Consider the following 72,089-nt stretch of genomic DNA (forward strand, 5'->3'; position numbering starts at 1 on the left):
CAGGCCCACAGCCAGTAAGCTTGCTGCCCGCAGGTAGCAGCCCGCAATGGGGATGCGCATATAAGCAGGGTAAGGGGAGAAGGGTTGCGCAGTGGCTTGGCAGCGTGCGCCCCTCCCCACATACAATCATGATTAAAAATTAATTAAAAAAAATAATTAATCACATCTTACATGGATACATGTTTCAATAATTGAAAATAACAAAATAATAATCAAATCCATCATCACATGGGTAGGTTATTACACTAACAACCTTGTAACTACCCATGTGCACATGGGAAGATTGTTACAACAACCATAATTTAACCACCCATGTGCCAACTTGCATCCCAACCATGATAATTATATTAACCATTAATTATCTAATATTCATGGGTGGGAAATGTGCCTCTAATACCACACTGTAGACATAACTACGGTCCAAGGATCAAACCATGATTTCCTAGGAAAACCAATTATAAACCAATTAGGGTATTACACGCTATGGGTTATCCCATGGTGTCCCATGGGTGCCCCATTTAATTTTTAGGGTTTCCCATGGTTGCCCATGGGAACCCTGGTGCATCCCTGTTAGGGTTTCTCCTTCCCTCATGTGTCCCACGCAAATTATAGAACACATTAGGGACAAAGAAAATACATCTCTAGTCATCACATGCCAAGAGGGATCCATCCCATACTCGAATGCACAGTGAAAATAAATCGATTCGAGTTTCTTTCGCATCCCATAAATATTAATAATTAATAACGAATTGCTAACTTGGTGAGCCTCAAGTGTTGCTCCTCCAATAGACAATGGTTCTTCCTCCAATGAGGGCTCCAAGTAAACAGATCTGAACCTCCAAATGACGCTACCAAGGTTCTTCAAGCTAATCCCATATGCTCTCAGATTCTTCAGCACAGATCTATAACTCTCAATTGCAGTAGAGAGAAAATAGAAGAAGAAGAAGAGAGATCACAAGAGGGAGAGAGAGTGACCAAAACGCAAGAGAGAGGGGGCCAGGCTAAAACATGGAGCACTGCCCCCCCTCCTGCGTTTTCTGGTCTTTATATAGAGCTAGGGTTTTAATTAATCCCTGGATGAATTACTTTAATCCTAGTAAGAGTCTGTCTCTCTCTCTCTCTCAGTTTGGCAGTTCTGTTTAAACTCAAAGTGCTTCTAAAAGGGGAAGAAACAGAATCTAATAGGGAAAGTATTAATTAGTTATTTTATTTAATATTTATGAATAATTACAATTAGCACCATATCCATTAATTAAATGAAGAACCAATTAAAATAGCAAATTTCAAATAACTCCCTATATGATAACAATTTATCATATACAACCCCCCACTAATCAACACTATCATTATGGAATCTAGGGCATGTACACATGTACTACCAAACCCCAATCCATAGTACATGGCCATATACGAGCGTCTGTGCATCTGATCGGATCCCGTAAAACTCGATAAAACACTGTTTAAATAATTATAAATAATCTATCATTTTATGTAAAATAGATTTTTGCAAAACCATTTCCAAAATGGCACTGGATCCAGATTCCAATTCGACCATACACAGATAGTCTCAATCTTGGTGTTCCCCAATCGGACAGTGGTGACCATGTTGGATAACTCCTTCACTCATAAAGTGTTCACGTATTCCCAAAACACCGGCTTTGACTCGCTTGAGTCTCAATCATTGATGAACCAAAGAATGCGATCACATTTTACAGTGACATGGTTCCCTCAGGCACAGGGTGTTGGTGACACATGTCTATCCCTTCCTACATCTGACAGTAATACATGAGGGAATCGACAAAGTAGATTCTTTGCCAATGCACACATCAAACATGTGAGCACTTGCATTCGTACCCTTACATCACATGTCTAGGCATACCCAATGCGACGATCATATGATAAGGGTGCCCAGCCCAAACCCTAGTCGTGACTACCATTTTAAGTAAAACTTACGGACATATAATGCTCAAAAAATTTATATCGCATGTGATAATATTAAACCAAAATATATAAATATTCAATGCAAATGTGAACCGGATTGAACCGAACTGAGCCGAGTTTCATGGACACACTCTTGTCCAACATCCTATCGTTTTATCTTTCCCTTTTAAGCCTCCCTCTTCGATTCCTGTCTTTCACATCTACTTTTTCATACTTATCCATTTCTTAAAATATTCATATCCTGTACATATTGTCATGTGTTTTTCTGCTTTTTCTTTTTAACTCAGGGGTTCCGGAGGAGAGGACGTACCTGACGCCCCCGTTTTTTTGTTTTGTTAGTTTGATTATAAGAATAATTTGCTGAATTTTTGTTTTATTATCAGATTAATTATCTACTCAGCTGGTTTTCTTATCGATTTACGTTTCCAGCATAGGGAAGACTTATTAGGATAATCAAAGTCTTGCTCAAGTGTTTCATGTCTACTCTGGTTTGGAGCGCATTGGATGCAAATCTATGTGCGAGAAATCTTTTTTTATGCTGAAAATCTTTTCAGCTTGTTGACCAAAGTTTGTCCCTTCTGAAATTTCAACTCATGTTTCTCTCAAAACTCAAGAGGAGAAGTTTCGTGGCTTTTCTCTTCCGATGCTCTGGTTTTGGGGATGGACAGATGGGTTGCCGTCTATCGACCAGTAGTGGCATCAGTAGAACTAGTAGCAAGAGCAATGGAGAGGCAATATCGTCATGCTCGGGTTTCAGTTCCCGGAGGAGGAGTAGGAGAATGAAGAGATCATTTTCTGAGAATGTCACAACCTTGCATCATTTGGCTTCCGTACCTAATCGGATTTCCACAAACGGAAAGAGCAAGACCTCTTGTATATTCACACAGCAAGGACGCAAAGGAATAAACCAGGATGCCATGGTTGTGTGGGATGTAAGTAATGTTCTTCTTATCGAGTCTCCTTCTTGATCATATAGGTTAATTTCTTTCTAAAGTAAATGACATTCTGTCACATTTAGGATTTCCTTTCGGAAGATGCAATATTTTGTGGTGTCTTTGATGGTCACGGTCCATATGGCCATATTGTTGCCCAGAAGGTGAGGGATACCCTGCCATTGAAGTTGCTCTCCTTCCTGCAGTCTTATGAGTCTAATAAAAATGGCGCGAGTTGTGGTTGTTTTGGTATAAAATTGAAAACGGATGAAGGAGATCCCGAGAAGGATGACCCAATCGAGGATGATGTATTAGGGTTTTTGTGGAGAGAAGCGTTCCTAAAGTCATACAAAGCCATGGACAAAGAGCTAAGGTCCCATCCTACCTTGGACTGCTTTTGCAGTGGTAGCACCGCTTTCACAATTGTTAAACAGGTGCTTCTGCAAAACATTACAGCCGTTTTCTTTCCTTCTTTTGATATTTGTTTTTTAACATTTTTTTTTTCCTTCCTGTTGCTTTCCCTTGTGATTTTAAGGGTTCAAATCTTTTCATGGGGAACATTGGGGATTCTCGTGCAATCTTGGGATACAAGGATAGTAATGACTCCATTGTCGCAGTGCAGTTAACCGTTGATCTTAAGCCTGATTTGCCCCGTATGCCTTTTAATCAGTTTCGTTCGTTCATATACATTTTGGTTTTTTTTTTTTCTTTTTTTTACCCTTTTCACCCCTTTTGCAGCAGGGTCATAATCTTTGATCACTTACAGGGGAGGAAGAACGGATTAAACAGTGTAGAGGAAGGGTTTTTGCATTACAGGATGAACCTGAGGTTCACAGAGTTTGGTTGCCATTTGATGATGCCCCTGGATTAGCAATGGCTAGGGCATTTGGTGATTTCTGTTTGAAGGACTATGGGGTGATATCTATACCTGAATTCTATCACAGGATACTCACTGAGAGAGATCAATTCATTGTTCTTGCTTCTGATGGGGTAAGTGTCTGTTGTTGAGTGAATGCTCTGCTTGCTTTGATTTTTGTGCTGCTTGTTGTGTGTATAAAATTTGACAGGTTACATATACATATGAGAAGATTGTGTTCTATTAAACTTTGTGTATTGCAGAATTGAAGACATCTCCTCCCCCACCCACCCCTTCCCCCAGCAGCCAAAAAACAGAGACAGAGGTGGCTTTTTGTTTCTGAAGTTTTTCTGCTTCTTCCAGTAGTTGTTGATTAAGCATCATTATTATTCAAGCTTAAAGTTACATTTTTCCATCTGTTATGTCAATCTTGTATTTCTATTTCCTTTTAGGCCCTTATATTCTGTTAAAACCTTGGGATGTGATTCTTTGAGCTTGTGACTATCCTGTTCAGAAATGTGTATAGTAGCACAGTCAAATGATGAATGATGTGTTTTTTTTTTTTCCTGCTAAAAGGATCATTTGTATTAGCAAGGAAAAAAAATAGAATACAAAGGAAAAGAGAAAAAACACTGGACAAAAGCCATACACAAACTACAAAGAAACTAGTGAAAAACCTACTCCCACCTTTGGCATTGCCATCAACAGGAGAGGAAAACGCTAATACTGAGAAACAAAAAGTAAATAAACCGATATCTCGGTCTACACTGGGCATCTATTAACAACTCATCCTTAGTTGAGGAAGGAAAATCTATTACCACCGAGGAAATCCTCAATTTAGCCGCTGATTTAACTAGAAAGTCGGCACTGGATTGGCTTTTTTGAAGCAATGTGTAATCTTCCACTGGATAGACCCAAAGAAGGCCTGAAGAGCAGACCATTCTTGACGCACAAACCATGGAAATTTTCTTCGGGAAATGAGAGTTGACACTGCAACTGAGTCACATCCACAGATGAGATACCCCCAACATCTTAGCGTGTTATAACCAAGACAATAAGCCAAGAACTCCACTTCGAAGTTGGATCTGACGCCCAGAAATTGCCTGAAAGAGAATCACATTGGCATTACCATTACGAAAGACACCAGCTGCACCAGCTCTGCCTGGATTCCAAGGAAAGCCCGTCTATACTAAATTTCAACCAAGGCGAGGGAGGGGAAGCCCAGAAAACCTCCAACAAAGACTGGTCTGCGGGAGACAAAATGGAGATTCATTCTTCTAGTTTGCATGAGATCTTCAATGGATGCAATACGGTGTGCAAAGGCTGAGGATAAGGAGCTTAGTTCCTTCTTCACCAAAAACCAAATCTGAAAATGATTTCTTTTCTTTTCCTCATAACGGCTAGAGTTCCTCTCCAGCCAAATTAATTATGGAACGAGAACAGAGAGCCAAGCTTCCTGTAGGGAAATTATGGAAGCCTTTCTTTTCTGCCATCTACACACATCAAAAGGAGAAGGAGATTGCTGCCAACCCAAACCAAAAGCAGAGGCAAAGGAGAACCAAACTGCTTGAGCAAATTCACACTCCACAAATAAATGGTTCAAGGATTCATCTGTTTTTAAACAAAGATCACATCTAGATGACAACAAAACTCCTCTAGTTCTGATTTTGTTATCGGTTGGGAGCTTCCCATGGACGAGCCTCCAGCCAAAGACTGATTGACAGGGTTGAAGACCTTTGAGCCAAACCATAGAGGACCAGGCCATTTTGCGTTTTAACAGAAAAAGCACCTGAGGGAGAGAGAGATCAGACACAGGTGTCCTCAATTGGAGGAATTGGAAGATCAGCATCTTGAACCGTGGCAAAAATATCTTTAAAACAAACATACTCCACTTGTGGAAGGCGCCACTGATAACTATGGATGAAATCAGATTCTCGACTGTTAAGACCCTGAAAAATAGAAGTTCCTAGATTCGTTAACTCCACTATAGAAGAAGGGCCAAACCATCTGTCGAACTAGAACCGAATATTATGACCATTCCCCACCAGCCATCATTCATGGGCAGAAACAAAATCCCACAACCTTGTAACTCCTGGCCAAATAGAAGAGGATTTGTAGCCAGATTTTAGCGAACCATCATGATTAACAAATCTAGCCCAGAAAAACCACCCCATTGTTGTCTCCCCATGTTTGATCTGCCACACAAGTTTACAAAGAAGCGCCTTGTTCATATCTTTCAATCTTCAGATTCCCAGCCCCCCTTCTTGCTTGGGAATACAAACTAAATCCCATTTGACCAAAATTTTCTGGGAGGATTCTAAATCACTAGACCTAATAAAGTTGCGCAGCCAACATTCTTATGTGTTCACAAGAGACTCTGGTCGCCAGTAAATAGAGCAATTATGAACTGGAATACCTGAGATAACTGATTTAACCAGTTCCACATGACCCACTATTGATAAAAGTTTGCCTTTCCTGCCCGTTGGACGCCCCCTTTATCTTGTTCATCAAAGGAAGAAGATGGTCAAGTTTGACACAGCCTTTAAAGATCTCCACGCCCAAGTAGCAAGTGGGGAAGGAGCATTCAGGAATGCCCAATTGCTTTGAAATGCTATCATAGTTGTCACGGCGTCACGGCGATCCAAGTCTGTGGAGGGGTGTCACGTCGATATATCGACATGTCGCCCGCCATGGCGTTGCCATGGCGAGCATGTCGACCATGTTTGATTTTTTATTTTCTCTATTTTTAATGTGTTAATAGCATAGTACTATATCTCGCGATATATCGGTATCTCGGGCCTACCGAGATATCCGAAATATCCGAGATATCGCGAATATTCCCGAAATATTGCATTTTTTCTGCAATATTTCGGGGTCCATCTCGGGGTATTTGGCCATATTTAGGCCTCGAAACTTCATGGACAGCCTTATTTAAGCTTAATAAACACATTTAAACCATAAAATTGTAAAAATGTGAATTCAAATTGGTGTTTTGGGCTTCGCACTGATTGACATACTACGCCGACCTTAATGTATAAATAGTTAAATACACATAGATTAATGAAATCACAACTTAAGTTACAAATTACAAGTGCTAAATCGCTAATAGTAGTAGTCTGTGCCTCCTGGATCAATCCCACTCATGCCTCGCCGGAGTCGACGCCCATCGCTCTGCTTGAATGACATATGTGGACCACGGTATAGAATCGAGAAGAAACGAGCGTAGTCATCCACAAGTGTCACGTAAATGGAATCATCAACAATCGTAGGTAACCTATCCTAGGATATAAACTAGGGTTACCAATCGATCCAAATCGTGAAGAAGATGATCCACTCGTGATATGATGTTGGCGCCGCGCAAGAGGCGATGGCATTGGCGCATGTATGGCCTGGTGAGGTTGGTATCTAGGTCCGCTAGGGTATGCAAAGATGTTATCTACAAAAGATGATCCAAGATGTCCCCGGACTGGATCGTAGTCATAGTCCCCTACCCCACTAAATCGCCCATATGATGATGATCCATCTCCATATCCACCGTAAGGTGTGATGCACCATAATCCGATGCCAATGGAGCGGCATGTCGGCCAAAAGATGGGGCACGCCAATGTCCCCGGTCCTCCCTCCCTATCACCCATACTCAAACCACCAACAGAGCTAGATAGGTTATCAATGTCCATTCGATCAGTCAGAATCGTGTTGTCGACCCTACGCTCGTGTATGTATGTAGGGGCCTCTCGAGGGTGGGGGCGGGGCACGGCTCCGTGGTCCGTATTGTGCGGCATGATCAAACCGTGTCTCTCCAGCTGAATCGGAGCGGGTCTACAGCGCCGAATCCCGGGCCTCCGGCCTACCACATAACGCCTCGCATGCCGTCATATTCTTCACCAAAGATCACCACCACCAACATCACCACCACCAAGATCACCATCACCACCACCAAAGATCACCATCATCACCATCATCATCATTCGAGGACTTGACCAGTCTTCATCATCAAGAATATTGCCACCAATGGGTGGAATGGTATGGGCGAGGCTTCCTCGCATGTATCCGACCCGCCACCATATACTCGCCCACATCAAGACCAATCTCGGTTATCACGGGTCGGGCCTACCTCCCTCCTCATCCAACACTCGGCTCACCTCTATCCTCACCCAATCCACAATAGGGTCCTCATCGCCCGAGTCAACTTGAAAGATGTCACTAGATCAATGGTGCCCCTCGTCCCTCATGTCCCATGCGTATGTGCGAGCTTCAGCCTCAAGTCAGACGCACATACACCATGTCGATAAACGTTGAGACCCCAACTGCTGCGCCTGGAGTGGATGAGCGCAAAGGTACTCCAGCCTCTCACAACCGGATGCGTAACATGTTTGGGCAAGGACTTTAATTGCTATTCTTCTTAAGTTTTCAGCCGATTCCCCATACAACACCCACCATTCACCGCATTACAAGTTTACAACAAAAAGACATGTGTCAAATGTTGTTTCAACTTTCAACTTTCAAATTTCAATACATATGTAATTTAAAACTTAAAAGAATTACCAAAGATCACCACGTGCTCGCCTCAGATCGCAGCCTCGGCCCAAAACTTCCCAATGCATCCCTAAATACCTCGATCTATACCCACGTGGAAAATTAGTAAGTACTTCTTCACTACTTATTCAAAGCATCAATAAGTCGAGTTTCCAAATGAACTCACATCATTGTTGCAAATTGCTTAGAGCGCACCATCCGCTCCAACTTCTTCACTACTGTTTCACAAAGATCAATAAGTTGAGTTTCCAACCCAAGCCTATTGTTATATCGATACTTAGTGGTCAAGTAGTACTGAAATATGACATATAGAATAGAGGTATCACAAATGCATAGGTAATTAGTAAATAATAATACTATGAATTAGTAAACATAAAACAAATTTATCACCAATTTTATGCAATGGATGCATAAGTTGATTCTCCCAATGAGCATTTATGATATCTAAGAAGTGTTTGCACATCGCGAGGACCCACACTATGACACTATCTTTCATCAAGTCTATTGCGAAGATATAGGACTGGCATGGTCAGCCCTTCAGAGCGGAGTCAGAACATGTAGAACTTGACCATCGCTCTAAAACTTTCACCACTTTGCTTAGTTTGGTCCGTAAGTCCTCGATGACATCGTTGTTTGGCTTCCCTCCCATTTGCGCCTTCGAACCCTTCCATGAAACCACTCCTCGTAAGCAAACACGCTTCTCACCGGCCTTCTTTGTCTCAATGCTTTTGAGGGCAATGTAGTGGCGGCAAATCTGATGCCAGCCTAACCAAGTCACCCCCACATTTTTCCCTCAATAGATTGAGCGATAGGAGTGGTCAGATAAAAGTTGACTTGCTTGCACTTTCAACCACAGCCTTCACCAACTTTAACTTTCCCATATCTTTTAGCATTAAGTCAATGCAATGGGCTGCACAAGGAGTCCGAAGAGCCGGTACTTATTATTGTTCATCATCTTCTCACCGCCACTTAGTTACTTCCATGTCTGCTACAACTGGACAACATTCTCAATACCCACATCTTTTTCCACTACTTCCTTTAACAATCAGAATATATTTTGCATCCTTTATCTCTTTCGATGCATCCACATTTGAGGAACACCGTCCTCCCATCACAATAAATCATGAAATTGATGATGGACTTTCAGAGGCCCACCATCCATCTCGCCATTATAGTCACCCCATATGTCTCCCACATATTCTTCATCTCACTAATGTACTCATCAATCTCACTCTTTTGTTGAGGTAGATAAACATTCATTACCTCATATGGGGGGGCCTCAATCCTGGCCACCGCAATGGTATCTATCATGGTATCATAATGGGGCCTCAGGCAGTGTTGCTCCGGGATGGTATGGTATAGCATCCACTTAGCTATTGATTCTTTAACCAATCCCTTCATCCCCTTCCATGCTCCTTCGATTCTGGGTCGATCGCTTCCTTTCTTCTTATGCAATTTAGGATCGATGTTGATGGTGGTACTGCATCGTAGAGGTGTTGGGTTGCCTCACACTTTGTGATCTTTTAAAAGGATTCAAAGTTTTAGGACCTCCGAATGCCCCTCCTCCACTACCCCCTACTTTGTCTCTGCGATCATCTTGAAAACTTCCTCTACTCCTGAAACAGTCCGCCTAAAATCCCTAGCCTCCTCTCGCTGCTTGTATGTCATCGTGCATCGCAATGTCATCATCGAGGAGGAGGAGGAGTCATCATCATCATTGTATCGTCTTCCTCCTCCCATCGAACTCCTCATCGTATCCTCAAGTTGTTCTCTTATCCTTCGCTTGTCACCCTTCCTCTTCTTTCTTCCCTCAAACTATCACCAATCTCCTGGCTACTTCAAGAGGGACCATATGACAACCTACAACATCTTTAGATCCTCCATGATGTTGTTTAAGTCACTGGACCCACCTCCCATAAATTGCATGTGACAATAATTACATATAGATTTTCTCTTATCCCCATCAATGGGAGTACCATGTAACCATGCAATGTCACCCCTATGCGGCTGGTTGGTCTCTCTTGTTCCTCTCGCTCTCTTTGTTCCGTCCGCCCCTTTGTTGACTACTTTCCCCACCTTTGCTTGCCCTCGCACGTTGTCTATCACGATCCGCCATAATGATACTTGTTTATCGCAATGTAAGTAACACAAATAATTAAAAACTTAATGTAGATGCACTTCAATTGACACTTTTAGATTACTAATACACTTGTATAGTTATTTAATATTTTTCCCCTAACCCTTATATTTTTCACAAAATTAAAACCAATTTTTTATATATAATGTTAATATAAGTATTGACCTAACACAACAAAACTATGAATTAGTAAACATAATATACATGTAATGCATCTCAAAACATATAGAAATAACTTTCATATTTTTTCATTATTTTTTAAACTTAAAACTCATATTTTTCCTTATTTATTTCTGTTTTTTAATTTTTTATATATTTTTCTTAATTTTCGAAAATTAAAAGAATTATTTAAGAGCAGAAAATAAACCGACATCGTGAAGCCGTAGATCGGCCATTGTGTCTAACATATATTTAATTCATTACCATCTAAGTCATATTACCCCTAATTATTTCCTATTTTAGTTGTAGGAAAATGAATTTTTAAAACCAGAAAAAAATAAAAAAATACATATGGGAAAAATTTCGACACCGTGAGGTCGTAGATCGGCCTCCGGTGTCTAACATATATTAATATCATCAACATCCAACAACATTTGTACAAAGTTTTTTAAAAAAATTGTTTTAGAGAAATATAATTTACCTTAAATAATGAAATTAGGCTTGGATGATGAGCTTAGATGACCCTCCGACGCCTTCCCGCGACAAGGAGCTTCAATGAGGCTTGGAAGGGAGGAAGAAGAGAGAAAATTTATTTTAGCAGCTCTCTGGCCGAAATATCGACCAAGAGCTGCGAAATATGCAATTTATAAGGATTTTGAATGTGACACTATTGTCACTTTACAATATTCGCGATATATCGTGATATTCGCGATATATCGTGAGTTCCACGATATATCGCCGAAATATCTCGATATATCGACGAAGTTATTGTACTTTTTTATTTCGACCTTGTTTCGTATCTCGGTCATGTCGAGATTCACGAAATATCGCGATATATCGCCGATATTTCGCGAGATTTTATACCATGGTTAATAGATGTATACTCAAGCCATGTTTTATTTTTTCTCTATTGTTTCTCAAGTTTTAAGAAGAAAATTCAGAAATCGAAGAAGAAATCGAAGAGGGAAAGAAGAAATCGAAAGAAATCGAAGAGGGAAAGAAGACAGGAAGAAGAAATCGAAGAGGAAAAGAAGACAGGAAGAAGAAATCGAAAGAAATTGAAGAGGGAAAGAAGAAATCGAAGAGGGAAGAAGAAATCGAAGACAGGAAGAAGAAATCGAAGAGGGAAAGAGAGTCAGGAGGAAGAAATCAAAGAGGGTCGCCATGGCGTAGGTCGCCATGCAGCCCTCTCCAGCGCCAGGACGCCATGACAACTATAAATGCTATGCCACCTTTGAAGAGAGACTTCGCCAAAGAATAATTTGATTTTCTCCAGGTGCACCCACTGGCCCGAAAATTCTTTGTATTTAGTCAAGAAATATTATAAATTTGCTACATACCAGGAAGCGGCATTCATAAAAATAAAGATATCGTCAGCGAAAAGAAGGTGGTTGGGAACCTTCACTCCTCTATGATCCGGGAGGGATTTAATTTTGTTTTTGGCCAGTCGGGAAATGGGACCTCTACAAAGCACTTCCTCCACCAAGATAAAGAGCATGGGAGAGATTGGGTCACCTTGACGAGACTCATTTCCACCCCAAAGAATCCCACTGAACCCACGTTGAGCAATATTGAGATTTTAGAGGAGATTAGAATATGATGAATCCACCCTATCCATCTCTCAGAGAAACCAAAGCACCGAAGGACAGCAAACAAGAAGTCCCAAAACAAAGTATCGTAGGCCTTCTGAATATCCAACTTTATGCGTATGCCGCCACCCCGAGTTGCTAAATGCATGAGATTTGCTAATATTTTATGAAATTATCTTACCCTTTTGAAATGCGCCCTACTCCTCCAATACCAACATTCTAGGAAGTTTGATTGCTAGTCTCATCACCAACACCTTAGTGATAGTCTTTAAAATAAAAAAAATAAAAAAAAAAAAAAAAAAAAAAACCCCATACAAATTTACTTAAATTTGTCCAAAGATTGAGCACCTTCTACTTTGGGGATCAGGATAGTGAAGCAGTTGTTAACCCCTCTGGGAGAGAATCTGAAGAGAAGGAAAATTTAATGGCCTTACAGAAATCTTCAAATACAATCTCCCAACAATTTCTGGAAAAAAAAGCCCTTAGTCGGGGGAACTATCCGGATCTGAATCCCAGACAACACTTTTAATTTTATCATTGGAAGGGAGGGCCTCCAATCCCAAAGTATCCACATCATCCAACACTTTAGGAATACAATCAAGAATATCCATGTGTGAAGACAAGAGTTGGCTTTATGGAAATTTTCATAAAAACTCATCACGTGAGCAGCTATTTGGGGCTGATTGGAGATCATCTAGCTGTCCTCCATCTTTAAAGATCTGATAATGTTTCCCCCCCCCTCCTTATTTTTGTCGATAGGTGGAAGATTTAGAATTCCTATCTCCTGCAGTCATCCACCTGATGCGTGATAATGTACTCCTAGATAGGTAGGACACCTACTAGGAGCCAGGTAGATCAGACCCTAACAAAGGTGCTGGCCGATTGGGGTATTTGAGGTCAAATCTAGGGTTAGGTTTATGAATTTGGAGATGGGTCTTATATGGTATTAATAGGCAGGTTTAGGGGAAGCTAAATATGTAGGTTTGAATGATGTTTAACTAAAAATTTAAAATTCAGAAAACTAGGGTTAGTGTTTCGGGTTTTGGAAAATAGGAAAAAAGCCAAAACTAGGGTTTAAGATGGGATTTAGGGGCAGGGCTTTGGATCGAGTGTTATGAAGGATGAGAGGGAGATTCGGTTGAAGCTTGAAGGGTTTTGGATAGCTAGATTGGTCTAGACTGGTTTTAGGGTTTTGGGATTTTAATAGGGTTGAGGGGAATTAGGGTTTTTGAAGGGAGAATGGCCCTAGGGTTCATCGAGTGTAAGGGGTGAGGAGAGGGAACTGTGGTCCAATTTTGGTGGTGGTCTAATGAGGGAATGGTGCTGGACAGATTTTAGAAGAATTAGGGTTTGTGGGGATCAATGGGTTTTTAATGGAGGAAAACAATGGGGATCAATTAGGATAGGTGTGGCTTAGTTTTATTTTTAAGTTTTTAATTTAATTGTGGGGGAGCCTCCCACGATTTCAATATTAATAATAGAAGACCATAGGCCAAATCCTAATCTAAACAAAACACTCCCTCACTAAATCGTGGAGGGGTGGACCTACTTAAAAAAACTTAAAAGTTTGAAAGGGTTAAAAGACCTATTTACTCCTAATAACTTAAAATAAAAGGCACTTAATTAAATCACTTAAATTGAACCAATTGGATGCAAACAATTTGAACCGATTCAACTAAAAACTTAAAAATAAAACTAAGTATAGAACTAATTTAAGGCTCCTAAAATGAGTCTATGACCCTATGCCTAGGATGGTTTCAACTCAAGGAGGCTTGGATCTACATCACGTTACTTTTCCGCCCATAGCTTTTCATGATTTTCTAGCGCCTTCACGTAAGCTAAAAACTCAAATCAATGAATAATGGTGAATTGGCAGTAGATGGTTATAAACTTAAATCAAGAAAGCAACCAGATTAAAATCAAAGAAAATTTTCAAATTTCAATAATGAACTTGTAAGTTTCTACCTGTTGCTTTTGACTAGCAACATTGAAATAAATGAGAACTCAACAAGAAATTCCATGCCATTAACATAAGCTGCAGCTGGTCCCCAACAGTTCAACATTCCATATGTTTATAGTCGAAATTGGAGAGTTTTTTTTTTTTTCCCTGAAACAATTCTTTAAAGCTTGATTCTGGTTGTCTTAGATTCAGATTTGAAGCAAAACAAAATTGTTGATACTTATCTTCTAAGGTGTCACACCCCACCTCCAAGACATTGACAGTGTGATTGGAATACCCTCAGTATTCCACACCAATCCCAAGGATCTGCACTTTGCAGTTCCATGTTCACCAAACCAACGATAAAACGTAATCAGAGTGCGAGCGAAAGCTGTAAAATAAGAATACGATATCAAGATACCAAATCTACATGGATGATATCATATAGTAAGTTTCATCTTATTCCATCATGACATTGTTTATCAAAAGTACTAGATAGGTATATATACAAGTATATCTAAATCCAAGGGCAAAACTGTACTTAATTACAACCGAACATCAAGATAACGTTCAAGAACTCAATGGGCCTCAAGCCCGCTCTAAGCCACACCTATGCATAGGCCTCACAAGTGTACTCAGGGCCATGTTCCTCCTCACCAGGAACACCCCAAGCATCATATCCATTACCATACTGGTAAGCCGGCTCAACCTCGACCGGTTCCACCTGATCTGCAACCACATCTAAAAAAGAAAAGAGCCTCGAGGGATGAGCTTCTACCAAGCCCAGTGAGCAATTAAACCACACAAGCATACACAAATATATTATTGATGCACAGTACACATGATGCATGAATGTCTTTGTTACTTTTCCACCTAACATCACATCTAAGTCTGGTCAAGTACTATTGCAACACATAGGTAGAATCCCCGACATCGGTGCCATAAAGCGGATGGTAGTCCGACGATGACAAACCCGTGCCACTAAGGAAGCCTGCGGTATCAGACTCCTCCCTGAGTTGCCCGCAAACCCTTGATACAAACCCCGTCCTGGTGTTCAGCCAGAAATGCGGTCGGCGCCTGCACTTCTCGGTGGGCTACCCCGAAAACACGGTCGGGACCTATGGGCATGCCCGACATCTAAACCCTTATCGGTAAGGGTTGTAGTATTGGGTGAGTCACAACTTAACCAACAAACAACTATTGCGTGCAAGGGTACGCATATGTGTGGACTAGAGGTCGAGTCCATAGTGCCATAAACGGTGGCCGGGCTATCCTCTCGCCCTCTCTAGCTTACATACACACACACACACACACACACACACACACACAACAGTACAACGGGTATGTTACCGAAGTAACGGTTGGCTGGTCACAAAACCGATCTCATTCTAAAGTAACACATATCTCAATCACACAATTATCTCCACATAATCAATCACATAACACTCACATGGCAATTGCAAGTCCGGCTCCCACTTATGGTACTTGCATCCCATCACTAACACTCGTCGCATAACCACATAATCATTTCATCATCAGTTCACAATCGTTATTCATAATTACCATTCGTTACATATCCAATAACCACATCGATTCCATCATAGGCATCAAACCATAAACATCTAGCATTCAACACGATAATATCTTAGCACATCTACTTTAATCTAGCAATTAATAAGGAATTAAAAATGGTATAACATGCATAGTGAGTATAGCACATTGACATGTCAAACATACATTATGCATGAATGGCATTCAAGATAATCGTGTGAAAAACATTCCACAAATTAAGATCAAGTGTTTAATCCACCCACAAAGTAGTTGTTCTAGAAGATCTTAAGTTCCGTGCACATGTACGACTTCACAACAGGTGGTAGTTACCCTATAAGGTCCATTAACATGTGTACATTAGCTTGGAGAGGATCCGGGTCAAAGCTCTAGGTCAAACAGTCAAGACAGCAGTGTTTTAAGTCCCTGCGGTCTGTCTCTGCAGTCTGTGAACCCATTGACTGCAGGACCTGCGGTTTGTGTAAGCAGACCAGTGGTTCCCATCTTGCGGTCGGTGTCTGCACAGACCGCAATCATTGACCGTAGTGGCTAATTTGGCTGTTTTTCAGCAAAAGCCAAGGCCGTGGTGGGTCTTCGATCTTGGGGGCTTCAAGGGGTCCATTGGGGATTCATTCTAGCCTCCTAGTGTTGTAATTGGTCATGGGTACATGGTTCAATTGGGTTTAATCACAGGTTGGGGTTTTCAATCAAGAATTACCCCAATTCAAGGTATTTCAATGGGGGTTTAATGGTGGTTAGGTCAATAGGCTGTGAATCAATACATTGGGGTTAGTAATTGGTGTCACTAGCATCCCATTGAAGGTCTAAACACAGTAGAGCAAGAAGCCATATGATTCGATTATGATTTGGATAGTCCAACTAAGTTTTAATGAAAATTGCATAAAATTCACATAGGGTGGATGGCTTATAGTGGAGATTAGCCTAAGACAGCAAGAGGGAGGTCTTCTAAGCTGGGATTAGGTCACACTTCTCCTCTTCTACGAGCTTTAAGTCCAGGGGTGAGTGCTCAATCAGCTGAGGTGAGGAAATGAGCTCAAGAACAACTCCAATGGAGGTTGGGTCTTCTCCTCCTCGTTCTTCTTCCTCCTTTCTTCTTTCTTTCTTGCTCTCCATGTTTTCCACTCTCTCAGGCATTGAAAATGGGAGAAATGAGAAGGGGTTGGGGTTTTACCTATTTTGGCGAAGGATTCAAAGGGTTGTTTGGTTGGGACTTGGTTTACGGCTTTAGAAGTGTTTAGAACATATTTGGCTCCAATTGGGTCCTAAGTTAATCATCCCAAATGTTAGGATAGGTCAATTAGGTTAAAAGTGACTTTGAATTACTTGGGGTCAGACCTCAAGCTCGGGCATGAGTGAACCATGAGCACAAATCCCGATTCTGGGTAAATTAAGTCTCTACGGTTGATGTTGCGGTTGATCTACTGCATTGACCGCAAGATGCACAGGCATCATCCGCAGAGAGCAAATTTTGAACTCCAATGCAGTGGGGTTTTCTCTCGGGTGTTTGAACATGCAAAGGGTATAGAGTGCAGGCATAATGGATGACAATATCGTACATGATCGCCATGGAATATATGTGCATACTAGTTTAGGACACGCACCTTCAATCATCCGAAAAGGGAGGTTTTGAGTATTTCCCCCAAAGTCCTTCACATCCTTGACATATGCATGGAGGGAGGTTAAGTACCTTCCACTCATCGACGAATCTTCCCCGATTCCTATTGAGGAATCTTTCCTCCACAGGTTTACCTGTAGATCGACTAATGACTTTGTGTGTTGGCTTAACTGTAATAGCATAAAGTGTAGGTCAAGCTATGGTCCATGGGATCATTGTACTCATGTATCAAGCTGAGCTCACAAATTTGGTCAAGTTTGGGTTACCCTGGGCACCCTATTTAAATTTTTAGGGTTTCCCATGGTCGCCCATGGGTGCCCTACTGTGACCCTATTAGGGTTTGGTATGATGAACCAATGCCCAGTCCTCTTTTTTGTCCCATAAAATTATGGGATCTATGACAGAGAAAAACACATCTCTATTCCATCCCATGGAAAGAGGGATCCATCCCATACCTGAATGCGCAGCGGAATCACCAGAAATTTGCTAACCTGATGAGCCTCAAGTGTTGCTCCTCCAATAGATAGTGGTTCTTCCTCCAACGAGCACTCCAGGTAAACAGATCTGAACCTCCAATGGTGCAACTAAGGTTCTCCAAGCCAATCTTAGATCCTCTTCAATTCTTCAAGCACAGATCTGGGTTTTCAAAACCCTAACTCTTAATAATAGAGAGCAAGGAGAGAGAAGAGATCACAAGAGAGAGAGAGAGGGAGAGCCAAATTCGCCCAAGGGGGGGAGCAGCCAAAATTCATCCAAGGCTGGAGAAAACGTGGGCTGCCCCCTCCCCTTGGTGTGTTTAAATAAATAGGGTTTCTAAAACCCTACTTGGATGATTCTCGGTGAGAGTCTGACACTCTCTCCTCATTGGCTTAATCCTGTTTAATCCTGAGCTTCTAATTGGTGAAGAAGCAGAATCTAATGGGGAATAGTATAATTAATTAATTATTTTAATTTATGGATAATTACAATTAGCACCATATCCATTAAAGAAATAAATAACCAATTATTTTAACAAATTTCAAATAAACTCCTACGTGATAATAAATCATCATGTACTAACCCTCCACTAATCAAAACCATTATTATGGAATCTAGGGCATGTACACTAGTATTGCCAAACCCCATTCCATAGTACATGTCCTTATAAGAGTGTCTGTGTATATGATCGGGTCTTACAAAACTCGATAAAACATTTTAATAACTACATATAATCTATCATTTTATGTAAAATAGGTTTTGCAAAAACCATTTCCAAAACGGCACGGATCCAGATTCCGATCCGACCATTCACAGAGAACCTCAATCTTGGTGTTCCCCAATCGGGCAGTGGTGACCATGTTGAGTAACTCCTTCAATCACAAAATGTTTGCGCATTCCTAGAACACCGACTTTGACTCACTTGAGTCTCAGTCAGTGATGAACCAAAGAATGCGGTTACATTTTGCAGTGACAGGGTCCCCTCAGGTACAGGGTCTCGGTGACTCATGTATATCCCATCCTTCATCTGGCAGTAACACATGAGGGAATCGACAAAGCAGATTCTTCGCCAATACACACATCGAACGTGTGAGTACTCACATTCGTACCTTGACATCACATGTCTAGGCATACCCAATGCGACGATCATGTGATAAGGGTGCCTAGCCCAAACCCTATTCGTGACTACCATTTTAAGTAATACTTACGGACACATAATCCTCAAAAATTTTATATCGCATGTGATAATATTAAATCAAAATGTATAAGGTTCAATACAAAGTAAACCGGACCGAACCGGATTGAACTGGGTTTGATGGACACATAAATCCAACACAAAGGTCATGGGTATACGCCGCCTCCGCATCTACACACAAGTTCAAATTAGTAGGGGTTTGGGTGCGGGTGTAACATGAGGCATGTAGATATTTACTGATTTTATACATGGAGCACAGGTACTAGATATGGTATCCCAGAATATCACATACCACCAGTTCTAATGTATTGTAAAATTTTATATTATTTGTATACAAATTTTTTTTATTAAGAGAAATAAGATTGAGTAAAAAATAATCTCTCTAGAGTAAAAGCGAGAAATACATTTACTCATATGATTGGTCTTAAAGTATAACAAATAAACTATTTTTTCCTCTTAATTGTCAATGAATTCTTTCCCTACATGTGAGGGTCCTGTATGGAAATTCGTTTGAAAAAATTTATCCTCCGTACATTTCAAGTTTATGGGTGACAGAGATGTGTATGACAATTTCTTTTGTTTGCTATTGTTGTAAAATGGGGTACAAGGGTATTTATGTCACAAGGGTATTTATGTCTTGTACTCATATTCTGGAATGTTCTCCTCCATCTTATAAATAAAGCTGTCCTGTGTCCCATTAGACACAAGTCATTCTATTATTCCAAACATGGCATCAGAGCGTGTTACTCAAAAAACCCTATCTTGGTCGATGTCTTCCGTCTCTCTCTTTCTTGTTTTTAGCACCACCATGAAAACCGAGATCTCTCTCTCTCCTCTTCTCTCGGTTTTGCATCTCCACCACCACCATCCTCTTTCATTGCTCTCGGTGGGCTCCTTCTAATCCGCCGAGAGCCCTTTTCTCCCTTTGATATGTCTCTCATGATCTAAATCACTTACGGGATTTTCTCCCATGTTTTGAGAGGTCTGCGGTTTTTTTTTTCATTCTTTTCACAGTTTTTTCTGTGATTTTTTTCGATCTACAAAGCCATCCTTGTATGACGATTTATCAGGGCCAATCCCTGTCTCTTGCTGCTCCAGACTCAAGCTCGATTAGATTTTAGGTTTTCCTGCTATCGTTTATTCCAGGATTTCCTTGCACTCGACCTTTGCTAGTTCTTCCTTTGATCGTGGCTTCTTCATTCTTTTTGGTATTTCTGGAGCTGAGTATTATTGGCAGTATTTTTCAAGGCCATCTCTTCGCTGTTGGCACCATTCTCTGCAGGTTTTCTTCACCAGATATTTTGGTTACCTCTTGCTTTGGTGATCTTTTTCTTGATTGATCAACCATGCCAGGCTTCGCCGTTACTACTGGTGACTCTCACGATGGCAGTATTAATTCTGCCCATAATTTTTCTGCTTTTCCACCATGTGTTGTCAAGCTTGATGGCACCAATTATCTGATATGGTCACAGTCTTGCCTTCTGTCCATCAAATCCAAGGGTTATATGGCTATCTTGCTGGAACTACAGTTCGGCCACTTACTGGGACTACAGAGATTGAAAAATGGGAGTGTGAAAATTCCTTGGTTATGGCTTTCCTTGTGCATTCTATGCATCCCCTCCATCTCTCACTGTTATCTTCTTCTTGATTCCGCAGCCAAAATATGGAAGGCTGCCCAGGACACTTATTCCCAGGTAGGGAATGATGCATAGGTCTTTGACCTCCGAAAAAAATTCATGGACTGCAGCAAAAAGAAATGCCTCTCTCTCAGTACTACAATGAGCTCTGCTCTCTAAGGCAAGAGCTTGATTTTTATGAGGAATTTGTTCCAACTACTGCTGCAGATGTTGATAAGTTCAAGAAGCGGGAAGATAAGATCCGTGTCTGTACTTCTTTAGCCGGGCTGAATGTCGAATATGATCAGCTCCGCACACAGGTGTTGAGCTGTGAACCCTTCCATATCTTGGAGCAATCATATGCCATAATTCAGCTTGAAGATAGGCGTCGTAGTACTATGCTGCCTACACCTGTTCCGGCACCTCCTGACAGATCTGCTCTTGTGTCCGCAGTCCCGTAATGATTCTTCTCAGTCTGGTGGCTCCTCAACCAAGGCACCTGTCAAGTGTGATTATTGTGGTAAGGAGCGCCACACAAAGGATTATTGCTGGAAGTTACATGGTTGTCCTGCTGATGCCCCTGGTTCCTCTGGTTCTTTTGGTCATGGTCGTGGTCGTGGTTGTGGCCGTGGCCGTCCAATTCCAACCAGCCTCATTCTAGCTAGGCCAACCATACTGAGGCTTCTGACACCACCTCTCCCGGCTCAGCCTTGTCTTCAGATGAACTTGTGGCCTTCCGCCGTCTTCTTTCTAAGATGGACCAGCCATCTACATCTGCCTCTGCCATTGCTGAACAGCTTCCTGGTAGTTTAGGTATTCCTTTTTTTGGTTGTTGTAGATCTGTGCTCTCCTCCCCATGGATCATCGACTCTGGGGCTACGGTTCACACGACAGGTTCCTCAGAATTTTTTTCTCAGTATTCTCCCTGCTCTGGTACAGGCAGGGTTCGTTTAGCTAATGGCACTTTTTCTTCTATTTCTAGTATTGGTTCCGTTTCTTGTTCTTCAAATTTATCCCTTTCATCTGTGTTGCATGTTCCTTCTTTTCCTAATAATTTGTTGTCTATAAGTAGTCTACCTCCAAATTAAATTGCAAAGTCACGTTTTTTCCATCTCACTGTGTTTTTCTTGATGTTAAGTCGTCCTTAGTCTCTGGTCAGGCGCTTCAGACTTCCTCTCCATCACCTCCAGCTTCTAAACTTCTTCATTGGTCGCAGATTGGGACATCCACCATTGGGAACCTTAGCTAGACTTTTTCCTTCTTTTAAGCATTTTACTGAATTTTTTTGCGAGGCATATGTTTTAGCCAAGCAAGCTAGAACTACTTACTCTGTTTCAATAAAAGTTTAGTTCCTTTTTCATCAATTCATTCGGATATTTGGGGTCCCTCTTAGGTTGAATCTGTTGCTGGGTTCCACTAGTTAATTACTTTTTTTGATTGTTATTCTTGCACTCCATGGGTGTATTTGATGCGTACCAAGGGGGAGGCCTTCTCTTGCTTTCAGCATTTCCACCAGATGATCCAGACCCAGTTTGAGGCCACAATTAAGGTTATGAGAAGTGACAATGGTCGGGAATACATTGACAACTCCTTTCAAGCCTACCTCTCTTCCAATGGGATACTTCACCAAACTAGTTGTGTCAACACTCCGGCTCAGAATGGTGTGGCTGAGCGAAAAATCGACATCTCTTAGAGGTGGCTTGATGTTGTCACTGCAGCCTTCTTAATCAATCGCATTCCTTCTCATGTGCTCGGCTTTTGCTGCCCCTTGGATCTCCTACAGGGTTCTGTGGTTTTTTTAGTGTCTCTCAAATTTTTTGGCTATGTTTGCTATGCTCGTGACCACCATTTTCATGGGAAGCTTGATCCGCGTAGCCTTCAGTGTATTTTCTTGGGCTATTTTGCCACTCAAAAGGACTACCGCTGCTATCATCCACCTACTCGGCGTTGGTTTGTTACGTTGGATGTCATCTTTCATGAGTCTGAACCCTACTATACGGTGCCTCATCTTCAGGGGGAGCTTTCATCTACTGTTGAAGATGGGCAGCCTCCTCTCTCGTCGGACACCTCTACTGCTCCTGCTGAGCTCCTTGTGCAGGGGGAGTCTCCTTCCTTTGTAGTTCAGCCTCCACCAGTGATACGTGTAAAGGGTAGAATCAGACCACTAGTGTTACATCTCCAACTTTACCAAACCAATCGCCACCTATTGGAACTGATCCGGCTGAACCAAATCTTGCTGTCCTTGCTCCTGGTAATTCTCTTCCCTCTTCTGATCCTTCCTTGATTTGCCTATTGCCACTGTAAAGGCACTAGGTCTTGTACCTTACATCCTATTGCTAAAACTGTCTCTTATGACACTCTTTCCCCTTCCTTTTATAGTTTTGTGTCTTCTCTGTCTTCTGTATCTATTCCTCAGAACTAGCAGGAAGCTATTGCCCACTCGCAGTGGCAGGTAGCCATGGTTGAAGAGATGCAGGCTCTAAAGAAAAATGGCACATGGGAGCTGGTTTGTCTTCCTCCACAAAAGAAGATGGTTTTTATGCAAATGAGTTTTTGCTGTCAAGCAAAGGGTTGATGATACAGTGGACCGACGTAAAGCCAGACTTGTTGCAAAGGGCTTTATTCAAACATATGGGATTGATTATCATGAGACTTTCACTCCAGTAGCCAAGATGAACATCATTCGTGTTATCTTGTCCTGTGCTGCTAACTTAAGCTGGGATCTGCAACAACTGGATGTAAAGAACGCATTTCTCAATGGAGAATTGGAGGAAGAAGAATATATGGACATCCCACCTGGTTTCTCGAGTTCTAAAACTCAAGGAAAAGTGTGCAGACTGTAGCGTGCATTATATGGGCTGAAGCAATCACCCTGTGCCTGGTTTGGCAGATTTCATCAAGCTATGGTTGCAACAGGATACTCAGAGCAATGCTGACTACACGCTGTTTATCAAAAGATCAGGTGGAAAGATTGCTATTTCAACAGTATATGTGGATGATATAGTCGTTACTGGTGACGACATTGGTGAGATTTCCAGACTTAAGAGCTTCTTGGGCAAGGAATTTGAAATAAAGGATCTTGAACAGCTGCGCTACTTCCTCGGCATTGAAGTTGCAAGGTCCTCTAAGGGTATTTATTTGTTTCAAAGGAAGTATGTGCTTGATCTTCTCTCTGAGACAGACATGTTGGGGTGCAAGCCAACTGATTCTCCTATTGAAGTTAATTCTCATTTGGTAAGCAAGGAGGGTGATCCTGTTGACAAAGGCCGATATCAGTGATTGGTCGGACGATTGATTTATCTCTCCCATACCCGTCTTGACATCGCATATGTTGTCAGCTTAGTAAGCTAGTACATGCGTGACCCATATTCTTCACACATGGATGTTGTGCTGCGTATTCTCCGTTACTTGAAATCTGCCCCAAGTCGTGGCATTCTCTTCACTCCTCATGATCACCTTCGCATTGAGGCATACACTGATGCAGATTGGGCAGGGTCACTCGATGATCGCAGGTCTACTTCTGGTTATGGCACCTTTGTTGGTGGTAACCTTGTCACTTGGAGGAGCAAGAAGCAATCGGTTGTTGCAATGTCTAGTGCTGAAACAGAGTTCAGGGCAATGGCGCATGGTATTTGCGAGCTTCTTTGGCTTCAGCGTCTTCTTACTGATTTGTCTGTACCTATCACTCTTCTTATGCGGCTTTACTGTGATAGCAAATCTGCTATCAGCATTGCTCACAACCCCGTTCAGCATGACCGAACGAAACATGTGGAAAATGATCGCCTCTTCATCAAGGAAAAGCTGGATTCGGGTCTTATTTGGGTGCCTTTTGTTCCTAGCAATGAACAACTGGCTGATGTCTTTACGAAAGGTCTTAGTCTTAAGGTCTTTCATCCTATACTTGGCAAGTTGGGCATGTGTGATATTTATGCACCAACTTGAGGGGGAGTGTTGTAAAATGGGGTACAAGGGTATTTATGTCCTGTACTCATATTCTAGAATGTTCTCCTCCATCTTATAAATAAAGATGGCCTGTGTCCCATTAGACACAAGTCATTCTATTATTCCAACAATTATATTGTGAATGTTTAGGAATATGTGTTGTTTGGAAGACACCCTCTATAGTTTAGGTGCTGCCTAATCAACTAGTCAGTCAAGTAAACTATTTGAGGTCTTATCAACTCATCAAATCCGTCTTTACCAGGTGGATTGTCATTGCAGATGGACTTAACACTGGTTGACTACTCTAGTATTGTTACAAACTACTCAATTGTTGTTTTTGCAACAGGGTTGGTATGAGTCCTGATATCAATCTCTCCTCCACCCCCTCCCCCACCGAAAAAAGAAAAATCCTGGTAACCAATGAAAACAGCAATAGAACAGAATATGTGTGTGGCTTAGTTGAATTGATTGTCTTTGACTAGAGAGATACTATTGTCAAGGATTGCAGCCATATCAATCGCAGGAACTTGAGATTCAGGATGTTGAGGTATGCCATTCTAGAAACTTTGCGTACATCCACCTAAATGGTAGGCTTTTCCAGAACTCTTGGTTAAAGATATTTCTTCATGTGAGATAGAATGGAATAATGGCATACATGGAGAAGAAAGATGTGAATAGGAAGGATCACTTTTAAAAAGCTAAAAAGGGCATACCCAGTGCATGAGGCTCCCTCCACTGGGATCTTTATCACCTCCAGTTTGCTGACCGGCCCAGTTCCCCAGTTCCTCTAACAAAGGGGGGCTGAAATGACCTTTCTACCCATGCCCAAACACCCTGCCCGAGTGGGGTCTACCATCCCCCTATTAGAGGAACTGGGGAACTGGGCCGGTCAGCAAACTGGAGGTGATAATTTTCCCCCTCCACTGTGGGGTCTGGGGAGGGTCATAATGTACGCAGCCTTACCCCTGTTTTCACAGAGAGGCTGTTTCCAGACTTGAACCCATGACCACTTGGTTACAATGGATCAACCTTTACCCTTGCACGAAGGCCTGCCCTCATCACTTTTAAAAAGCTAACCTTGGAAAATGACAATCCTTCCCTTATAGTGATTTCCTCCTCCTTTTACAGAGGAGAGTTAAGCATGTGCTAAGTTGATATTGGGCATATTGTTTGTTTCTTGCTTGAAGCATGATTGAGTCGTCGATGTTGGGTGAGCTACAGTATCTTTAATCCTTTTTAGTGGTTATTGGATCTGCAAGATACCACCCCCCCCCCCAAAATAAAATAAAATAAAAAATAAAAATAAATAAAAGAAAAGAAAAGATATTTGAACTTGTTGAATGGGTTTGCTGGTGCCCAATCTTTCATTTCAGTTAACTAGATTGAGAAGTTGGAATGATTTGAGCAGGTCATTCTTTTGTTTAGGAAATCAATTGGTGGGACTATTTTGAATGATTTGTTGAGAATTCAAATGTTAAGTGGTGACAATATAATATTCTTACTGTTAGAGTATCCCTAGAAATATTAGGTTCTGGTTTTCACAAGCATTAAGGATGTAAGAGTGGAAGATGCGTCTAAAGAATATGCAACACTTGGGCTACATCTCAGTTTAGCGATGATGGTACAAAGACGAGAAATAATGAGATACTTCTATTCAGTAGCCATGTTTGGAAAGCATGTCATTGGGGATTGCATATTTCTTAGGAACTGAATATCGTTACGGCATTGGTTTCAAGTAATTTTAAGATCCTTGTTGCAGGTTTGGGATGTCTTGAGCAATGAAGAAGTGGTTGAGATTGTGACCTCAGCCCCAAATCGTTCATCAGCTGCACGAATCCTAGTCGAGTCAGCTGCTTGTGAATGGAAACTCAAATATCCAACATCTAAAATGGATGACTGTGCAGTGGTTTGTTTGTTTTTGGATGGGAAAATGGACTCTGAATCTGAGCCAGAAGAGCAAAGCCTATCCGCTACAACCACTCATCAAAGTCAGCATTCTTGCTATACAAATGAGTCGGACGATGGCCAGATCCCAGAACCATCTCTGTGCAGGAATTTTACAGTCAGGTCAGCAGAAGATAGTCACCCAAACAGCAAAATTCTGGTCGGGGTTGATGAAAGTGATGCAACCATGATGAATGAAGATCAAAACTGGTCAGGTTTGGAAGGTGTGACACGAGTCAACTCGCTTGTTCAACTTCCAAGATTTTCCGAGGAGAGGCCAAATGCTTGATTTATGTAGTGTTGATGACCGCCTGTTGCATTTACATTCCCTAAAAGCCAGCTTGTATATCTTTAAAGAAATCTGAAATCTTCCCATGGTGGTCTCATCAATTGAAGGCTTTGTGAATAGCTTGTTACCCTGCTAATAACTTTGTTTTTTTAAGTACAATTGAAGAACCCTAGGTTGATGACTCAGAATGGGGCTTAAATTGAACCACTTAAGCAGTTTGCTGGCGTGAGTCTTTGAATTGTTTGTAAATTGAACCATGACTGAAGAAGCTCTGAGAACTTAAGGGAGCATTTGGTTTGCATTCTCATAATGTGTTCTTGGACTAGAATGCGTTCTGGAACACCAAGAACACAGTGGTATAGATTGTCGTTTTTGAAATATTCTCAATAGTGGACTTCGTTTTGGAATGGAACCAGAAGAACATTCTGCATTCTAGGCCTTAAACCATGACAGGCTCGGTCTAAAGAAAGTGTTTGACATGCACGTGGCACTTTTATTTGAAAATAAGGGACTTTTAAAAAGAAAGAGACAGAAATAGGCTTTATCGCTGGCTCCGGGAAATGAAGGTTGTGTTAGGTATGCATTTTCAGAATGCATTCTAGGATTGGAACGTATTTTAAGGTGATAAAAAATAGTATTTGGTATGGGTTCTCATTCTAAATTCTCAGAATGGAGTTGATGTTAGGAAGTCATAGGATCATCTCTTTGTTCTTCCATGAGAAATCAATCATAGAAAATTTATGGTATAATAAAAATTTATTACATCGATCTATTTTGTCATTCCATAAGAATTAGGGTAGAGAAAAGAAATGAAAAGATCATCTCTTCCCATCATCATGGAAAAAAGAGATAATCCCATACCTGAATGCGTAGCGAAAAGAGATCGATTCGGGTTTCCTTTTGCATTTCATAAATAACAAATAATTAAAACCTTGATTTATGATAATGAAAACAACAAGATTCGCTAACCTAGAGAGCCTCAAGTGTTGGTCCTCCAGATAATGGTTCTTCTCCTAACGAGCACTTCTAGAAAACTGTTCTTGAATATTCTTGCTGCAACCAAAGATTCCTTGAGCTAAAATAAACAATCTTCTCCAAACTACAAAACCAAAAACTTCACCATTCAATATGAGAGCAAGAGAGAAGAGAAAGGAGAGCGAAATCAGGTTCAAGGGGGAGGGGAGAAAATTTGGCCAAGAGTGTTGGCCGACTCCCCCCTCCCCTTGTGTTTATATATTAGAGCCCTTATTGAATTCCTTGTGAGAGTCTTCTAACTCTCTCTCTCCTCAAGTTTGACTTGAAATCAACATGCTTTCTTGATGTGTTTCTAATTGATAAAGAAGTAGAATCTAAAAGAGAAAGTAAATAATTAATTAATTTATTATTAATGGATAATTAAATAATTGTATCACACCTATTAAAATTAAATAAATCAATTATTAATTAGCAAATCTCCAAAATACCCTTGCATAATAACAACTTATTATGCACCAACCCTGCACTAATCAATATCATCGTTATGAAATCTAGGGCATGTATGTTAATACTGCGCAATCCCATTCCATAGGACATGTCTATATCAGAGCGTGTGTATGTGATCGAAATCCCCAAAACACGATTAAATATTTTAATAAAAAAACATACATTTAGTATATCATTTTATTTGAAATTAAGTTTTGCAAAAATCATTTCCAAAATGGTACAAGATCCTGATTCTCATCTGACCATCCATAGACAACCTCTCCTTCATGTTCCCTAATTGGGCAGTAGGGACCATGTTGAGTGACTCTTTCACTCATAAAATGTTTACGCATTCCCAAAACATCGGCTTGGTTTTCTTGAACTTTAGTCATTGATGAACCAAAAAATGCAGGTATTGGGTCTCGGTGACACATGTTTATCCCAAACCTACATCTGACAGTAACATATGAGGGAATCGACATTAGCAGATTCTTCGCCAATACACAATAGTATGTGTACTCACTCACATTCGTACTCTAAGATCAACATGTCTAGGCATACCCAATGCGACAACCATATGATAAGGGTGCCCAACCGAAACTTTAATCGTGACCACCATTTTAAGTGTAAACTTATGGACATACATTGCTCAAAAAGTTTATATTGATTGTGATAATATAAAACCAAAATATATAAACAGTTCAATAAACAATAACCCAGAATAAACCTAGTTTGATGGATATACATATCCAACAATCTCCCACTTGTACATCAAAACCAATTTCCCATACATTTTAAACACATGACCTCCATGTGTTTTTCAAACACCCTGGAGACAAATCCTTTGTCATGGCATCAGATACATTTTCAGTAGTGTCCACTTTGGAGATACGCACTTCGCCTTGCTAGATAGTCTCCCTGATAAGGTGATACTTCCGCTGCATGTGGTTGTTCCTCTAATGAGCCCTAGGCTCCTTAGTTTGTGCAGTTGCCCCTTTGTTGTCATATAACAGGGGAATAGGGCATTCGACAAGTTTAGGGACTATCTCCAAATCTGATAGGACTTTCCTTAGCCAAACACCTTTTGTTGCATCACATGCTGTAAGGTATTCTGCTTCGGTAGTGGAATCAGCTGTAGATTTCTGTTTTGCACTCCTCCAAACAATGACCTCACCACCCATTAGATAAACCATCCTAGACGTAGATTTTCTGTCATCTTTGTCAGTTTGGAGATTTAAGTCTATATACCCCAGAATTGGTAACTGATCACATTCATAAACTAAGAAATAATCGTTAGTCCTCCTCAAATACTTGAGGATGTTTTTCACAGCAGTCCAATGCTCTCGTTCGGGATTCAACTGATAACTGCTCACAATACCTACTGCATAGTTAATGTCTAGCCTTGTACACAACATAGCATACATAAGACTCCCTATTGTAGAGGCATAAAGAATCCTCTTCATCTCTTCAATGTTTGTCTGAGTCTGAGGACACTGAGATTTGGAAAGGCTAACTCCATGCCGAAAAGGAACACTTCCTCTCTTGGAGTTCTCCATACTAAATCTGTTATACCACACCCAAGATCCTAATATTTTAATTTATTCTTGTGTCATGTAAGTGAGACAGCATCCTACGTTGGCGAGCTATTTGTGATGGTCATCAAACCAACTCATAAGATCATCGATCGGCACACAAAACTAGTGGTCGAGGATAGATTCCTCAACAAGGATTGGGGAAAGTTCGTCCACGGTGATTTCGTAAATTACCCCCTATTACCAGCCCTCAAAGTGAGGAGTATCGAAAGGAGAACCCAGTGACTTGTACCACAAACTAGTGGTACCTCTGTGAGGTATGCATCAAGAAGAGGCTACTGTTCGGAGTTCAAGAGCTAAGCCTTGTCGAGGAATGAGATTACATTTTAGGTATGATTCTAGCCCTGATAATCATGTAGACATACCTCTCTCGAAGTCCTCGAAGTGCAGGCCAAGGCTTGGGGGCTTTACCCTTTTGTTTAACCTTTTCAGTAGGAATGGACCCATGAGTGGACCCACTACTGATGAGTCCGTTCATAAATCCGTTCATGCTATTAGGTCCTTTTACAAAAGGAACCTCGTGGGACACACATACCCCATGTCCCGGGCATCATTATCGTGTCCGCGGGCATGGTGGACCCCATCCCCATCCTACCCTCACCATGTTGAGTCATGTAGGTGGGCCCACATGGCCCAACTTGGACTTTATATGAGTTTAAACCTAATAACTACCCAACCAAATAGACCCCAACTTACTCTATACTATAAATAGATGGTTGAGCTTTTATTGGCCATTTACTCCACCTACAACTACCAAAAACGTGGAAGTGAAGGAGAAGAAGGAAGAGGTTGTTGGAGGGCTGTGGAGTTGGAGCTCATCCATTGGGGGTTCTTCCTTTTGTCTTAGGTAAGCCTTGTACCCTTCCCCTCTCTTTGCTATCTATTTTGGGTTTGGGGATTGCTCTATGGATTGGGTTTGACCTAGGGTTCCACTTGGAACCCAAGGCCTATTTATGAACTTCTACATTAGCCCAAGTGTGAACCAATGCTCACCATTTGAGACTCTAAGGACCTCCCATTGAACACCCCCTCTTGAGCATAAGACTCTAACACTTCAAACCCTAGATTTGGGTCCTTGGGGATTCAATCCACTGGATCCCTTAATCCCTTGGTTAGAATAAGTTAATGAGACCCTAATGGACCTTAGAAAACCCTTCTCTAGCCATCGAAGCCTTGGAATCCATAGAAATGAAGTTGGGGAGGTGAAAACCTAGAAAATCTAAGCCTGGCATCAAACGGACTCAAGACCGGACTCACCTGCTGTGCCTCCGTTCTGTGGCCCTTAAGGCTTTTGCCTAAGCATACCCTCAAGCTTGCCTCCGTCCCTAAGTCCATTCGGCTCTGTCAGCGAGAGGACGCACGACTAGGCTCAAGCCTGCCTCATTCCCTGAGTCCATTAGGCTCTGCCAGCGAGCGAACCCACAACTGGACTCAAGCTTGCCTCCGCCCGTGAGTCCATTTGGCTTTGCCAGCGAGCTTACCCACGATCGGACACACCATAGTGAATTTGCTTGTGAGTTTGTTCCTTGTATTTTGGGCTTTTTGCCTTGGGCAGACCCAGGGGCCGGACCTAGATGCTGATGCATTCGTACCTGAGTCCGTTCGTACTCTATTAGACCTTATTGAAGCTTAAACATTGGGACCTCTTGGGACCCCTCCTACACTACTTAACACTAATTATCATGCATTCCTAGGTAGATATACTGATATGGGAGGACATGTAATACGTTGGTCGGACAACGAACTTTAAAAACGATACGCGAACTACTTTGTGAGTGGGTTTGGGTTTGTTTGTGGCTTTGAGAATGCTTTGCATATAACATGAATATATCATTGATCAGGCATGATGCATTCTTGCATTTTATAACTATGATTGTTTGGATTGGTTGATGATTATGTGACATGGTTTTGGATTTTAATGCTTATGCCGGGTTACGGTGTCGGGAAGTGCCGACACCGGAACCCTATGAGATAAATTGTTGTCATGTCATATTGGCCTGTCATGTGCAGTATCGTGTTGGTACTCGGGTGCTATATGGTATGAGACGTTGATGCACCCAGAATACCTCTCGACACTATAGAATGATGTAGTAAAACTATGATTAGGTTTATGTTCCCTATGCTACGACCCTTACCAACAAGGGTTAAGTGTTGGGTAATCAGGACTCAGGCCTGAGGAGGTGACGAGGCCAAGTCAGAGATGACCATTAGTTATTGGTATCTACCTCTGGGTGGCCTGGGGCTTCTACTGGTGCGGGCCCCAAGATAACAATTGAGGTTTCACTATGGGGATAAGATAAGTGACCTACGGTATCTCTTGAGTTGTTATAGTAACATAAGCTTAGTGACCTAGATTGTGTTGTTAAGTGGACATTGATTAATAATTACATGCATCATGGACTATTGGAATTTGTTATGTATGCATCCGCATCCCCTCGTCGGGCTCAGTGGAGCTTACCCCCTACTTTACACCTTTTTAGATGTTGATGCAAATGACGGTTATGTGGCGAACCTCGAGGTTCATTCCTCGGATTATGATTCCATTGGTGCTGAGGACCCTGAGTTAGTGATAGAGGATCACGACGACGGGTGTCCTTACCATGATTGTGCCTACGGGGCACCATGATTTGGGATTGGATTTCCTTTTTTAATCTTTTGGGGCATTGCTGCCCATTGTATAAACATTCATCGTTATACATGTATATTTTGATTAGTTATGTTATGGTCAGCCGGGATAAAATGTCATAATTCTATTATGTATCACTTAGCCGATTGAACATGTGGTAATTACTTTTTAAATGCTTCCGCAACATTTGATCTTCTTTGGAAATATGATATTCCTTAGTTTCCGCACACTGATATTCTTGTGATTTTTTTATTAGTTTTTACTATGATTCAAATCACTGCATTTGAGATCCTGGTAGTGTTGTGGGATGACAAGTGTCATCCTAGTTATACCTTTATTTATTGTCTTTTGTCCCTTTTTGGGATGGGGGAGTGACAACATGATATCAGAGCATGATGCTCTGTACCTGTATCACGGTTTAGTGGAACTTTTGATTTACTTTACACAGTTGGGTTCCAAGTTAAAAGCTGATAAGACAATAAATCACATGTGAACAACCTAGGTAGAAAACTAGCTAGGTGTGAAAGCTGATCATAACAATAAATAACAAATAAATGACATAATGATGAGGAAATAACTTTCTATAATTCCGATCAGTTGTTGATTACACAACCTCCCCTGGAGGTTAGTACATTGTTCAAAAAACAAAAGAAAACCCTAAAATTACAGCTGAAAGTTTAGAACAAGTTTTTACATATAAACTAAACTATTTCAGCTCAAACTAAACCGGGGAAAGAGAAAAAAACATAATAAAGTAGAGGAGGCCATGGATCCCAAGCCTAGGACTCCATGTTGTCATCATTGTTGTACTCGTAGAGGTTCGCTCAGACATAAGAATCCAGATCAGTCACCTTCTTCTCCAGCAACGTGAAATGGGCGTTATGTCTGGCCAACTCACCTCGCATGTCAGTAAAGCCTCGGGTCATGCTGTCACCCAACTATCCTATGGCTGCCATGATCTTGTCCGCATTAGTATTCCCTGTGGAGACAGTAGAAGTGGAGGCATCCTCAGTGTTCTATTCCGGAAGAATCCCCTCTCCATGGTTCCAGTCCAGGGAACCGGCTCATCATCACTATAGGTATCAGCTTTGATCTTCATCCTTGCGATGGTATGGAACCCAAATGGCTCGTCACCTGTTACCAACGCCTCCTCGTTGGTCACTTCGACTCCAAAGTGCAAGAAAATCTGAGTGAGCAACCTCCCATAGCGCAAGGTTACCTTACGTTTGGGCTTGGTCATGATTTGGGCCATAGTCCAGAGGATAGCATAGGGAAGACATAACTACTCACTGTTGTAGAGTGCGTAGGCCAAGTAAGCCACAAAGATGGACAGCTCAGTTGAGTGCCCTCCCTTTGATAGTAAGTTGGTCTGAACAAGACGGCCCAAAACCCGCTGGGACCGATCAAACTCTGTCTCGTGCACTCTCTGGGTATGACTGTAGACGTTGAGTTTTGTCCCCCCCAGCGATGACGACGATCGGACTTAGATGACTGGCAATGCCACAAAAAACCAACACTATGTTGCTCAAAAAACATCCACACTCGCCCCATAGGGAGTACATTGTATGCACACCCCTAGACGGGCCCGAATAGCCTGCACAACCCCGTAAGGCAGTGCCACGGTTGCGGCCCTGTAAGGTAGTGCCATGCGCGTACTGCGGCCTTGCCGTGTGGTGTTATGTGCGCAAGCTGCAACTTGCCGCGCAGCATCACGGCCTACACGGCCCTGTCGTGCTGTCCCATGGGTACCCAAATCCAGATTTTTTCATTTTTTTACTCTGTCGCGGCCCTGCCATGTGGCCCCGCACATTTTCAGCGGTGCAGTCGAATCCAAAATTTGCCATTAAAAGGGGGATCACCCTCCCATTTGAAGAATCCAAGTTTATGGGAGAGGGGGCACCCCCAGAGCTCTAATTTTTCAGTTTTTTTCTTGTTTCCTTGTTTCAGGGCTCTTCCCTAATTCGATTTCGAAGTTTGGGCTATCTGAGTCTGGCTTCCTTTTTGCCCAAATTTGGGAAACAAACCGTGGCATAGCCACTCTATCCGGCCTTTGAGCCCCTCCTTTCCAAAGCCTTGGAATGTCGTTATTCTGTCCAAGATCTTAAGATCCGACACCCATAAGCCGTTATTCTGTCCGATGAAGGGACAAAGCCAGTCTTTTACCTCCAACTGAGCTGGGGGACACTGTCTGTCTTGTATAATTGCATTTATTTAAAGTGTACAGGTATACATTTCTTACGTTAACCTTTTAATTTCAGAATGATATAGTCTTTTCAAGTATTCAAGTAGTTAGTGTAAGGTAGTTTAATTTAATTAAATAGTTGGTGCATCATTATTTATCCATACATGTGGGAATAGGACATTTATAAAGAAAAAATATTCGAAAACAAACATCTAGTAGAAACACCGGTTTATCCGGGCTAGGTGGGTGCCTAACACCTTCCCACTCTTGTAATTTGACCATTTACCCTAAATCTCTGATCAGACCAACCAAAGTCTCGTAGCCCTTCTAGGGCTACACCAATGGGTCTTAGGCCCTAACCCTAGGTGGCGACTCCATTTCATTTTATTGTATTACCCCCATCCCCTGAAAAATCATGACCCCTTGAGAAGACGCTTTCCTTCTCTCACTCCATCGAGGAGCATAAAATCCACTCTGTCACGCTCCCATTCCAATAAAGGATAAAGTACAAGAAAAGGGGATGACTAGGACGACAAATGTCATCCCAAAAACTACCAGGATCACAGATATAGTGTCCCAATCCACAGTATAGAACCAATATTAAAAACATAATAATATCAGAGTGCGAAAACCAACAGAATTACACATTCCAAGATGGATCAAAGTTAGCGGAAGCATAAATCAATTAGAATCAAATAGTTGCAAGGTGTTCATTGGCTAATGATAATGTATATTGTAGTTATAATTTTTCTTTAACCATCAACTGATTACTCTAAGGTATACATGGAGTTTGTACATGACTAAAGAGTAAAAGTAAGGAGCAAGGTTATGCCCCAAGGGCACCGTCCTTGAATGTACATCAACATCTAAGTCAAAACCACTAGCTCCACTGTTAGGGAAATACAAATGGCCCTATACACTCCAAGTCATTTTTAAAGTTGACAAAGATGTTTTGATGATAACAAAGAAGACCATCCTTGGACTAATGCTTGTGTTTAAGTTATTCAATTTTGAAGCATAGCACCAAGTGAGGGGGAGCGTTTACAAATGCACAAGAGCATACAAGAAGAACATTGCTCAAAGACATTTTAAGACTTGGAAGTTAAAACTTGAAGACTAAAGGCTTTAAGCATTCTTGAAGATTGAAGATTTGAAGATGTTATAATTAAACATGTATAATATTTAAGTCACAATTGATGTAATGCACACACGCACGCATTCATCCATTTAGAATGTCCTTAGGTGGTAAATTGACCCCTTAGACATTTGACGTTTTTGGTTTGAAACCCCCAAACCAAACCCTTATTGGAATTGGACTAATTTCCACTGAAATTGCCCAATCCGGCATACCGGATTAATGGGAATCTCAGGAAAATGGTCACAGTGGCTCACTTAAACAAGCTGGATAAGGATCCAGCATACCGGATCCTGCCCTGCCTGCACATTGTCCTAATCCGGCATACCGGATGACTATCCTGCACACCAGATCAGTGTTTTGCTGAGTCTTAATTTAACCGTTATCCTTGCGTTTTAAATGAAAATTAGGTGATTCGGCATACCGGATTCCCATCCAGCATACCAGATTATATATGGCTTGTGGAATCCGATCCTTACTTAGATTCCTAATTAATTCAAGCCTCTTAGACTATAAATACTCACTTGTTTAAGGCTCTAATCACTACTACTAATCACAATCAAGAGCCTCCAAGAACAAGTCACTCTCAAGTGAGAATTCAAGTACTAATCCAAAGCATTCAATCTCACTTAGCTCCCTTCATTCATACTTGCACTTAAGCTTCATAGTTTGAAAGGTAGCAAAGCTTCACTAAGGTTGAGGTAACTTTAATCTTATTATTTACTTACATTTTATATGGTGTTTTGAATCTTCTTGCTCAGAATCAAGAGTAGTATGAGTCCTCTTGCTCAATAATCAAGATTAGGTGTTGTTGAGTTTTCTTGCTCATTTCTCAAGAGTTGTACGAGTTCTCTTACTCTTACTCAAGCTTTGTTATAGTGAAATTCTCTCTAAGGTGAGAGGAGTGGACATAGGCACGTGTTGGCCGAACCACTATAAATCTCTTGTGTCACTCTTCTAATTATTGCTTGATTGTCTTTACATTGCTTGTCTTTACTTTGGTGATTTATTTTAATTTTCGCATAAGTTTTTATAATTCCTTAGCTTCACCTATTCACCCCCCTCTAGGTGAATTCACATTTTGTATCAAAGCGGGAGCTCAAGACCGTGATTATTTTTTAATCCAACAAAGAGTTTTAAGACCATGGGATCCTCTGTCAATCGTAAAGTTGAAGGATTTAACATTACCTGACCTCCCTTCTTTGAAGGTGAAGGATTCTCCTATTGAAAGAATCGCTTCAAGAACTTCGTGTGCGCCAATAATATTGATGCATATGAAGTCATTGAGAATGAACCAAACTCTTAGACAAGCCCAAGGAAGAGTGGACCTCAGTTGAAAAAGCAAAGGTTCAACTCCACTATGTAGCTATAAGCTATATTCAGTGTGTCTTAGGATAAAAAGAATATAACCGAACATATATGTGTGACTCCGCTAAGGAGATGTTTGATAAACTTGTGGTTACTTATGAAGGTACTTTTGAAGTAAAATAATCTAAAATTGATATATTAGTTAATGAATATGAGCTGTTTAAAATGAAAAATGATGAAGACATATATGCCATGTTCACTCGCTTTACTAACATTGTGAACAAGTTGAAAGGTTTAGGAAAGGTTTATTCAAATGGTGAGAACGTTCGAAAGATTTTGAGATCTCTCTCAAAAGAATGGAGACTCAAGACTACAGCAATAAAAGAATCAAAGAACATTGACAAGCTAAGTCTAGATGAGCTGTTGGGATCACTCCAAACTCATGAGATGGAGCTCAAACAAGACACCAAGGAGGATGAGCCTAAATAACTAAAGAATAAAGTTGTTGCATTCAAAACCTATGACATCAGTGATAATGATGAAGAACTCTCGGATGATGAGATTTTCTATCTATCCAATAAATTTTCAAGATTCTTGAAGAACAAAGGCAAAACTTCATTCAACAAGAGAAGATTTTCCAAGGACCAAAAAGGTAAGAATGTTTCTAAAGATAACACTGACTCTTCTTCAAAAGATATTGTGTGTTATGAATGTAGGAAACCTGAACATTTTAGAGGAGATTGTCCTAAAATGAAGAAATACAAGAAGGCCTACAAAGCTGAACACACCTTTGATTCAAGTGATGAAGAGGATGAAGAAGAAGCATCTCAAGAAGAAGAAGAACAAACTAATTTGGCACTCATGGCCACTGAAGATGAAGATACCCAAAATGAGGTAACCCCCACTTCTCCTTCTCATAAAGATAAAGATATTTTAGAATTAGAAGAAGCTTTTGAAGATCTTTACCAAAGTAGTATGGAACTAGCTACTACTAAGAAAAATCTCTTAAAGGAGATAAACACATTCAAAGACCAAAACACAACTCTAACTTCTCAAATAAATATCTTGGAAGAAGAAAAAGAGAAATTGTGTAAAGCCTTAGAGTCTTTTACAAATCGCAAAAAGACCCTTGATATCTTACTTGAAAATGCCTCCAAAGCACCCTTCCACAAAGAAGGAGTAGGCTATGATGTGAACAAAGGTTCAAATCACACCAAAGAGGCAAGTTCAAGTAAAATAACAAGTAAGAAAGTAAAGAAGAAATTTTACAACTATTGTAGAAAGAAAGGACACTCAATTGAGGAATGTTATGCAAGAAAGAAAACTCCTTAATTTAGCAAACTAAATCCCAAAGGGAAGACTCTGTATAACCCCCAAATTATTGTATGTAATAATTGCAACAAAAAGGGACATACTATTTGGGAATGTCATCATATGAATCGACCCTTCCACTATCCCAGAAGATCTTATAATGGTCAAAATAGGAGGAGTCATCCAAAGGTACCAAAACCAACTAGAACTCCAACTAAGATGCAAAGACCACCCAATAACCAAGGTTCATATAGAATATCTCAAAACCAAAGACCTTGGAACCCCCAATCATATACAAGTTAGCATGAAAACCAGAAGGCAAATGGTCACCAAATGGTGTGGAGACCAAGAGGAATGTATATTACTAACAATGATGGACCCAACACTCAATGGGGACCAAAGTTTTATTAAGCATTCTTGTCTTATAGGTGCACTCAAGCAACATGAAATGATCTATTGATAGTGGTTGCTCGAAGCACATGACTTCCAACCCAAAGCTGTTTTCAGAGCTCAAGAAACAAAAAGGAGGATGGGTATCTTTCAGAGACAACATCAAAGGAAGAATCATTGAAAATGGATCAATAAAGTTTGGAGGTACAGTAATCTCTAACGCCAACCTAGTTGATAATCTTAAGTACAATTTACTTAGTGTAAGTCAACTATGCAATAATGGCTATTTTGTTAACTTTAATGCCTCTAAGTGTGAGATTAAAGATTCTAATGATAACATGATTCTTGAGGGTTGTAGGAAGAATAAATTTTATATTTGTATTTTTAATGTAAACTCTCATGATGCTTGTCTCATATCTAAGTTTGATGATACAACCTTATGGCATTGGATATTGGGACATATCAATCCTAAGATTATTAAATCCCTTTCCTCTAAGAACTTGGTGAGAAACTTACCTAAGTTGAATTTTGATAAACAACACATTTGTGGAGCATGTCAAAGAAGTAAACTTATAAAAGTTTCTCATAAGGCCATTAATTCCGTTGCTACCTTAACACCTCTACAATTAGTTCACTTAGACTTGTTTGGACCTATACAAACCACAAGCCTAGGAGGTAAGAAGTACACTTTTGTTATTGTAGATGATTACTGCTGTCAAACCCTGCTCCTGACTGACTGGAATTTTGATTGAAGGACAGGAACCCCTGATCAGGTAACCAAGATCACTGTGGAGTATCACTCCAGCGATTTGGATTGATGAGGAAACCCTGTGTCGATCATCCTACATGCCTGTCAGTAGGTGGATAGCAGACCCTTGCAAATGCACAGCTCATAGCATGATGTATGGCCTGAACCCCAGGTAATCTCTCTCCTCCCCATAACTGTAGGACCCACTTCTGAAAAAGTGTGTAAAAACCTCTAAAAGGCATTTGGGGACAATGCCCTGATCAAGGGACAAACCCCTGTGCAAGTCCCACTGAATTTCAGGTTGCTGGAATTCTTTGGACAATGGCACTAGGCGATGCAGACAAGGCCCAGTGACATCACCCAATGAGTGAAACAGCATATTTTAATGGATTTTAATTGTGGGGACCACCCAACATGGACATGGGCACCCTCCATAGATAGAGGGGAGTCTGAGGGACCACCTCATACCCCTAGTTCAGTGTGGACCCCACCACAGAGCCCAGAATGGCTATGAATTGGGTTAAAAATGCATTTTTGAAAAAGGGACTTAATGGCCAAACAGACCCTAGTTGGGCTGGGCCTATAAATAGGTGGTCTTGGGCTCATTTTAGAACCCTTGGCCACTATTCAATTCGTGGAAAAAGAAAGGAAAGGAAGGAGAGAAAGAAGAGAGAAAGAAGAGAAAGAAGAAGAAGGAAGAGGAAGAAGGAGAGGTTGCCACCCCTCATCCAAGCTTGGATCAAGTTCTCTCACTTGGACAGGTATAAATCTTCTTAAAAAAGCTGCTATCCTCTTAAGATCTCTGAGTCTTGAATGGTTTCCTGCTCTCTGGGCAGCCCAAAACAGCTGGGGTTTGCCCAGAACAGCTCTAGATCTGCCATGCAAGGCTTAAGCATGGGAGATCTATGATTTTTATTTAATTTTATAATTCTGGTTTGCTTTCTTGAGAGCCGAATCTGGCTGTGCATGGCTGCACTGCCCAGATCCATTGTTGGCTTGTGGTTTGGAACCCTGGATACAAGCAAGGGCTACACAGACCTAACCCTAGGTGATTGCAGCCATGAATCATCAAATTACATCTATTTCCAGCCTTGCATGTGGCTGAAACTGAGGTTCATGTTTAGGGAAAACCTTGTGATACTATTCACTGGGTTGTCTGGGCAGCCTCTGGCAGCCAAATGGTGGGTCTGATGGAAGATCCATTTGGACCAAAATGGAGGTCACCCCTAGGGCTACATAGCACCCTAACATGCAGGGGGATCAAATCTGACCTCAGTTTAAGAAGCCCAACCTTGGAATCTCAGCCCAATGTCGATTTGCAGACTCTGAGCGATGCACCCAACGCCCAGAGCCATCACCCAGTGAAGGGTTTTTCTGTAGAAATGCTGATCTGGCTTTGGGAACCTCACCCATTGGCCATGAGACACTGTGGGAAGATGGGAAATGACCTAAATACCCTTTTCCACATCTGCCCTTATAAAGGAAATGCTTTGGAACCCAAGTGGACCCCGCAGGTAAAGGAAACCCTGCTGTGCAAGGTCCTACAGCACAGACAAGCTGTGGACAACACTGTGAACCTAATCTGACCTAGGGTCAGGTACAACTATGAAGAATAACTATTTTACCCCCAGACCACTAACTCTGGATGATGCACCGGGACATGAGCCTAAGGCCCAGTGCAAGGTCCAGTGATTCCAAGTGAGTACCAATTGAACACTGGGTCAACCTAGTAAGCTTAGGTTAACCCTAGGACTACTAGAGACATATTGGAAACTTAATATGACAATTTCTTATTTACATCTAGGATTTGATCCCGTGCTCGAGGACAACAATCAGACTGCTGTTGGAACTAATTTTGCGACTGGGTTCCTAGAACCAAACTCAGGTGAGTGAAATATTATCATATGTGTACATGTAACTGTGATGCTATGCCGGCTATTAAATTTAAATCATAAATGCTGTGTTATTTAAATTTTGTTCAATTATTCAAAATTCTACACATTGATTGTCTGTTGATCAACACTGTGAATTATACATGATGTTTGTGATTGTTAGACTAGATGCCGTAGTCGGCTTGGAAATGAGGCCTGTAGTAGCCCGTAGAATGGGATACGGTTGACACCACTCGACTTATACGATGCCATATAGATATGGGGTTAGAGTTTCATCACCCGTGCTACGCACCCTTGCCAACAGGGGTTACGGTGTTGGATAACTGTGAGGACTATCGTAAAACCTCAGGCGTTTATGCGGGGAAGCCTCAGCACAGTTGGGATGCCCCAGGGCAGATTTACCAGGAAGCCTCGGGCTAAAAGCTTAGGAAGCATCGAAAGGTGAATTTTTGGCGGAATGCCACATATGATGATTATGCACCGGTTTGGGTGAATTGATATTGAGTCGGTTACCTCACAGGAGTTAATCCAGAGAGCTGGTCGGGCTGACCTTGGTGAACGAATGCGGAAGCTGACTGGTCCTCTCTGACAACTCAATGGGTGTATCGCGGGAAGGGGTTAGAACCCCGCACCAGGGATACATGTATTGGGGATTGTAGTAGCACAGACCTGACTTAGTTGTAATGCTAGGTGGCTAATAAATAATCTGGACTTGCATATCATGTAGGATCATGTGGATTGTGGTTAAAAGTGCATGCATGATGATATATTTTGCTCACGAGCTTAGTGGGGGCTCACACTCTGTTATACATTATTTTTCTTAGATGATTTTGCAGATCGATGCTGCTGTGGCATGGAGGCTGATTACGAGGAGGAGAGCCTTGGTTGTTATGATGATCTTGGTATGGACCCCGACGGAGGTCGTGGCGATGATGCGTGCATTCTCGGTGGTCATTGATGAAGACCGTTGAAGAGTGCACTTGATGTTTTGACTTGGGGACTCCTTTTTATTTTTGTTAGGAGTTTATCCCCATTCTGACTGTGGTTCTGTTGTAGTTTTCTTCCTTTTGACTTTTTGGGGTTGAGTTAGCTCACCCTGTAGTTATTTATGTATGTATTTACTTTGGTTTGTTTCTTGTCAGCTTTGTTTCCTAGTTTGTGGGTTGTTGGGAAATGTATCAAATCTTATCTATGTATATATTATCATCATTTCCCGTATCACTACGCTTTCTATTGTTATTGCAATTGTAGTTTATCTGCAGCACTCTGATCTTACTTATGGTAAAGTGATGAATGTGGTTCCGTAAATGTAAGCACTGCTTCTAGATCTATGGGATTTAGCGGATTATCGTTACGCAATTCGGGTTACCTACCTAATCCACCCAGGGGGTGGTTTGGGGTGTGACAACTCCCGATTCACATGGACCCTCTTTCTCAAGCATAAAAATGATGCATTTGAAGAATTTGTAGCTTTTTGCAAGAGAATACAAAATCAAAAGGGTTACTTGATCATTTCTATAAAAAGTGACCATGGAAGTGAATTTGATAATATAGAAGAATTTGGTGAGTTTTGTCAAAAATAAGGTATAACACATAATTTCTCGGCTCCTAGAACACCACAATCTAATGGTGTGATTGAAAGAAAAAATAGAACTATCCAAGAAATGGCTCGGACAATGCTCATTGAGTATTCCTTGCCTAAGTATCTTTGGGCCGAAGCTGTTCACACGGCTTGTTATGTGTTAAACCAGATTTTGATAAGACCTATCTTGTTAAAGACCCCCTATGAATTGTTTCATAACAAATTACCTAAAGTTGATTACTTCAAAGTGTTTGGTTGTGCTTGTTTCATTATTAATACTAAGGATAACTTAGGAAAGTTTGAAGAAAAGGCTGATGATGGTATATTCTTAGGCTACTCCACAAATAGTAGAGCATATAGAGTGTTTAATAAAAGAACACTAGTTGTGGAAGAGTCTATGAATATTAGATTTGATGAATCTATGGCAGAAGATAAGTATAAAGACCTAGAAGAAGATGATGAAGATAAAGTACTTGAAATTAGGAAAAGAGTTGAAAAGTTACTTTAGATGAACCTAATGATCAAGTACATCAACTTCCTAAAGAGATTAGAACTATTAAAGACCACCCCCTTAACCTTGTCATTGGAAACCTAGACAAAGGTATATAAACTAGGAGTAAAATCCAAAATATTTGTTTCAATGTAGCCTTCATTTTTACCATTGAATCCAAGAACATTAAAGAAGCACTTTTGGATAGTGATTGGATAATTGCAATGCAAGAAGAACTTAACCAATTTAAAAGGAATCAAGTTTGGGACTTAGTGCCAAGACCCTCAAACTCCAAGATTATTGGAACTAGATGGGTATTTAGAAATAAACTTGATGAAGATGGTAACATAACTAGAAACAAGGCTAGGCTAGTTACCCAAGGCTATAACCAATAGGAAGGCATTGACTTCGATGAGACCTATGCTCCTGTAGCCAAACTTGAATCAATTAGAATGTTGCTTGCATTTGCTTGCCATAAGAATTTCAGGTTACATCAAATAGACGTGAAGAGTGCATTTTTAAATGGCTTCATCAATGAAGAAGTACACGTCATCCAACCACCTGGATTTGAAGACCCAAAGTTTCCAGACCATGTATACAAGCTGAAGAAAGCCTTGTATGGCTTGAAATAAGCTCCAAGAGCATGGTACGACAGGTTAAGTAAGTTTTTGATCGATGATGATTTTATAATGGGTAAGATAGATACAACTCTCTTTGTGAAACATAAGAATAAAGACTTAATTCTTGTTCAAATTTATGTAGATGACATCATTTTTTGATCTACAAATGAATCTCTCTATCTTGATTTTAGTAAGAGTATGCGTAGTGAATTTGAGATGAGTCTAATGGGTGAACTAAATTTCTTTTTAGGACTTCAAATAAAACAAACCTCTAATGGGATTTTCATTAGTCAAACTAAATTTCTTAATGAACTATTAAAGAAGTTTGACATCAATGGACAGAAGTCATCTAGTACTCCAATGAGTACATCTGTAACTCTGTCTAAGGATGAGGATGGAACCCCAGTTGACCCGACCAAATATAGAGGTATGATAGGTAGTTTACTTTAGCTAACGGCTATTAGACCACGTATAATGTTTAGTGTCTGTGCTTGTGCTAGGTTCCAAGCCAAACCTATGCAATCCCATTTGAGTACCGTAAAGAGAATCTTTAAGTACTTGAAAGGAACTCCAAGCATTAGCCTATGGTACCCTATGGACAATGACTTTGACCTTATTAGCTTCTCTGATGCCGACTTTGCTGGTTGTCATATTGATCGTAAGAGTACAAGTGGATCTTGTCACTTCTTAGGATCATGTTTGGTTTCGTGGTTTAGTAAGAAGCAAAACTCAGTTGCTCTATCTACCACCAAAGCTGAATACATCGCCGTAGGACGATGTTGTGCACAAGTGCTATGGATGAGGCAAACTCTCCAAGACTACGGAGTTAAGTTTGACACTTCCTCTATCCAATGTGATAACACAAGTGCCATTAATCTTAGCAAGAATCCGATTTTACACTCTCGAGCTAAGCATATTGACATTCGTCATCACTTTCTACGTGATACAGCTCAAAGAGGTGAAATCCGACTTGACTATATTGAGACCGAGAAGCAACTTGCGGACATCTTCACCAAACCCTTGAGTGAAGAAAGATTCTGCTATCTTAGAAGAGAACTTGGCTTATGTGACCCATTTGAATAATAAATGTTTTTTTTAAATGATTTCAAAAATGCTATTTTTTTCACTGTTTTTTCCTGAAACGGTATATCGGATCACAAAACGGCATATCGGATTAGCATATCTGGTAGTTTTTTATCGTTAATGCTTGAAACGGTATACCGGATCACAAAATGGTATACCGGATAATTGAATTTTTGACCCTTTTATAGCTGTTACATTGAATTTCAAGCCTATATAAATCTCTCATTTTGTCATTTTCTGAATCACTGTTCACTCCACCTTCCCTCTATTGTCTCAATCCACCTTGAAACATAATTCTCTCTCTCTCCTTCAAACCTCTCTTTCAATATGAGTAGAAGAGGCAAGGATGTTATGCCCGATAGGCAACAACCATCCAAAAGGGGAAGAACCGAAAGCTCCTCGAGACGACCATATGCTCTAGGGGAAGATCGTCTATTTCGCTCCCCAGAATGTCGTGCTAATTGGCCTCTTTATCTTGCTCAAAAAATCGAAGAAGGCCGTGAAGTCGACATCTTTTCATTCAATAGTATTTGACTTGAGGATATGTTCAAAGATATTGGTTGGTAACCCCTTGTCAACATGGATGAACCTTGCTACCCTCAATTGGTCAAATACTTTTACACCAATCTCTACTTTAGCGGAGCGGAAGATTCTTTGAAACTCCACTCTTATGTGAAGAGTGTTCACATAGAGCTTTCCATTGCCCATTTTGCTCGCCATCTTGGACTCTCTTGCTATGGACCTTGCATCTTTTGGACTCCAAAAAGCACTATCTTTAGGGACTTCATCAACCATGAAGAAGTCTACTCCTCCATCTTGAAGAAATATGATCCTCAGGCGGCAACCGTGGTAACTGGAAGACTTCGCCTCATTCCCCATGTCATTTCCTATATTATTCAACACAATTTCATTCCTTGGGGAGGCGATCGAAATAAGTGTCTCACCCCTCAAGCTTACCTCACTTATTGTGTATATTCCAATTCACCCACTTGTCTTCCGTACTTCATTATGAGGTATATGGAATCTTGTGCTCACCCCCAAAAGCATACTAATCTACCCTACGGGCGGCTTCTCACTCGTCTCTTTCGAGTCTTTGATATTGATCTCACTCGAGAAGAAGAATCCACTGTGACCTTCCAACACATCACTCGTAATAGCTTCCACACAATTGCTATTCCTCCTCCCTCCGATGTGTTTGTAGAAGAAGAAGAAGAATTGGATGAGAATGCACCCTTTCCTCGTCAAGATCAAGAAGGCATTCCGGCTTCCTTACAAGAATGGGTGTCTAGCATCGATGATTACATGGACGAAGCAAATACTTGTATCATGGAACTTGAATTTGATCAACAATGAATTCAAGAGGATGTGACATCTCTCCGTAATAATGTGAGGACCGGATTTGACTCTTTAAATGTGCGCCAAGATAAAATCCTCAATGCCATTCATTCACTTGCTTTCAATCTTGGTCATCTATCCCTTGATATGCCGGGAGCCACTCCTCAAGGAGTTCGACCACCTTTTTCCAGTGCCTCAAGCTCTAGTCCACCCCTTCCTCCCTTTGATCCTAATGCATGATGTGAAATGCCCCTTTTTTTGACAATGACAAAGGGGGAGAAGTATTGGGCTTGGAATAAATTGTAATGGACCTATTTGTTTTATGTTTGATTTGTGTAATCCACATTTTTTTTAATATGAATGATGATGTTGTTCTTGTTTTTATATATTGTCTCTTGTTTCTATGCATTGTCATTTGCTCCATTATTTTATTCACTTGGATTATTTGTCATCATCAAAAAGGGGGAGATTGTTAGGGAAATACAAATGGCAATACACTCCAAGTCATTTTCAAAGATGACAAAGATGTTTTGATGATAACAAATAAGATCATCCTTAGACTAATGCTTGTGTTTAAGTTATTCAGTTTTAAAGCATAGCACCAAGTGAGGGGGAGCGTTTACAAATGCACAAGAGCATACAAGAAGAACATTGCTCAAAGACATTTTAAGACTTGGAAGTTAAAACTTGAAGACTAAAGGCTTTAAGCATTCTTGAAGATTGAAGATTTGAAGATGTTATAATTAAACATGTGTAATATTTAAGTCACAATTGATGTAATGCACACACGCACGCATTCATCCATTTAGAATGTCCTTAGGTGGTAAATTGACCCCTTAGACATTTCACTTTTTGGATTTGAAACCCCTAAACCAAACCCTTATTGGAATTGGACTAATTTCCACTGAAATTGCCCAATCCGGCATACCGGTTCCTGATCTGGCATACCGGATTAATGGGAATCTCAGAAAAATGATCACAGTGACTCACTTAAGCAAGCTGGATAAGGATCTAGCATACCGGATCCTACCCTGCCTGCACATTGTCTTGATCCGGCATACCGGATGACTATCCAACATACCGGATCAGTGTTTTGCTGGGTCTTAATTTGATCGTTATTCTTGTGTTTTAAATGAAAATTAGGTGATCCGGCATACCGGATTCCCATCCGGCATACCGGATTATATATGGCTTGTGGAATCCGATCCTTACTTAGATTCCTAATTAATTCAAGCCTCTTAGACTATAAATACTCACTTGTTTAAGGCTCTAATCACTACTACTAATCACAATCAAGAGCTTCCAAGAACAAGTCACTCTCAAGTGAGAATTCAAGTGCCAATCCAAAGCATTCAATCTCACTTAGCTCCCTTCATTCATACTTGCACTCAAGCTTCATAGTTTGAAAGGTAGCAAAGCTTTACTAAGGTTGAGGTAACTTTAATCTTAGTATTTACTTACATTTTATATGGTGTTTTGAGTCCTCTTGCTCGGAATCAAGAGTAGTACGAGTCCTCTTGCTCAATAATCAAGATTAGGTGTTGTTGAGTTTTCTTGCTCATTTCTCAAGAGTTGTATGAGTCTTCTTGCTCTTAGTCAAGATTTGTTATAGTGAAATTCTCTCTAAGATGAGAGGAGTGGACGGAGGCACGTGTTGGCCGAACCACTCTAAATCTCTTGTGTCACTCTTCTAATTATTGCTTGATTGTCTTTACATTGCTTGTCTTTACTTTGGTGATTTATTTTAATTTTCGCATAAGTTTTTATAATTCCCTAGCTTCACCTATTCACCCCCTCTAGGTGAATTCACATCTACTCGATTCACATCAAAAGGAGCAAATCAAGAGATTACCTGCATATCAACTAAAAGAGGTTGCGCAATGGGGTTAACTCCACAAGCTAGTGAGAGAGTAAAGGAGAATGCAAATACACATAAACACACAATTATAACAATTCATGATGCATGCACATGTTAGATTCATTTTCCACCTAGCACACAATTCTTAGTCGGGTATATATACTACTATGATAACTCGGGAGACACTGTGGGTCACTTAACTTATCGCCACAATGAACCCTCAATTATCACAAGAGAGCCTACGCCGATCGTAGGGCTTCCCACCCAGTGGCAGATCCCGATGGCCATTACTATCCCTGACCTGGCCTCTCTCCCCCACAGGCAACAGGTGCTCTGACTACCCAACACATAAACCCCTATTGGTAAGGGTCATAGCATAAGGGAACAAAAATCCTAACCACAGGTATACTACATGAAAGTCGTATCATCTTGAGAGGTATTCCGGGTGCATCAATGTCCTAATCCATCTAGTACCCGGGTACCAGCATGACACGGCACAGACAGGGCAGGATGACAGTCAATGAATTTCATAAACATTTCTGAGGTTCCAGTACCGATACACTCGGCACCGTAACCCGACACAATAATGAAGCTATTCACATACCCACATTCAAATCAGTTCACAATCAAGATAAATAATACAAATATGCAACATGCTTATTAATCATACAAGTAGCATAATAAGAGAATATTTAGTAATAGCAAACCCAATGATCACCCAAAACCGAATCACCGATAGCTTACATAAGATTCGGTGTGTCTATTAGTCCTTGCTTCTATACACGCTCTCTTGTACAAGTTAAACAGCCTAAAGATGCGAGAGCACGTGTTAGAAGATGTGTGGAGGGGTCCCAAAGGTTAAAGTTAGGTTTTACTCAAGACAGCACAGACGGACTCAGGGACGGAAGCAACAGGGTGAGTCCGTTCCTGGCTCCGTCCAAGCCAAATGGTCAAAATGAGGGATGGATTCATGGGCGGAACATCACTATGAATCCGTTCGATCCTTGAGACATTCTCGAGAGGGAATGGAACCACGGACGGAACCAGTAGGTGAATCCATTCCTGGCTTCACTCGAGCCAGTTACCAAAATGCATTGGACGGATCCACGGACGGAACCACGACACTGGATCTATTTGTGCATCCATCAAGGTCCTTTCTGAGATTTTGAAGAATTTTCATTTCCATCTTAGAACTTGGAGGTCACATGGCTCTTAGGGCCATAGAGGTGGGTCATAAGCCTTCCTAGGGTCATTAGAACCTAGTCCAACCTATGGGTCCAAGGTTTCACAAAGATCCAACTCTGTTGGTCCAAATCTAGGGTTTAGGGTTGGGGAAGCCATTGGACAGCAACAAGGGTTGTAAATGGGGCTGAGTGGAGCTATAATTAGGGGTAGGTCCTCATCAATAAAACCCCATCATGAGCTAAGCTCCAACTTGGCTCCCAAATGGAACCCTAGGTTAACCCATCCTTAGGTAAAACCTTCCAAAACCTAAAAATGAAGAAGGGGGAAAGAGTAGTAGGATGCAAGCTTACCTAGATAGGTGGAGCCCAAAACTCTAGCTTCAAACCAGCCTTGAAGCTCCACCTTCCACTCTCTTCTTCCTCTCTTTCCCTCCTTTTCTTCTTTCCTTATCCGGACAGCAAGAGGGGAGGGGGAGGGACAGCAAGGCTTCCTTTCTTGCTTCTCCCTTCCTCTTCTTTCCTTTCCCTCCCATTCCTCTTTCTTTCTTCTTCTTCTTCTTCTCCTCCACGGTTTGGCTTGGATGAGGAAGAAATGGGATTCTTGAGCTAAACCCTCTTTTTATAAAATGGAATGGGCCTTAGGGCCAGTTTGGCTAAGGTTCTCAGTCCTTAGGTCTAATTAGTTAGGGTATGTTTGGCTTAGCTTAAGGTCCTAAAATGTATCTTAGTCTAGGGCTTGTTTGGCTTAGTCCAATTAAAAGAAAAACCCTTATTTGTTTTAGTTAAGCCTTGTGGGCCCACTTTCATGACCCAACAAATCAAGAGAAGGTAAGGGTGAGGGGTCTATTATGTCCGAGGACTTAGCCACAGTGTCCAAAACACGGGGACGTGGGCCCCACATAGGAAAAATAAATAAAAAGTAAGAAACAGCTCGAATGGATCCACGAAAGGAACCAGTCTTGTGAGTCTGTCCGTGACTCTGTCACTGTTGTAAGGGCTGAAAAACACAGAAAGTTGTTGGGCTTTGACCCACACTTCCAAGACTTCGAAGGGGGGTATGTATACCAAACATTTAGGGTTCAAAGCTTACCCATCGTGTGGTCCAATCGCCTATCAAGTTGTGAATACAATCCTTGTGTTCGACCTTTCCCCTTTGATTGTTATGGTCCAAGGTCGCAGGTGTTGACCATTGGCATCGTGGCGACACCCATTAGTAAAAATTCAATTTTGCCTGGGGTATCAGGGTGTACTTTGGGTGCGGGTGTAACACACTTCGTGCGCATCAAGCACCAGGGACGGATCCTCACAGTGGAGACTCTGCTGGGGATTGATGGTCTAGCTTTTAATACTAGATGCTAGCGTTGAATGCAAGAATTTTCTCCCTTTTGCATTGGTTGATTGCAAACATGTTGGGCTAACTCCTTTTGTTGTACTAACTGCATCATACATCGTGTTCGAAATGAAATCAAACGATGAGAGTACTCCTTGTTATGCCTCTACCCACAGAGAGGTGGGGCGCATCATCCTAAGTACTCTGAGATTGGATGATACCTGCTTCCTGCATCACTATCATGCACACACAACACTTCATGGGAACACACAACCCCATGGTTAGTCATTGAACCCCATGTGTAGTCATGGGTAATTCGCGGTTGAAGCCACATCCCTTAATATTTACTGTACGGTTCTAGAATTACCGACAAGGATATTCGCTAGTGTGCCGTGTGGTACTCCGCTAATCAAAAAGAGCACTAGTTTGATTACTTTGAGATCGCAGGATCTATTCCCCAGGTACATCAAAAGAACCATGTACCCGTAATTTGCTATCATGAGCGATAGGTATATCGGTCCTGTCAAGGGTGACCTTGTTCTGTCCTATCAGCCTACCTATTGCATGCATCATGTATGAAATTAGACCATATACGACTAGGATGCGCCACAAACTAACCTCGTAGCTTTTCTAGGCTGAAAGTGAAAATCCCAGTAGCATACTTTCTCTTAATGCAGAATACCAATCCGGGGAAGAATTCTATTTGTCCCTCGAATGTCCCTTGAATGTCCCTCGGTGCACGTCGCATAGCCATTTAGGTTTGTGTATCAAAAAATGTAGCCTCGATTGTCCCTCGGAGAAAGATACATTGTCTAAATAATGCGACAATGATAGAATTCAGATGAGAGGTGCTCTATATTAGGAAAAGGTAGATCGTTGAGAAGTATTCGATTAGATCTCCTTATGATAATTCAAATTTGATCTCCTAGAACTATTAAACGATGAAGGATCTATGGCAAGCTTGCATCACATCACAAGATCACAAGGGTTATTCCCGAGTAGCCTTGAACGTAGATGCAAACCTTACCATCGACTACCCGAGTAAAATAGAATCAAGAGAGTAACATCGAATTATCACTCTTTTTGTATATATATATGCGTGTATATATTTGTTTGTAAATAAAAAAAATATAAAATCTTAAAACAAGATAAGAAAATGAATCGCCCCACTTGAGTCCTAAATTGGCTCCCTTTTACCTTTGCAAGGCACAATTCCACGATAAAGAAAATCCTCCTTACCTGTGTGGAACTGTCATGGCGGTCGATTGAACCAGGCCAATCTCCACCAGATTCCACCTCCTGAGCTTGTTGACAATTCTAGTTCACCTCCCTTAACTTCTAGTCCCCCGACACAAAGTCCAATAAGGTCACCCCTATCACGAGCACCATGGATCCGTTAGAGGCCAATTCTTCAGAGGAAGCATTGAGTCAAGAAATACTTAGCATGTAAAGGGAAATGACAAACATGAAACAGTTACTTACGCAGTTGGTCCAGTCAATTCAAGGTCAATCTCGAGTTGACAATGTACCAACCCCCGGAGAACCAAGGCTGACCCCAGCGATGTCTAGGACACACCCCAGGATCATATTAGAAGAAGAGGATATAGCCATCAATGCTCCCCAAGACCCACTAGAAACGGAAAGAAAAAAGCATATGAGGGAGAAAGTTGAGAAGCTCGAAGTGGCAATGAAAGAAAAGGCTATTGAGAAACCAGAAGAAGACATGGTCTGCTTCGCTGGAGAAAGAATACCCGAAGATTTCAAATGGAAGCTCGACAAGTTCGACGGAATAGGAGATCCTTGAGCCCACTTGAAGATTTTTACTATAGTAACCAAGTCATGGAATCTCACAGAAATCAAATGGGACAAGCATTCCTTTACTCGTTAGCAAGATTAGCTCTGAGGTGGCTAACCCAATTGGACCAAACTCAGACTCAAACATGGTCGGCAATTGTGAAGGCATTCACCAAATAGTACTCTTACAACACTGAAGTGGACATCACCTAGCGTGAGTTGGAAACCCTGAGGCAAGGAGCCAATGAGGGATTTTCTAACTTCATCATGAGGTTCTGTGAAAAGGCATCCAAGATGTGGAACTACCCGAATGAATCAGAACAGGTTGAAATCATATTGAAAACCTATATGGAGAGTATCATGATCGCCTCTACTGTCAGCACATCAAGACCTTCAAAGCACTCATAGCCATTGGGAAGCGCATTAGGGACAAGATCTTCAAAGGAAAACAAGCCCAGACTTCAACCAAAGAGGTTTCTAGATCTTATTATGGCAAGAACAACAGAGGAGGAAGAGGGAAAGGCCCCGAAGTGAATGTAGTTACTACCGTTCAGTAAACTGGGAAGCAAATTTCACCGACAGTTGCTCCTCCTTTGGTAATCCATGATGAGCAGTTAACCCCTCCCAGATAATTTACCTTTGGCAGTATGACACCCACTCGCCTTTTCTTCAAACTCAAGAGGGAAGGGATGCTGGATGTTGTACCACCACGGATAATCCACCTCCAGGATATAAACCAGAGTGGCACTGTTATTATCGTGATCAGAAAGGTCATCAGACAAACATATGCATACACCTCAAACATACAATCCAAGACTTGATAGATGCGGGGAAAATTGAATTCAAGACAGGTCAACAACCCAATGTGACTATTAACCCTTTGCCATCATTGAGTGAACATGTTACAAGAGGATGTTCCCTTTAAGGACCCAACGACCCTGATTCAACCTGTGAAGCAAGAGCGAAAGCTGATGAGCGCTCGAATCTATAGGGCTATCTTAGCAGCCCAAACTGAGGAGAGTAAGAGTAAAAGAAAAAAATTGGAGGCGCTAAGGTAAGAGCCGAATGAAAGGTTCTCTGACTTCATCAGAAGGTTCCGTAAAGAAGCCAAAAGGATACAACCCCATCTAATGGAGGAAGAGCAAGTGGAGATAATCCTAGAGATTCTACATGGAGTGTATCATGAGTATCTATACCCTCAGCAGCGTGAGGTACTGAAAACATTTGCCACACTAAATGATTTGCTTGATGAAGATGAACTCGACTCTCTAAGATCGTCCATGGGATCTATGAATGCTTTGGAAGAAGGGACAATGGGTTTGGACCCAACCACTCTAATCCGGCCCGTAAAAGTACATTTGAGGGAATTGAGAACAGTATGGAGGGACAAAGTGTGCCTCATGTGGTAGATGGATCTCCCTACAGAAGCAAGAACCAATATCAGCAACTTCTTGAAGGAAATGTACAAAGAAGAGATCATCAAAAGTCAGCCAATGCCATTTCATGGTCAGAGCATGTACGCTCGGAAAAGGAGAGCGAAGAGAATGATGGTATGTGTTTACTGTGCAAGGACAAACTAAAATGAAAAGTTCAGAGGAGGCGAACAGTGTTGTGACCGAGGGAAAGGCCTACCTTCAGACCATCAGATGATGAAGCTTGAGTTTCTAGAGAATGGACTCGATAGCCTTGGACCCAATGCACAACTGAGAACATTCGGGTTCACAGATTATGAGATCAATCATATGGCATATGTGGAGAATTCAGAAGATGAAGAAGATTTCATAGTTCACATTCAACATTGAGGAAGGATCACCTGACGACAGCATGAGAACAATTGAAGAGGTCACACCAAGTCTGATCTGAGCTGTATCTGCACTAACCATTGGTGAAACTCTATTTGGAGACACCTTTCTTATCAGATGGGAGGAGGGACCAATGATAGTGAAGAAGAAGACTTTGAGCCATAATCTGAAGATGAGTTCTCCTTTGAAACCCTACAGTGGATAAATAGCATTGGAGTTGATGATGATGAAGATCCAACAGACTTCATTCAGATTATCCCTCAAGAAGATGAAGGAAGAAGTAGCAACAAAGAAGTAAGGTCTCCAGTAAATCGAAGAAGGGTGTGGTTCGTCAAAGGGGAAGACTTTGACAAATGGAATATGGGCATCTTCTACCAAGTGCAAGACATCCTTGAGCGAATGCCCACCACTTATGACATCCTGTATAAGGTGACTTCCCACTTCCCAAACATGGTGTGCGAACACTTCGCAGCACAATGCGAGAAGATAGAGTTGCCAACAAAAGAAGACTTTCTCTAGAGAACATTATATGAGTTAAGGAACATGACTTGGTTAAATCTCGCTTTGGTGAAAGATTTCTTTGGGAATCCTCCTCAAGATCCCATGTTGTACTCAGACAACTAGCCATATTCGGGCCCTCGAAGATGACGGAAGAATGGGGAACTTAGATCGGTAACATCAATACTGGAGATCCATACCTCGACCCAACAGAAGGAATCCACCCCGTTGATAACAGTGGAGAAGAAGGGGATGATTCAAGCAATAAGGAAACGTCCAACGAAAATCTGAATAAAGAAGTAATGGATGAAGACAAGAGTGACGAACTACCCGATGAAGCAGTTGAAATGGAGGTGGAGCATCCTGTCAACCAGTATGAGGAAATTTGTGGGCCGGGAGCTTGGTCCTTTCCCTTCAAAGTAAGAAGAATCCTCCGAATGGTGGATAAAATTCATCAAATGCTGTTTGAAGTAGCTCCTACAGATGCAAGATATCAGAAGGCATTGCAGCAATACCACTCGGTGGTTGATAAGTGGCCTTTGCCTAGAATTATGAAAGAGTTATAGGACTCAGTTACATACGTGTTTGCCTTGGCAAAAGATTTATGTGGGAGCCCTCTGGCATCCCCAGACCAAGGAAGTGGGGAATACTATGAGTGCATGCAAGCACATGACTAGTGGTTCCACCTCAACAACATTAATATAGAAGAACCAATGAAAGATCCCATGGAAAACATTCATCCAGTCATATCCAATGATGAAGAGGGTTCATCAGAAGAGGAAGAACCTTTTGGATCTTTATCCGAAGCAATGAGATTCCAAAAATCAGGCAGCGAGATCTTTGAAATGATCCAACAGATGATGCCAGTAAGACCGTGAAGGCCGAACCATGACCAACTCATCAGATACCTCTATGAAAAGTAAGAAGCCTTATCCAGAATTCTGCAGAAGGCCCGAAAGACCATTGCTACCTTGACAGCAAAATGTGAAGTCACTAGCCCAAGAAGGAGGAGTCCCATGGTGGGAACCCTTGTGATGACTGAAAGTGACTTAGAAGATGAAGAGTTGTGCCCAGTCGAACTCATCATAAAAGGGAAGGAGCTTGAGATTTTGAAGACCCGAAGTGGAAAGAACTTCAAAGATAAAGGATTGATTATAGAAAACCCCTATGCGCCTACTCCTAATCAAGTCAAGTACAAGCCAGAAAATCAAGTGTTGAGCCAGCTGAAAAAAGTACAAGCTAGCATCTCTATCTGGGGATTATTGATGGCCTCCCATTGCATTGGGAAGCAATTCTGAAAACACTCAATAAGGTTCAAGTACCGATAGAAATAGGTCCGGAAGAACTCTTACACATTGTAGGGGCCACCTATGCCATGCAGTCTCTCTCCCTTCTCGAAAAATGATCTCCCTCCTAGAAGAAAGGACCATAATCGAGCTCTACACATTACAATAGAGTGCAATGGGAACCGAGTCCCACAAGTTCTGATTGACAACGGGTTGGCTCTCAATGTCATACCTCTCAAAGCTGCAAGTTTTATAGGGTTGGATCTGACCCAAATGAAGCCCTCTACTCAGACAATACAAGCGTATGATAACACAAAAAGGAAGGGTCTGGGCGTTCTGACCACAAACATCTGAGTTGGACCTGCTCTATTCACTGTGGAATGTCAAGTGATTGACATCCAAGCATCATTTAGCATGCTATTGGGATGGCCTTGGCTGCATTCTGTAGGAGTAATAGTCTCAAACCTACATCAGAAAATGAAATTTGTCTATGAAGGAAAAATGATCACTATCTTTGGCGATCTAGAGATTTTCCACACCTTGGCAAGCATTGAAGTAGTTGGGAAAGCCCCGACAGATATCCAACTGGGAGGATTTGAGATTGGGGCAATCAGTGTAATGGCCTTGGAAATGAAGGAGATAATTCCATCCAGTTACCCATCCGCATGGAGCGGAACAATTCTAAAGATGATGAACAACATGGGGTATTTTCTAGGACTTGGATTAGGAAGGAACCAACAAGGGATTCAACAATTCCCTAACTTTCCTACCTATGGCAACCATCATAGGCTAGGATACAAAGCATCGAAGAAGGGAAGTTATCCTGAGCGAATGAGCCAAGAAAGCCAGAAGGCGAAGAAACCATCTCCATACTTCAAGACTTTAAATGGATATTTTGTCAAAGAAGGTGACAACTTGCCTTACTGCAAAAATATTGAGCCTTGGTTTGATCACGACAGTGGAAGTCTCTAGCCAGGGTTTGAAATCTTCTTTCAGAAGGACATTGACTGGATCACCCTCGAAGTAGAACAAATGAAATTGAAAGCTACTGAAGTAGAGCTGAACATTGGAGGACTATTTGAAATAGCCACGATCTCTGCAGGGGAGGAAGAAGGGCCAAAACCTTATCTGTTAATTCACCATGTCCAAGAGCCAATTGTGAACTGAGTTAGTGTCTTTGAAAAGTTTAGTAAGATAGAGTCTCACAGAGTGATAAACTCTGAGTTAGTCTTGTTTGTCGATGAGTCTGTTGTAATCAAGGAGGGTAGTACCTTCCAGTCTGTCAAGTCTGCTTGTATTCCTGCTCTTATCATGAATGAAATCAACCATTCCGAGTATGTCTCCTCTCCATCTGATTCCTCTTTTGAGTCTTCTTCCGATGACGAGGATATCCTCGAAGATAAACATTTAATAAAGCAATTAAAATAAAGAAAAGCCCAACATGTTTGAGAGGACGTATTCCCCATAAATTTGGGAACTGAACAATGCTCGTGAATGGTTAAAATTGGTGCCTCGCTCAGCAAAGAGGAAGTTGGTCAAATGACAGCCCTGTTAAAGAAATTTCAAGAAGTGTTCGCTTGGTTATACGAAGATATGCTCGGCATCGATCCAAAAATAGTGCAACATCAACTGCCTACTTATCTAGATGCACGGCTGGTCAAGCAAAAGCCCAAAAGGATACGACCTGAATGGAAGGAGAAGATCAAGGAAGAAGTCGTAAAGCAATGGAATATAGGATTTCTACAAGTGATATAGTACCCTTAGTGGTTGTTCAATATTGTCCCCGTACCAAAGAAAGACAAGAAGGTGAGAATGTGTGTGGAGTTCTGAGACCTCAACAAAGTCAGTCCCAAAGACGACTTTCCCTTGCCGCATATTGACATACTGGTCGACAACACGGCAAAACACGCCTTGTTATCATTCATGGACGGATTCTCCGGATACAATCAAATAAGCATGTGTCCAAAGGACAAAGAAAAGATAGCGTTTACCACACTATGGGGAACTTATTGTTACAAGGTAATGCCCTTTGGTTTGAAGAATGTCGGGGCAACATATCAAAGGGCGGCAACGGCCATTCTTCATGACATGATACATAAAGAAGTAGAGGTGTATGTGGATGACATAATTGTCAAGTCGGTCACTCGATAAGGGCTTTTTGCGGCATTGAGGAAGTTCTTTAAACTAATTAAAGAGTACAAGCTAAGGCTAAACCCTCAGAAGTGCGTATTTAGAGCAACAACAAGGAAACTCCTAGAATTTCTCGTTAGCGAGAGAGGAATAAAAGTGGATCCCAAAAAGATAAAGGCCATAATAGAAATGCCAGCATAAAAAATAAAAAAAGAAATCCGGGGTTTCTTAGGACGAATTCAGTACATAAGTTGGTTCATAATCTGGCTAACCACCATATGTGAACCCATCTTTAAGCTCCTAAAGAAAGAAGAACCAAAGCAATGGAATGATAAGTGCCAAGAGATATTCGTAAGGATAAAAGAATACCTGATGAATCCACCCATCCTTGTTCCTCTAGTATTGGGCAAACGACGACTTTTGTACTTATTTGTCGGTGAAACATCAATGGGATCCATGATGGCGCAACAAGATCAAAAGAGTGGGGAAGAACATGTGGTTTACTACCTAAGCAAGAAACTGTTGGAGTATGAAACTCGTTATACCCCATTGGAAAAGACATGTACTACTTTGGTTTGGGTGACCAAGAGGCTGAGACATTACATGATTGCACATCAAATCCGGTTCATCTCAAGGATGGATCTAATCAAATATCTCTTCGAGAAGCCAGCATTGATAGGAAGGATGGCCAGATGATTGTTGCTATTGTCAGAATTTGACATAACATATGTCAACCAGAAATCCATAAAAGGACGAGCAATCTCGGACTATCTAGTTGCATATCCGATTGGGGTAGATTCACAGCCGCTAGAAGACTCATTCCTAGATGAGGATTTGGCATATGTGGAGGAAGAAGACTATGAAGATTGGTGGCAATTGTACTTTGATGGTGCAGCCAACCAGAGAGGATATGGGGTAGGAATATTGTTGATAACCTCAGATGATCTCTATCTTCCGTTTGCATTCTGGCTAGAATTCCCTTGCACCAACAACATTGCAGAATATGAAGCATGTGCAATCGGTCTCAAAGTCGCTATGGCATTAGAGATCAAGAAGCTGAGAGTCTATGGGGATTCTTTAATCGTGATTTGTCAAACTCAAGGGAAGTTGAAGACAAATGATGAAAAGCTGAAGCCTTACCAAGAACATTTGGAGAACTTGATCAAGAGCTTCGATGGAATAACCTTCGAATATTTGCTGAGGGGCAATAACAGATTCGCCGAAGTCCTAGCTACTTTGGTTTTAATAGTTGAATGCACTCCAAATACTCAAGTTCCCCCATTTTTGATAGGTAGAAGGCATGGACCAGCATATGAAGAGTCAGTAAATGCTCTGACAACTGATGGGGGGTCATGGTCTACACCCATCATTAACTTCATCAGAGAAAGGAAATATCATTCAAATTCCATAGCCAGTGAACAGAAGAGGTTGTGAAAGCACGCCATGCAGTTTACTTCAAGGCGACCTGCTATACAAAAGGTCCTACGATAGTATACAACTACTGTGTGTAGACGAGGAACAAGCCCAAGTCATCATGAAAGAAATCCATCAGGGAATCTGTGGGCCACACATGAATGCCAGGATGTTCGCCAAGAAAATCCTCAGAATGGGATATTATTGGGCAACCATGGAAGTTGATGACGCATCATTCGTGTGGAGATGTCATAAATGCCAAATATTTGTCAATATCATTCACATTCCTCCAATAGAGCTCCATTCATTAAATGCTCCTTGGCCATTTTCAACATGGGGCATTGATATAATTGGGAAAGTCATGCCAAAGGCATCCAATGGACATGAAATCATCCTTTTGTCCATAGACTATTTCACCAAGCGGGTGGAGGCGCAATCTTATGCTGTCCTGACAGCGGTAAAGATAGCAAAGTTCATCAAAGAGAACATTATATGCAGATATGGAGTGCCACATGCCCTCATATCCGATCAAGGGGACATTTTTGGGGAAAAGTAGACAAGTTCTGCACCAAGTTTGGTATCCAAAGGCATCGCCGCATCGGTCTACGACTTATACACCACAGACGAATGGGGTAGTGGAAGCAGCCAACAAGAATGTCAAAGTCATAATGCAGAAAATGGCTGATACCCATAAGGATTGGGCAGATAAGCTTCCGTATGCATTATGGGCCTATCGAACCTCAATTTGAACCTCTACTGGGGTAACCCCTTTTTCCTTGGTCTATAGGATGGAGGCAGTATTACTCGTAGAAATCCAAGTGCTGTCTCTCAAAGTATTGATTGAAAGCTAATTGCCTGAAGGAGAATGGATGCAAGTAAGATATGACGAGCTTAACCTACTTGATGAAAAGAGGATGAAAGCTATGGATTACCTCAAGAAATACCAACTCAGGATGGTAAGGGCATTCAATAAAGGAGTTCGCCCACGCAACATCGAAGAAGGAGATTTGGTACTTCGAGAACAGAGAGCACCAATTCATGACCCAAGGGGCAAGTTTAGGCGTAATTGGAGTGGACCTTACTATGTGAAGGAAATCTTGGCTGGGCAAGCAATTCGCCTCACTAACTTGAACCGAGCGGATCTAAAGGGCATTGTTAATATGGACCAACTTAAAAAATATTTCGTGTAGCCATTTGGTCTACATGAACTACGTTTGACTTGATTCGTTTTTGAAGGATACGTAGGCAACTTGAGCATCCTCTAATTTTACCACCCGACATCTTTGTCATTCAAGAACCCTTTTCGCCAGTTCTGCCACTCGGCACTTCCATCTGTTAAAAAAAAATCCACCATTTGGCATTCTTCCATGTGTCTCAAATAGTAGCTGAATAACCTTGAGTCTAAAAAAGAAGAGAAAAAGAGAAAAAAGGAGACCTGTTCCAGTTTATTAAGGAAGTTCTTTGATTGAGTGCATGTAATATACATCATCCACAGAAGACAACCTCCCTCTACGAGATCTTGCAAAAATGGACCCTTAACATGAATTCTGATGATTCAACTCTTCTGGAAGACGTTCGATTGCCAGTCCTAGGAAGGATCATATGCCTAGAGATTCATCATGACATGCTCCGACAAGCACACCAATGTTGGGATCCAAAACTATATGTCTTCAGATTTGGAGAAGTAAGGACAACACCCACAATTGAAGAATTTTGAGCTTGCATGCTCTCACCACCACCAGGGAGACTCTTTGCCCCCTTTGCATAGCAACTATGCAGGAATTTTACAAGATTTCTTCGGATGGACCCAGAGAGAAGTCAAAGAAATCATGAATTACGGAAGGGTGGATATTCTAAAAGTAGTAGGGATTTTCTATAGGTAAAAAGGAGCCAAAGGAACCCAACAAAAGAACAAAACAAGATCATATCTCTTTTGCATGATTAGAAGATACTTATTATGAACTCCAAAAAGGGGTGTTCCCCTTGTGGTTGCAGACCTCATTTAGCAGCTCCTAGATGGATGCAACATCATCCCCACCATACTGGCGGAGACTTTTAAGGGTCTGGATGAAATGAGTGCTTCCCAAAGATACGGAATGGATTATTGCACAGGATCACCCACAATCTTGCAGGTTTGGTTGATGGAGAGACTATGGTTGGTCAAACCTATAGCCAATGCCAAATTTCAGGCAAAGTATTTCCAAATTCGAAGAGAGACGGAGGAATTCTATGCAATTAAAGACTGGAAGAAGTATTTGGAAGAAAGAATATAAGAGCAAGTTCAATGGAACTGCCATTGGTGGGACATGAAAACTCCAGTTCTCAAAACTCCAAGCTACAATTTTGTGAGGTTAATGGGTTTGACTCATACTATTTTCTACTTACCTCATCTAGTGCCAACGCAGTACCAGTCACTGCTCAAGATGATAGAAGTGAAGATTCAGCCACTAGAAGAATTGACGCCGAAGATTGTGAATCTACAGGATAAGCTATGGTGAAAATATGTAATTGCAAGGTGACATTGTTGGTCTATGTCAATTCCCCATCTTTTTTGGTTTTCCTTACCCCTCTATCATTTCCATGCATGTAATGATCAGGGATTAAATAAAAATATCTAGAATTATGCATTGCAAAGGAAAAAGCAAGTGTCTCAAATAGATTAACATATTGTTCCCATTCCATACACACAATAAAAAAAATAAAAAAAGAGGCATCGTCCAATCATTCCACCAATATTCCCATATTTAAAACAGAAATCTAAAAAAAATGTATGTAATAAGAAAGGAAAGAGACGAGACTAGTTCTCATCACTAGAGGATAAAAGTCTCGGCATCCGGCACCTCGTCATCATCAGCATATCCCTCATCATCACCGCTCTCATCATCATGTGGCACGAACGGGGCAGGGGTGATTCTCGCAAACACCAACTGTCTCTTGATATGTCTGTTCTCCTTAGCTTGATTACGACTGCAGTTCTCATGATAATCCCGAGAATCCCTCATATCGCCAAGCTGGCCACTCTAGATTGGTTTCATTTTGAGAAGGTAAGGTCTCAAGAAGAAAAAAAAAGGGAGAGAAGAAAAGAAAAGGGAGAAGACACACACCAGTTGTTGGACATAACATGTTCACTCAGAAAGCATCGCATCCATGCTTGCCTGCATCCGACGCATATCAGCATATTGCTCGGTGTTAATCTAGTATGACAAAAGTGTAGAGTTAACACCAAGAATGAGGAATTCAGTAAAAAAAAAAGTGACGTACCCCATCAAAGGGAGGAGGAAGACCCAGGTCATGGTCAGAAACTTTCGCAGGCAGGAAGAACAGTTTGAAGACTGGTGTCAGAGAGAGAAAAGGTGGTCCATCCTCGGTACCCAAGGATGAGGTCGCTCATCCTGGCAATGCGAAGACCGGCGCTAGTGCTCTAAGAAGGACGGGAATCCGTGCTACAACTATATGAAGGAGGCATCCCATATGCACCAGGAATCAGGGGATGACCAGGATACTGCAAAAGGAAGAGAGCAAGATTGTCGAAGTAAAGAAAAAAAAAACATAAAGTAAGGGCAAAATTTAGAAGAATACCACAGAGCCTTCTCGAGTCAGGTGAACGCAGACCGTCTCTTAGAAGAGAAATTCTTGATAGTTCTGATCAGCCAAAGTCAATCCCAGGGCAAGGATTTCGACCCTCAACTCTCCAATATCAGGAGATAAAAGAACATAATGCATATGGGAAGGAGGAGGATGAGGTACCAGTTGGGCAGAATACCATTGAAGAGCAACCCTCTCTCCTAGATAAAGCTCGACCTTGGCTGGTCCTTCAAAAACTATCCGCCTCTAGATGAGCGCAAGGGCAAAGTGTACTCCTCCTGATCTCCCTCATCATCGATCTCCTCCTAATCATAAGGATGCCAATGGACCTGGCAGACATGGTCAGAAAGGTCAGTCATCATAATTAAAGCAATAACATGAGGAACGTATTGACATTACCCGATTGAGTGTCAAGTCATTGAGCTGGAGGCACACTTACAGCTCATCAATGATGGTGCACCTCGATGCCTCCCAGCGTGTTGCTCTAGGGATGTAGGGGACGGTCTCATCAAGAGGAGGGGGGGGGACATAAATCCCCAGAACTTCATAGCACCACACCTGTTAACAAAGGATGACATAAGGAAATGGGAATAAAGAAGAAAAATGGAAAAGATAGGGAACTAAAATGTACCCAAAGGATGTAGGCATAGCAAGTGAGACTGGATGACCCCAACGGTAACCTATCCATCATTCCCAAGAAGTGGGCATAAGTAGATCCGCCCCAGTCAAAGGTCTTGGCATCCTTAAAGTCTATGAAGAAATGAGTGAAGGAAGTATCTACGCAACGTCGTCCATCACAAAAAAGGACATTGGAAATCAAGTACAGGAGGAAGCTCCTAGCAGCCTATGTAGGTCAAACTACGGTCCATGGGATCATTGTGGTTCACCTTGGTAAACCAATAAACTTTATACTTTGAGTTCCCAACTCTTTGGATCTCCAGGGTTGTCCCCAGGGCACCCTAGGGTTGCCCCAGGGCACCCTATTTAATTTTTAGGGATTTCCATGGTCTCCCATAGGAACCCTAATGGTATTTGGTATAAAAATTCTTTACTAAATCCTTCTCTTTCTTGTCCCATAAAATTATGGGATCCCAAAGATAGAGAAATTCCATCTATTTTCCATCCCATAGAAAGAGAGATTCCACCCCATACCCGAATGCGCAACAAAAAGAGATCGATTCAGGTTTCTTTCGCATCCCTTAAATAATCAATAATTAATAACAAGAGGAATTAACAGAAATTTGCTGACCTGATGAGCCTCAAGTGTTGCTCCAATGAGCAGACTAGGTAAATAGATCTGAACCTCCAATGGTGCAACCAAGGTTCTCCCAGCCAATCCAAGAGTCTCTTCAGTTCTTCAAGCAAAGATCTGGGTTTCCAAAACCCTAACTCTAAAAAACTAGAGAGCAAGAAGAAGGAGACAGAAGAGATCACAAGAGAGAGAGAGGGAGAGCCAAAAACGTGGAAGGGAGGAGCACTACCCTAGGCAAATCGTGGAACAGCCCCCCCACCTGCATTTTTGGTGTTTATATAGAAAGGGTTTCTAAAACCTTAATTAGGGGCTTGAACCTGTTTAAACCTTAAGTGCTTCTAATTGGTGAAGAAGCAGAATCTAATAGGGAATAGTATAATTAATTAATTATTTTAATTTATGGATAATTACAATTAGCACCATATCCATTAATTAAATAAATAACCAATTATTTTAGTAAATTCTAAATAAACCCCTACATGACAATAAATCATCATGAACCAACCCACCACTAATCAACACCATCGTTATGGAATCTAGGGCAAGTACACTAGTACTACTAAACCCCATTCCATAGTACATGTACATATAAGAGTGTCTGTGTATATGATCAGGTCCCAAAAAATTTGATAAAATATTTTAATTAAATAACTACGTATAATCTATCATTTTATGTAAAATAGGTTTTGCAAAAACCATTTCCAAAACAACACTGGATCCAGATTCTGATCTGACCAGTTACAGACAACCTCAATCTTGGTGTTCCCCAATCGGACAGTGGTGACCATGTTGAGTAACTCTTTCACTCACAAAATGTTTACGCATTCCCAAAACACCGACTATGACTTACTTGAGTCTTAGTCATTGATGAACCAAAGAATGTGGTCACATTTTGCAGTAACAGGGTCCTCTCAGGTACAGGGTTTCGGTGAAACATGTCTATCCCATCCTACATCTGGCAGTAATACATGAGGGAATCAACAAAGTAGATTCTTCTCCAATACAAACATCAAACATGTGAGTACTCGCATTCGTACTCTAACATCACATGTCTAGGCATACCCAATGCGATGACTATATGATAAGGGTGTCCAGCCCAAACCCTAGTCATGACTGCCATTTTAAGTATAACTTATGGACACATAATGTTCAAAAAGTTCATATCGCATGTGATAATATTAAACCAAATTGAATAAAAGGTTCAATACAAAGTATATCGGACTGAACCGGACCGAATCGGGTTTGATGGACACATAAATCCAATAATCTCTCACTTGTACATCAAAGCCAATTTCCCATACATTTTAAACCCATGTCCTCCATATGTTTTTTTTTCAAACACTTCAGGAGATGATGAGCACATTTATGTGTGAAATCTTAGGGCACAAAGCATACATTTTATCACATTGGACAGAGTTACTCGGTGCTTTCTTGTGCTTTTCAGGTTTTAGGTAAATTCTTATGAAAATGGAGGAGATGATGCTAAGAAAATGTTTTTAAGCTATTTAGAGGTCTTAATGGCATGGATACGTAGCCCATCGAGTCAGCTTCTTAACGGTTCAAACGACACTTAATTCCGAGTTGAAACGAAGAAGTTACTGCCGTTTCCGTAACGAAGCGCGAAAATGGTCTACAGGGATTTATTTGTAATTATTGACAGTCGACCGGGGACAAAGTGAAGCAAAAGTTTAGATTTTAGGGGCCTTAATGAAATAACTAGAAGTTATATTTCCTGTACCCGAAAGATTCCATTTGGAGGGCTCTGGACAGTCCAACTTCAACTTGAGATATCTTGGGCTCCCCAACTCCAAATTGGACGAAATTTGGGTCTATTTTGGGTGATTTTTCGCAAGGAACACAATGGTGAGGCCTATATAAGCACCCCATGCTCTACGTTTTCTGAAGGACAGAATGGGTATTTTATTTATACTTGGGATAGATTTATTTTGAAAGATATTCTCTCACCTATGGAAAGTTGAAAAGTCAAAGATGCTTTGATTTTATTGCTTAGAGAAGATATCTACAAAGAAAATGAAGCACTTGTTAGAATTGGAAGTTTACTTTCTAGAAATAGAAGGTCTATGTAAACAATCTTCTCTTCTTCTTCTTTCTATTTTTTTCCTTTTTTCTTAGGATTCAAGGCATTGTAAAAGAGGAAGGAGAAGAAAATATTGTCTTTTCTTAGGGAATATTTCTCCTACACTTCCCTCTTCTCTCTTCTCCTCTCTTCCCCCTATAAATACCCCTTGCCCTCTGAGTTGTAAGAAGTTAGTTTTTTAGTTCAGTTTTTAGTTAGTTTCTAGTTCAATTTTAATTCAGTTTTTAGTGTAATTTTTAGTTCATTCACCTAGTAAAATTTCTTTTCTTTTTCTCCTTCTAAGTTGTGATTTTTGGCTTTTATAAGTTCTAGTTTGCTTTTTGATTTTCATTTAATGGTTGTAATAGGATTAGTTTATGCTTTAATTTCAATTTAAGTCTTCAATTGGATTGTAATTTCTTAATTCTAGTTTAGGTTTTAAGCCTTCTAGTCTAAGTTCTTAAGTTGATGACAAGACTTGAAGATTTAGAAGAGGAGGCCATGGTAAGTTTATGCAAGTATTCAAGCTTTTCAATTACATTCATGCAAGCACATTTAGGTTTTACTATCTAAACTCTCAATCTCATTCTCCCTTTCCTCTATCTCTCTCTATCTTCTTCTTCTTCTCCCTCTATTTCTTTTATTTTAATTTTATATGGTTGTGGTTTATGGATGCATTTTTATTCCCTTATTTCTTTTTATGTGGTTAGTATGTGTGGCTGCATTTTTATTCCTTTCAATTCGCTTTAGTTTGATAGGTTAGATGCTCATGTGTTAGGACGCCGATTTAATCCCTTAATTTTGTTAGATGCTTATGAGTTAGAATGCATTGATTTTCGTTAGTTTAATTAGTTTAATTAGTTTAATTTAACACTTTAATTTGGTTCATTTTGCATTACTTTTAAGTTAGTTAAATAGAGTGGCGTATATCTCCTCGTGTTCGACCCGTAGCTACGATTGACCCGTACGCTTGCGATTTTATTTTAACTCAAACAGGAGACAAACCCTTTGTCATGGCATTAGACATATTTTTAGTAGTGTCCACTTTGGAGATACTCACATCGCCCTACTAGATAATCTCTCTAATGAGATGATACTTTTGCTGCACGTGCTTATTCCTTTGATGAGCCCTAGGCTCCTTAGCTTGTGCAATGGCCCCTCTGTTGTCACATAATAGGGGAATAGGGCCTTTGACAAGATCAGGGACTACTCTAGAAATGTTAGGAACTTCCTAACCCAAACACCTTATTAGCCGCATCACATGATGCAAGGGGTTCTTAAAAATTGGGATTGGCTATAGATTTCTGGTTTGCACTCCGCCACACAATGGTATCTCCACCCATTAGATTCATAACGACTCACAATACCTACTGGATAGCAAACGTTCGGCCTCGTACACAACATAGCTTACATAAGACTCCCTACTGCAGAGGCATGGGGAATCATCTTCATCTCTTTAATATCGGTCTAAGACTGAGGACATTAAGATCTAGAAAGACTGACTCCATATTGGAAAGGGACACTTCCCCGTTTGGAGTTCTCCATGCTAAATCTGGCCAGGACTTTGTCTATATAGGAACCTGTGACAAGCCTAGCATCATTTTCTGGCAATCTCTTACGAGTTTGATTCCAAGGATATAGCTAGCTTCACCAAGGTCTTTCATCGAGAAAGCTGTGGACAACCACTGTTTCACCGATAAAAGAAACCCTACATCGTTACCCATCAACAATATGTCATCTACGTATAAAATAAGAAAACATACTGCACTCCCACTGATCTTGTACACGCATGGTTCATCCATTTGTTGATCAAAACCAAATGATTTGAGTGATTGACCAAACCTGATGTTCTAGCTTCTAGAAGCCTGCTTCAGTCCATAGATGGACCTTTGTAATTTGCATACCTTTCTTTCTTCCTCCAAGGAAGAGAACCCCTCTGGCTATTCCATGTAAATTTCTTCTTGAAGAAATCCATTTAGAAATGCAGTTTGCTCATCCATCTACCAGATCTCATAATCAAAGTATGCGGTGATTGCCAATAAAATCCTATGGACTTCATCATCGCCACTGGTGAAAAAGTTTTCTCATAATCTATACCTTCTTTTTGGGTATAGCCCTTTGTCACCAGTCTCACTTTGAATCTTTCGACCTTTCCATCTGCGCCCTTCTTCCTCTTGAAGATTTATTTACATCCAATTGGCTTAACGCTAAGTGGTGGATCGACTAGAGTCCAAACCTTGTTGGAGTGCATCGAATTGATTTCAGAGGTCATTGCCTCCCGCCACCTAGTGGCATCAACATCCTTAAGAGCCTCAGAGTATGTTATCGGATCATCATCCGATTCAACTGAGACCATGTGAAACTCTTTCACTATTTTCTCATCTTTGATGAGAAGAGTAAACCTGGTGGGTGATCTAATAGTCCTCCCAATGTGTCGAGGTTCTTGAGGCGTTAGATTTTTAATGGGTATGTTGATTGGTCTCACTTCTAGAAGTGAAGTTTCTGAGTTATCCAATAACGTCTTCTTCCTCCAAGAAAGTAACATGTTTACTAATAATGACCTTTTGATCAACTGGGTCATACAAGTAATAACCAATCGTGCCTTTAGGATAGCCTAAGAAATAACATCTCGAAGTCTTGGATTTTAACTTGTCTGTCTATTGCTTTCGCATATGTGCTATGCAACCCCATACCCTAAGGTGCTGTATACTAGGCTTATTCCCTTTCCACAACTCAAAGGGTGTCTTAGCTACAGACTTAGTTGGAACCCTATTCAAGATATAGATAGTCATTTCTAAGGTAAACCCCCAGAAAGAAAGAGGTAGTTCACTATAAGTGAGCATCGTTCGGACCATATCCAATAAATTCTGATTGCGTCGTTCGAATACACCATTTTGTTGTGGCATTTCTAGATTAGTTAATTGATTAACTATCCCTTGTGACGTGAGGTATGCCCTAAATTGATCTGATAGATACTCCCCTCCATGATCCGATCATAAGGACTTGATGCATTTATCGAGCTGTCTTTTGACCTCGGTTTGGAATTCTTTGAATTTATCAACGGCCTCCAATTTTCTATACATCAAGTAGATATAACCATACCTAGAGTAGTCATCTATGAATGTTATGAAATATGCAAATCCATACCTTGCTTGTATATTCATGAGTCCACACACATCATTATGTATCAACTCTAACAGATCTGTGACTCTAGTACCTTTATTGCTAAAGGGTTTCTTTGTCATCTTGTCGTGAAGGCATGACTCACTGGTAGGGAATAGTTCCACCCTCAAACTCTCTAAAGGCCCATCCCTTACCAATCTACTGATTTCTATCCAAGTTAATGTGATCGAATTTTAGATGCCACAGATACGTTGAGTTCATTGGAGCTGCTTCACTTTTTAAATCAACATTCAAAACAATATTCATTCTAATAGGGCAATCTGGGAAATACAATCCACTTTGCAAATATCCAGATACCAAAAAGGAATTATTTAAATGAATAACTAATTTAGAATTAAAGAAAAAACTACATCCGTCCAAGACAAGTTCTGAAACCGAAATAATCTTCCTCTTAAAAGAAGGCACATAGTAACAATCCTTCAAAACTAAACTAACAGAACTAAAACTTAAAATAAAAGTCCCAACAGCCATCGCTATGGCTTCAGCTTTAGTACCCACCCGAAGATGCACCTCATTTCTTTTCAGTCTCCTTGTCTCCTTGAACCGCTGCAATATGTGGTAAATGTGAACAGTGGAACCACTATCCTCCAACTAAGAATTGATCGGTTCAAAGGATAAATTAGACTCATAAAGAATGTAAACATCTCATGTACCTTCTTTAGCAACCTCTATATCAATTGGCTTCTTATCTTCTACAGTGGTCAGGAATGCACGATAGTTTCTTTTCCAGTGACCCTCCTTCTTGCAATAGAAGCACTTGCCTTTAGCTTTCTTATTGCCAGACTTCCTACCCTTGGATTCCAGGGCTTTACCCTTATTTTCCCTTTTCTTCTTCTTCTCATTTGAAGAAGGTTTCATATTAGTTGCATTGACCTAAGCCTTATCCTTTTTCAAGGTGGTTTCTGCTTCTACCAGTGCATTAGCAAGCTCGGTGAGCTCCAGTTCCTTATCTGACATCTTGTAAGACATCTTAAAGGGTTCATAGGCAGAAGTGAGTGATGCTAAGATCACATCAATCTTGTACCGCAGATCAAACTTGGGCCCCATGGATTCCAGTTTCTTATATAGATTAATCAGTTTCATGACATGGTCCATCATTGGAGCCCCTTGGGACATCTTATAGTTATGGATCTGACTTACTACATCAGAGTGTGCATATGTCAGCTGCCTATTGAACAATTTAGCAAGCTTATCCATTTTACCCCCTGAGATACATATATCCTTGACTGAGTCCAATACTAACTTTTCTAATGATCCTATGATATAAAGTGATGCCTTGGAGTCCCTCTTAAGGAAATCTTTCATCTCCTTATATGCCTCAAAATCATTTGGGTCGGGTTGAGGAGGAACTTGTTCATCAAGAACCATGAAAAGACCTTCTGCAGTCAGGAGCAATTTTATGCTCCGGTACCAATCAACATAGTTTGTACCATTTAGATTGTATTCGCCAATGAGTGACAATAGGATGGAATTAACAGTAGCCATTGAATTAGAATCTACACATATACAAGTAAAAACACACGCATATTAACAACCATCGATAAAAAATTGAGTATACATATCAATGGTCTCTCATAATTTAGGTCTTCCTCATGACCCAAAAATGAATTGGATACCTACAACCCTTGCATGCATAACTTACCCTGTTGGGAATCATTATACACATCATGGTAGTGTGGACTAATTTGTTCGCCTCATGGGCTTCCAATATTTTTGGCTACCTAGGTATCATGTCTAGATCCTATCAGCCGACATATACCCAAGTCATGTATACACCTATTGCATTAGTTAGAATCATGAATCATGAGAGATGGCCCACTGTCGCAGTGCCCTCTCACTATCCATATCCTAACGTATCTAGATAGAGATAAATATAGATGATCATGTGATAATGAGCCTGACAATGTCCTGTCGGCGTATGTGGGGTCATATCACACAACCTCTACACTTACCTTCAATAGGAGGCCATGGATATGTCTACTAACCTAGACTAATCCATATCATACATGTATTGTCATCAAAGAGGGATAACAATTAACTCTCACATACACATCATGGATGGAAACATACATAGCAATTAATCAACATTAATTAAAGTGATTATGGGATGACAACATTTTAATAGAAGTAATTAAATTAATTTTCTCCCATTAAAACAAAATTAAATCTAATAATCTTCATGGGCGCATCATCATGCCAGGAATGT

General features: G+C 41.0%; 1 pseudogene; it reads left to right on the forward strand.

The window, feature by feature from the left end:
* The first annotated feature begins 2,594 nt into the window (after nt 1-2,594).
* On the forward strand, nt 2,595-26,883 carry LOC122657908 (annotated as a pseudogene).
* The last annotated feature ends 45,206 nt before the right edge of the window (nt 26,884-72,089 follow it).

This window comes from Telopea speciosissima, chromosome 1 (assembly GCF_018873765.1).
Source record: "Telopea speciosissima isolate NSW1024214 ecotype Mountain lineage chromosome 1, Tspe_v1, whole genome shotgun sequence".
NCBI classification, from domain to species: domain Eukaryota; kingdom Viridiplantae; phylum Streptophyta; class Magnoliopsida; order Proteales; family Proteaceae; genus Telopea; species Telopea speciosissima.